The sequence below is a fragment of the Blennius ocellaris genome (assembly GCF_963422515.1).
Source record: "Blennius ocellaris genome assembly, chromosome: 2".
NCBI lineage: Eukaryota > Metazoa > Chordata > Actinopteri > Blenniiformes > Blenniidae > Blennius > Blennius ocellaris.
Window position 1 is genome coordinate 18,858,815 of NC_137651.1, and position 72,089 is coordinate 18,930,903.

The 72,089-nt window shown below is 42.7% G+C and overlaps 2 protein-coding genes across 2 annotated transcripts; one reads left to right on the forward strand and one right to left on the reverse strand.

Annotated features, from left to right (window-relative positions):
* Positions 1 to 9,672: 9,672 nt before the first annotated feature.
* On the reverse strand, positions 9,673 to 59,252 carry dpf1 (double PHD fingers 1; the record flags this gene model as incomplete). The annotated part of the gene is given in 14 exon segments (XM_080509629.1): positions 9,673 to 9,743; positions 10,973 to 11,054; positions 12,161 to 12,273; positions 15,869 to 15,988; positions 35,332 to 35,463; positions 35,788 to 35,866; positions 36,946 to 37,035; positions 38,359 to 38,486; positions 39,895 to 40,002; positions 42,735 to 42,895; positions 43,587 to 43,616; positions 59,144 to 59,210; positions 59,213 to 59,237; positions 59,241 to 59,252. Coding segments are annotated over 14 exon segments (1,218 nt in total).
* A 1,579-nt stretch (positions 59,253 to 60,831) lies between these two features.
* On the forward strand, positions 60,832 to 71,436 carry LOC308135975 (zinc finger FYVE domain-containing protein 1). The gene is made up of 12 exons (XM_080504155.1): positions 60,832 to 61,000; positions 63,739 to 64,020; positions 64,600 to 64,822; positions 64,914 to 65,131; positions 65,307 to 65,413; positions 65,867 to 65,975; positions 66,052 to 66,149; positions 66,257 to 66,374; positions 67,568 to 67,738; positions 67,835 to 68,027; positions 68,716 to 68,814; positions 70,465 to 71,436. The coding sequence occupies exons 1-12, from the start codon at positions 60,884 to 60,886 to the stop codon at positions 70,695 to 70,697; spliced, it is 1,968 nt and encodes a 655-aa protein (XP_080360281.1). The 5' UTR covers positions 60,832 to 60,883; the 3' UTR covers positions 70,698 to 71,436.
* Positions 71,437 to 72,089: the final 653 nt, after the last annotated feature.

Genomic DNA, 72,089 nt, shown 5'->3' on the forward strand with positions numbered 1-72,089 from the left:
TCCCCAGACGCAGATTTATCCTAATCCTTGATTCAAAAGCAGCTTCAGACTCGGGAGGAAGCTGAGTGTAGTTCTGCAGGAAGACTATGTGTGGTACACTATAGACCGGAATGGACGCTGGTGACGTGCTTTGATTTGTATTGGTCTCTGGGACTTTACTGATTAGCCACTTAGAGTAAGAACAAACACTTTTCCTCCTTCTTCTTCATATCGGTAGTTTTCCCGGCGTCGCGGGAATTGCTATAGGACATTATTTTGTTGAGACAACCTGTTTGGAGACTAGAAAATGTGAAGAAGACATTTTGTTTGTTTGGGTCACACCTGTAAAACATGAATAAATACAAGGGACATTTTGCTCCTTTCTTGTGTGGACAAAGCTTTTGTGCAGCTCTACTTTCTTGGATTCCGAATACACCTTTATTAATCTTTAAAATACAATTTATATAATCTAAATATATTGATAACTATATAATCAATGTGAAACCTCTGTTGCACTTTGCTTCTCGTGATGAGCTGGATTGATTGAGGACTAATCATCTACAATCAATCACCTTTTAATCACCTTTTAACTGCTTATTTCATGCAGTTGTGTGTTCTTACACATATAGTTTGACAATTTAACATGATGTCTCCACAGGCTGAAATTTTGGCTGGTGTTTATTGAAGTGTGGTTTTTACATTGTTTGGGCTGGAAACATTGAGTCATATCTGGCAACCCTGCTTGTAGCATCAGAACCCGGAGTCTCTGCGGTGGAAAGGGGCGGCATCTGGAGGCAGCAGCAGCTGGGACATCGGGGCGGAAAATCTCATCGCACTTGGACGTCCTTATAACATGCACGTGAGTAAGGACGGTACGAGAGCAGCAAGTGTAAATATGGCCGCCATAGGATAACGTGGCAGTCGCACGGAGATCGTACGATCGTAAGCACCTACAGCTCACTTACGGCGTGTGTCGTGGGTTGTGTCCCTCGCTTAAATTGTAAATTGTATGACATGCTCCAGTTATTCTTACCAAAGTAAAACTTACCCCAGCTTGGTCAGTCCTGCAGTGTGATTTTTCTCCACAAGGTGATGTGTTGAGTCACTTAAATTGGCATCCATAAGAAAAGGTAACAGCAATGAATATAGATTATAACTGTGACTCAGTGGTGTTTTCAAAGTGAAAAATGTGTTAGGGATTCACCCAACTGGTCACCTAAAATGATTAAATGTTCTCCCCTCACTGGGAGGAGAAATATTTCACTGAACCCGCATGGATTGGAATGTCCGTCTAGAAAATGGAAGGTAAGAAGAAGGAGGGGAAAAAGCATATAATCACTCCATAAGATGTAATAAGAGGATTTAAATGGATTTTCGTACATGCAAACATACTTTAGATTGTGCTAAATTTTTAATGCTTTTTGAATGGTTTCCTTTATTTTTTAGACTAATCAACTCAGTTTTATTAAAGAAAGTAGTCAAATAGCAAAAACTCTTGACATCCATGAAAATGAGAGCCCAGCAATCGAGAGGCAAGAGTCAAATTCTACAGTGCCTTTTAACAAAAGCTGAATTTTCACACTTTAACACATTACAGATACCAGATCAGTAGTTTGAAAGCATTAATATTTTGGTTCATGACCACTTTTAATTTTCTTTGGGATTCTGTGATGACTGCTGCCTTGGCCAGGTGTCGCTGCCAAGACGGAACCTCATTTGATTGAAATTGAAACTTCCCCGTGTAATAACATTAAAGAGGATTCTGAAATTGTACCAAAATGGTGTATCTGACCTCTCATAGTGACTCCTTCATAGTCTGCAGTGTATTTCAGATGATGGATGGGATAGCCACAAGATGACACAACGAACGTTTCAGAGGTTTGAAACCCTCATCTGATTTTCCTCCATTCATCCATCCATCCATCCATATCATGCAATGCAAACTCTCATCGTCTCAATCTGCTATTTTTGTACTTTTAGGCTTGACTCTGATCAACAATATTGCCTCAGATTGCTTTGCATTTTATTCAAAATGTGAAAGCCAACATTGTTGAAACTGAAAATCAACGACTGAGGATGAACGTAAGGCTTCTGAAAATGGGCAAAGAGGTATTATATCTGATGTATTTTCATCTGTTGCCCAGTAAAATAAGGAGCGTAAATCTGTGCGAATACCTGTAATGTAGAGACAAGAGCGAGCATCTCTTTATATCTAAAATGTCATGTTGAGGTCATCAGAAACAGGTGCAGTGACTTTTCTTTGTCATTCAGAGCTCCTGGTATATATAGGATATTTTCCTTATTTATTTAATTATTTGCATTAGTTGCTTCTCTACTGATTGTACATTTCATGGGTCATAATATTTGCATTACATAGAATTGAATATAAGGTTTAAGGTGGTCAACACTTCACATCATTTAGGTTTATGCTATACAATCATGTGGCCACCACAAGTTAAAAGCAGGGATTGTTGCCAAAAAAATTTTGCTCTGAAGATTTAATATGTTTGCGACAAAAACGAAGATTGAGATGTTTCAATGCGAAATCACACCGTGAATATACTTTGCACCAAGTTTTGATATTCAGTAAAGAGTTAAGATTACAGTGTGACTTGTACTGGTGTAAAGTTACTTCAATAAAATACTCATACATACTCATAAGTATTCCAAATCATAACTTCTAGTCCTGCTTACCTGTGTAGCTTTCGGTATATTTAAGCCAAAATATTGAGCTTTGTGATCTCTCACAGCGCAAGACAAAACTGATCAGGTCGCTTTTTATATACAGGTATGGTGTTGTCCGAGATATTGGAGTTCACATTGTAGTTTGAGGAGGGGGGGGGCAGGGTGAAGTCGTTCCAGCAACAAAACTGACTGCAGTGCTGCTGAGGAGGCAAAAAGGTGAGACTGCATCTTTCCACGCTCTTGCCTCTCTGTCTGCTCCAAGGACAGATGGCCAGACACACGTCTCAGCCCAGACACAAGAAGGGAAGAGAGGAATTCAATCACACACACCACAGATACCCCTCTCCACCCCCACCCAAGCCCCCCACCCCCCCTTCAGCCTCATTTCTCAATATCTTTCCCCCCTCTCTCTCCAAATCCTCCCCCACTCTCCCTTTATCATTTTCTCTCGTTCTTTTTTTTCTTCATCTTTTTAAGTCGCTTCATTTCAGATGCATTCATACATTTCCAATATCTTTATGTATGAGTCTGTCTCCCTCCCGCACGCCTCACCTCTGCTCACCCCTCTCATCTCCTCTCTCTCTCTCACTCTTTGCTATCTCTCACTCTCATTCTCACCTCTTTCCAGACCTCCCTCTGCCTCTCTTCCTCACTCGCTCCTTCCCCATCTTTCCTCCTTCCTTTCCTCCTTCCATCCCATTACTGTAATCCATCACTCTTCCATCAGCTACCATGCAAACAGGCCTCCTGGTTACCATGGCAACCACCTCCGGCCCGGCAGTGCGCAGCCCCTCTCCGATTGGCTGGCAGGGCCGAGGCAGTCTCAGTCTGTCTGGGAGATGTGGTAATTGGCTGGGAAGTCACACACACATACACACGCACGCACGCACACACACACAGACACACACGCACACGCACACACAGAGCAGTACAGTATCCCTACAGTGACATACAGTATACACACACACACACACACACATTTTTACTTACTGTGGGCCTAAAAAATATACATACACACATTCTACTGGGTATTACACACACACACACACACACACACACACACACACACACACACACACACACACTGTAAACACCCTCAGAGATATGAAAGGGAGACTGGGGTCAGAGTAATGAAGCTCATAAGAAGATGAGGGCTGTAGGCTGTGTGTGTATGTGAGTATGTGTGAGCGTGTGTGTGTGTGTGTGTGCATGTATGTGTGCACACGTATGAATGTGTGTGTGTGGGGCACACAGGCGTTTTCTGTGTGGGTTTCTGTATGCACAGGATGGCTGGGGTTTTTTGTTTTTTTTGGTGGTGGTGGGGGGGGGGGGGGGGGGGGGGTGCAGGATTTTGGATAAGGTTGGAGCTCTGCCAGAGGATGGATGGAGGAATTGGTTTTTTTGGAGCATATTGTTAAAAATACCTATATTCCCCCAAGGAACCAAGTGTGCACTAGTTTTCTGTCTTCTGGAAGGAAGCAGGGAAGGAAAAAAATGGAACTGTTGATCGGCTTGACTTCACCCTATACCGCTGCTGCTCAGCCAGGTCTGGCCGACACAGCAGCTATGATGAATGTCTCATCTCCAGAAATACATCACAAATAGCAAAACTGTATACCTGCCCTGAATAGCAAAGTGTATTCTTTCCTGCAGTGCTGCTTGAAAACAATTGTGGGTGACAATGGGGCTCTTTTGTCCCCCTATTTCCCAGTTTTTCATGCCAGCTTTAAAGGCAAAACAATGGCATTTCTTAATCTTTTGTCAATTCATTGTCAGTTTTCGAGCACATGAATAGGTTAAAATGTATTTAGATTGTGCTGCACAAATAGGGGTTTGACTAAGTATGTTTTAGCTGAAAGGTACTCGGTTTAAATTGGAAATGGTAATTAGGTTTTCTGGACTTTAACGCTGGCTTTGAGTGCGCTGCTTTGTTAGATTGTAATCTGCACAGTGAGAAGAGAAAATAAATGGCCTCGTCTACAATCCCGTCTACCATCCCGCAATATATGACTGCATGAGAGAAAAGGACGGTGTGGACTAGTCATCCCCACCTGAGAGGGAGAAACATGCTCAACTGACTTGTGAGCCGCCCTAGTTGGCAACGATTCAGACAAACAGACGAGCACACAGACAGACCGACTGCTGTCCAAAAACACACACAAATATTCAGTGATTTACACCACGAGAACTAGAAATAATGTACGAGCACACACTCACACAAACACATAATGACAACGCCAAAGGTAGAGCTCATTTTTCAATCTCATCTTTTTTTAATGGAAAAAAAATGAGTCGAGGGAAGAGAGAAAAAACCAGGTAAATTGAGAAAGCCGAATGAATTCACAGAGAATGACTGACAGCAGTGATGACAGCAATGCGGTCACAGTCCACATTTCAAAGCATTCCCAGGTACCAGACAGAGAAGGAGGAGAAGGAGAGGGAGGGGGCGCTAAAAAAATGTCCAAAAAAGATTTCATCTCCCTCCCGAGGTAAAAAATACAAATGAAAAACGTCATCCCCGTACAGTCACTTACAACAGATAATCACATTGAAAATAAAAATAAAATGCAAAGATTCAAAATTATTTAAAAAAAATAAATTAAAAAAGTGCAGATCGCACTCACGCCCACACATACTTACAATTAGAGTCTTGTCTTTTTTTTTGGGGGGGGGGGGGGTCGGGAAGGGAGGGAAAGTGCAAGCAAGATCACAGAACGACAATTTACAAGAAAGGCCGAATTCTCAGCCTCTCTGACTGAGCCGCCGCTTCAACAGCCAAAACACTGGGGGGGTGTTTCGGTAATGGCATGGACTACGGGCCTCGAGGTTCCCGGTGTGGCCAACCTTCACCTCAGTTTGTTTCATCCATTTTGTACAAAGGGAAGGCTCCAGATTCATTTAATATTCACACGTGTATCCCCCCCACCCCACCCCACCCCACCCAAGCCATGGCTCCCCCACCCTCCCCCCAGATAGTACAATCAAAATTAGTTTTGACTCCACCAAGCTTCTCCTATTAAGTGCCAGCAAAGCTCCCAGTATAAAGGCTTTTCAGTCACCATTGACATCATCATCATCATCATCATCATCATCATCATAGTCCATCCAGATCACAAACACTTCGTAATATAACAATCACCATTAAACATTTTCACTTCACCTCAAACTATTTGCACACTTCAAGTCGGTACATTAGCTCTGATTGGATCATGAAAATAAAGGATTTTTGATTGGATACCACCGTTTTTCTGTTGGCAAATACAACATTAAAGGAAAAACCCCATGAAATGAAAACGCACAATCCAGGTGCCCCGTGTGAAACGTGTACACTCAAGTACAACTTTGCTGTGATCTGGACTCAACATTACAATCCTGCAGCAGTGATGTGCCATGCAACTGGTTCCACTGAGAAAAAAAGAAGAAAAAAAAGATTCACATCATTTTGGTTTTTTGACCTTGCAGTACTCATAATTGGTTACACACACATAGACTAAAACATACATACACATACACACACATACTGAGGCGTAAACACACTTAAAGAGCAAATGCAGCCACACTGTGCAAAATGTGAAAAAAACAAACAAACACAATTTACAAAACTAAACAAGGAATCAAACAGAAATGTGAGTCAAAGGTTATTTTTTTTTGTCATTATTTAAAAAAGCAGTAGTAACGATATCAAAATATGAGTTCAGAAACATTTCCGGTGTCATTTGTGCAACAGTAGCTACACTGAATCCGGGGTAACACAGTATTTGCACCTATCCTTCCGCATCAGATGGCAAAAGCCGCTTAAGCTTAATTCTTACAGGCCACCTGATTGCAACAATTTCCCTTTCAAGAGACAAGATGCAGCATTTGAATGAAACGTCATTCAAACCAAAGTGATAGGAATCTGTTCCCAATGTTTCATACATTAATGTGCACAAAAGGCTGACGTTGCAGTTTCCAGTTGCCATCAGTTGAATCCCATATTCACAGCAATTGTCTCCAAGCTTAAAGCTCACAGATCAATATGGCAAAACCTTCTAAAACCACCAAGGCTCCGTTTACGCAACGTTTTCAAGTGAATGTGGAAAACTTTTGTTGCTTTTTGGGTGCCTATTTACACGACAACGATGCTCAGAGCCATTGCAAATGCAACTTTTTGAAAATGAAGTTCAGTATTGAAGTGCAGCGTGTTGTTCTCTTGTGCATGTGTGTGGTTTTGTCACAAAAACAATCAACAGCACTACCAGTAGCCCTACATGAAAACAATAAAGTTTCTGACATTTTGTTGTTTTTAAAAACTGTGTAAATGTGAAACTTTTCCAAAACGAAAACACAAAATCGACGTGTTTTCACTTGCTGTCGTGTAATCGGGGCGTTAGAATCACGTGAATCGCCGCTTCAGCTATTGCTCAGCATTCGCATTAAGGTTGCATTGAAAAAAAATCCAGTTCGACCAGTTGAGGATGACATAATGGACCTATTTCATAGAAAACTTTTAAATTCTTCGGCACAAAAATGCATCCTGGCTGGCATATTAATCACATTATGATAAACTCAGGCTCAAACATTCATACTGAACCACCAGCTAGTAGAAACTCCTTCACTTGGGTCGGCTCCTGCAGGGAAGGACACAGAAGGTGATTTGTGTCCTGCGAAATTCGTCTTGCCACTTTACTTTGACCTATAACCATTGTTAATTTGTTTACTCTTAAATCTTTGGGCCTCTTACCAAACTCGGAGTTATGAAAAGCTCCGAGTTTTATATCAAACGGACATAAAATAGTTTTTTTAAGTTCCATATTTTGGTGATGTGACTGTTTATCTCTTATGAGACAGTGGATTAAGTTACACGAGTGGTTTAGTGTATGATTAAAATCACCCTTCAAGGTGTATTTGATCTTTAAAGGGCAATTGGAAGGAGGATTGCTTTCAGCTAGTAACAAAGAGCTTAGCATATCTGCTAACATGTAATCAATGACCCCTGACGTTGTGCTATGGTGATATTTAAACTGGGATTTGATCTCTTACATGTGCTGAAGATGCGTAAAGTACGCACATGGGAACTACTCTATCCAAGAAATGTGTGATGTAAATAAGGTGTGTTACGATGTAGCTTGTAAATTGAGTTGAATTTGGTGGAGGGCATACCTCTCTTCAAGACAAATGTCAAAAATTCATATATTTTCCAGGGAATCGGGAAGCGAAAGCCACCAGAACGTTAGCTCAGCCTAAGCTTGTCGACTTGAAACTGTCTTCAGTCGAAGTGATCGCTCTAACCGCGCCTCTAAAGCTCAAAGGTTAACGCAGATATTAAAAGAAGGGGGGGGTGGCCTAACTCACATTTTATGTTTTTCACAATCGATTTATGCCAAATCATTTCATTGCTGGACACAATGACGTCCTGCCATCTCCGCCAAGAAATAGTCTGGCGCATAACTCCCCGCCATGAAACTTTCTCAAGCTATTTCTTGTCTTCATCAAACATTTCAGTGCCAAGACTGGACTCACGTCTGCCAGAATGCCCAAACAGGAAAATGCTGACTTTCCTTACATTCACGTAACTTCCCTGCCGCTCAATGCAACTCAGATCTACACACACACACACACACACAGACACACACACACACACACACACACACACACACACACACACACACACACACACACACACACACACACACACACACACACACACACACACACACACACACACACACACACAGACACAGACTTTAAACCATTCGCAGTTTGGCCCAAAAAGTTTTATATCACAAACACATTATTGCGGATTAAGTGTGCTTTCTTCTCAATTTCATTTAAAAGTGTTTTTTTTTCTCCAAACAATTGCACAACATGCAAATGAAAACACATAAAAAAAAAATAAAAAAAAGGGAATAATAAAAAATAAAATATCTGAATTGTCCACACCTCAATCCTACATTCTTAACACACAGATAGTACACACCAAGCACCAGGAGCGTTTCAGTCTCGCATTGGCTTCACAGTCATTGATTTGTAAAGGAAATTATGAGTAACGGTCAGGTAAAGGATTTGTGAAAGATGCTAAGTCTAAATTGTTGTTTTGTTTATTTTTTTAATACACTGATAGCTGATTGGAGGGGGAAAAAATCCTTCTCTCCTCTCGTCCAAGGAAACGGTCAGTGTCAATCCCAAAATGCATCAGTAATCTGTGGAAACTCCACACAAGGAGAAAGGACCCGGTGAAGTCCAAGACGGCCTGCGATCCTGACCAGACGCTCCTCGTTTTTCCATTGAGGGGAGATTTCTATGAGCGCATAGGAGTGTTCAGTCAGAAATTCTGTACAATCCTCTCTCCCCTGCTGAAGACTGCAGTCAAATAAAGGAGCAGAGTTCAACGTCCAAACTCTGCCATAAAGCAGTAAAGGACATAGGGAGGGAATGAGAATTTTGGTTGCGGTGTCTATTTCACAGTTGGCTTGCGCTGAAACATACTGCTCCATGGTTTTCCAGGGTCTTCCATGCCCTGTCCTCTGCCCAACACCTATCCATCTTATTAATTCTCACTCACTACTTGACTGAGTTGCAGCTGAAGATCATTAGGGCTCATCGGAGGGCCCTTATGAGGGTTCCTGTGGAGTAGTATGCCTCAGAAGTGTCCTTGGCAGGCTGGAGTGTGTGTCTTGCTAGCAAAGTTATTGCCAGCTGATGAATTCCTCAGTTGAGACAGAGCTGGAATGTAAGGAGGAGGAGGAGGAAGGAGGAGGAGGAGGAAGGAGGAGGAGGAGCAGCTCAGGTCAAACACAACGGGGAGTTTAAGTGACAAAAAATTATGAAGGTTGGCTCGCCGCTGGAGAGACATTGGAGAAAGGGTGCAGCAAGGGTACTGTGGGCTCAGTCGTGTCAAAGGTCACAGGGACAAATTGGAGGGGGGGAGGAGGGGGGGGGGGACACCGAGGCACAAAGAGGGGGCGGTGGAGAGATGGTCTGGGAGGAGATGAAGGGCCACGAGGAAACGAGGCGCAGCTCCGGAGATTAAGTGAGGGTGATGTAGGCTGAGGCCTTCTCCTTCAGTTGTCTCAGACACAGATGACAGCTCCAACTCCCTGTACAACACACACACACGCACACACACACACACACACACACACACACACACACACACACACACACACACACACACACACACACACGCACACACACACGGAACACATCATGGATCGGAAGTTCAATCACTGCTATTGTAAAGCCTTGTGGATTAATCCCTCATTTCACACAGAGCGTTAAGTAACACTGTAAATTAAAGCCCCATGTTAAAGCGCCACATGCTGTGCCTATGGTTTGTGGATGCCGGGGATTTGACAACTAGTTTGGATTTTGGCACAGGATTTGTGACATTAATTAAACATCAACTTGAGACAGATGCTAAAATGTACCTCTCAACCTTAATACTTCAAAGTGAGTGTGGATCTTGCCTAAAGGTGTTTTTTGTGAGCAAAAAGCATGCTGCAGAAAGTCTTTTTTTAAACAAGATATATGTTTCACTACTGGTGTGACAGGATCTGTGAGAACGCCGACCAGAAATAACCGGCTACTTCCGGGGAAAAAAAAGAAAAAATGTTTCTTGTAAAGGAAAAAGCATTACATGTGTGGGCAAAGCTTGACACTGTTAGTGAGTGTTGAACACAAGTGGCACCGCTTACTGTATGTTCAGCCAAGTGACACTTTTGCCATGGAAACAGATTATCGTTCTACTACTCATTTCCATGACAACCCTGTCAAACACCCCGAGGCAGCCATCTTATATGGCAAATGACAGATTTAAATGGATGTACCTGCTCCATTTGTGCGACCACGAGCTCCACATCTTTCAGCCTGGTGCGTTCAGATTAGAATGCTTCAACATAGAGCTGCATGGACCTGGGGGCTGCGACATTTTTATTTTTTTTTTTACCCAAAACAAACTCGAGCGGGGGGGGGGGGGGACAAAAACATCTGACCGCTGGTTTCACTCTCCTCACTGTGTCTCTCCCCCACCTACAGTACAGATGGTTACATAAGTCTGCACTGACACCAAAAACGCTCTCAGATGAGTTGTTACTGTGTGTGTTGTGCAAGCGGACTAAATGCATGTCTGAGCTTATGAGGACTCCTCATTCTCTGATCTCACTCTGCAATTCAATTAAAAACGAGGACTGATGAGGATCCCATCTAAAGATAAAGTCACCAGACAAACACAGAGTCTCCCAAGTAAAATGTCCATTTAAGATTGTGTTGATGGAAAACGTTGGCTGTTCGCTCTGCGAAGAATTACATGGTGGCAAAACACACGTACCCTCCGGTGGTTCAGACATGGGGGGGCTCAGGCAGTACATGTGGTAGCCTCTGTCACAATCGTCGCAGAACAGCAGCTGGTCCTGAAACAGAAGAGCGTCGCGCATGTTATTGTTACAGATACAGGCCTGTAATCGAAACCCGACACAACAACAAAAAGTCACGAGTGAGGTGATTTAAAGTATTGATCTGTACGCACGTTAAATAAGAGGCTAGGGGCGCGTCACGATTCTGCTGTGGTTGAATACTATGAATACTGAGTTACATTCTCAGAAAGGTCTCATAGAAAGGTTTAGGTAGACTGCATTGAAAATCAGCATTACAGTGTCAGTCTGTTAAATAGGTTGTTGATATTTCTGTCTTTGGATGTCTTTCTTGGATTTAAACCCGTTCCATCCCAGTTGTCTTCTTGAAAACAGCATTTATATAATTTAAATGTGATCAAATTGGAAATCCAGAACTGAAATGTGTGAATGCCGCAGGAATGAGTTATCTAATCCTTAGATAAAAGTGAATAAAGTAGAAGTTAGCAGAACCAGGTTAGCTTTTTAGTTCCTGTTCAAAGCTTTTTTTTAAGTTTTTGAATTAAACTTGGAATAGAATGTGTGTCTGAAAGATGCACAATACAGCCTCACATTTTATTATTACAAGAAACTACACATTGGCTGATCATTTAATCATGATCGTTAACCATTTATGCATCTAAAAAAAAAAGTAATAATAAAGAAAAGGCCAAACAACTCTTTTATGTAAATTAACACTTTCCAAAGCTATTCTAATGCAACCTATACAACTTAAAGGTTTGTCAGGTTGTAGTATTTTAGAGGGCATGGTAAGAGAAAACAGGTTAACGTGCTAAATAAAGACAAGTTTCTTAGCAACAGTGAGACTAAACACATAGTCTTTTAATTGTTTTTTAATCCTGACGTAACAGCAACACAGATTCTGGATATTGTTATATTTGTTTTGTTGGTCAAACACTTTGAACTCTCGCAAAAAAACGGCAAAAGCATGAAATCCACGTAGATCGTGGTGACAATTAGTTTTACACTGGTCACCCCTGCCGCACTCCGTCCGTCTTGCACAGTACATCAGTTGAGTGCGTGTGTGTGTGCGCGCGTGTGTGCGTATTTGTGTGTGCAGCCACATGTGTTGAAGGGTTAACATGTAGTAGAAAGTGAGTGCCTACGTCGTTCTCAGAGGTGCCGCACAGGCTGCAGGATTTGCACTCGATGCACTGCCAGCGATAAGTCCTCACCGCAGCCGTCATGTTCACTGTGAACTGCAGACAGGACGGGTGGCCTGGGTGCACACACACATACGCACACACACACACACACACACACACACACACACACACACACACACACACACACACACACACACACACACACACACACACACACACACACACACACACACAGACACAGACACAGACACAGACACAGACACAGACACACACACACACACACACACACACATGCAAACACCCACACACAAACACACAAGCACATGGCCACTCATTTTTGTTTTGTGTGTGTTTGTGTTTCTCTTTGCTATAGCTGTCTGTGTCATTCATCATCCAATTATTTTTATCCATCTATCAATCTGCTTGGTTCTTGTGGTTTCTGAAGGTCTAAAGGTCTGAAAGCTTTTTCCAAAGTAGAATTTAAGGGGGGGATTATAATATTTGACAGCAATAATGTACATTTATGGAAAACTTCTCGGCCAAGTGTTCATTTTGTCTCAAAAACTGTCAAAAAATAACTCAAATTCACTTGATAGTGCTGCCAGTTATTGACAAAAAATCCAGTTTTTCTTCAATCCAGCTCTGCCGCATTTCAAATACAATTATTTGTTTTAGTTTTCCCTGTTACTTGCTTACAACTGTAAAGGATTTATTACGTCAGCCTCGCTCCCTGGCCTTTATCTGTCTACTCTGTGACAGGACCATACCAGTGTTTTGCATGCATTAGCCCATTAACTACAAATCACATAGATCTTTTTTTTAATTCTCTTCTTTTATTTTTCAAAAAATGAACATGTGGGAGGGGAAAAAAAAGAATATTTATGTAAATACAGTACATGCAATCAAATAAGTACACACCACATACACTGTAATGTATGACCAGAAGGTACAAACACATCCCATACCAAAGCTTTGGATGGAAAAAAAAATAAATAAAAATTATACAACCATTGTAAAAACAAATAAAAGAAATACTGCTTGCAATTCACAACCAAAAGACACACTAATGGTAAAAACAGTCTCTCACAAACTCTTGTATTGTCCTTGTACAATGGGATACACTTGCGAAGGAAGAATCAGACAAGTTTTATGAAATCACACTTGGCAGATGCACAAGCAGCTAAAACTGTAAAGTGTGCAGCACATAACACTCTCAACAATCGTGTGTTGTTTTTTTTTTGGCCAGACGAGAAGGTCAAACCAAGATGGATCATTCACATGTCAGTGCCAATAAATCTGCCTGTATTAACTACAAGGAAGAGATTTGTGTTGAGTGAAAATGAACACATTAAATGTATTTTTTCTTATCCCACTGTACCAGTGCATGTGTACACAAGATGCCACAACCAAATACATTGATTTGTTGTTTCTGGTTATCTCACTTTCACTCCCAACCTGAGGTTTTCTTCCAAGATTGAGTTCTTTTCCCCCAATTATGTTTACTCTTCATTATACCTCATAAGAAAATCCATTATTTATTATGCTTGTCATTATTGATTGGATCCTTTGACAAGTGAATTCAGCTTGTAGAAATGCAAACAACTTCCTGTTTATATGTGTTGGTAAATATGTGCAAAGTCTCTTAGAACAATTTACATTACAGACAGTTTCCCAGAGGACATAACAATGTGTTTTGTTTTGTTCTGAAGGTTTTTTTTATTTTCAGACAGCCATTGTTTGCCATTCATTTCCATCAGTTTTCAACTTGCAACGACTTCATCAAGAGTTATCACATCACAATGAATATCATTACACATTTTAAATTACTTTTTTTTTTTTTTTTGCCAAAAGTTGCATTAACGTCGCTCAGTAATGTAGTTTCAGACAGTAGATTAAATTAAAACTACCCAAAAGTAAAGCCAACATAAATGTAACTGCCCCACTTGGCTGGTTGCAGTATAGACAATGATACAATTCCCTCCCTTGTCACTACACAAAGAACCGGAGCCAAAGTTAAAAGCGCCAAGCACACATTTAGTATAATATGGTCCAAAAACGATGCTGTATACATTGAGCCATTTGCTGACAGAGAGACAATTGAGACAACAAAAACTGTGCCGAAAAAGATTGATGAACATGTAGTTTTTATCATTCTGATACAGTGATTAACACAACAGCCCAAGAATATACTGAGGAAATTTTCCACTCAAATGTCAACCTCACATGTGCCCTATTTTTGTGAAAATTCATAAAGTCCCAGAACGAATGTGTTTGTACTCTCAGTTCAGATAAGATTTAGTTTGATCATTCTTTTGGTCTTATAAAATAGGGGTGCAACATTGTTGATGTAAGTCAGAGGTTCCCATTCTTTTTCTTTTTAACCCCCTGAATGGCTCTACAAAATGCTGCACGCCCCTTTATGATGTCTGAAGTTCTAAAAGATTGCAGTGAAGCCAACGCTAGCATAGAACAGCTACTGTCGCCAACAGACAAAAACCGAATGGCTTGAATGTAAAAGCAATGGGCAGTTTCTATATTCGCACAAGTATTGTGAGTAATGAAATGATTTGCAATGAATACTCAAACAGAAGTTGATAGATGTAAAAGTAGATGTTGTTAATTTCTTATTAACATCTGTTAAAGGTGCTCTTTCTCTTGCCTCTAATTTATTCTATTTGTGACCAAGTGGTCGTGCATCCAGGGCAATATGGCGCCATCTGATTGGTCCAATATTATAACAGAGCAACTTACAATAAAAAAAAGAAAATAGTTGGACCAAATTTATTAAATTGCTTCAATTGGTAACATCTAAATGAATCAAGTCAAGGTGATTTATTTAGATTTTACCAATTGAAGCAATTCAGTTAAGATGGTCCAACTATTTTTGGTCTCTTGCAATACGTACTGTACATATTTCCCATCTTCAGGTCACTCAAAAAGGAAATTTGCTATATATTGTACAGCCACAGTAGGTTCCTTCGTCAGTCGTCCTGTAGATTTCTCTGACATGTGCAAATCTAATTTTGAACCGACACTACCCAGATATCTGAAGCCCACCAAAGAGAGTTACCGATCCCCAGGTTGGGACCCATGGATGGACGTCGTTTTACATGATTTAGTTATATCTGATTGAGATACTGCAGCTCCTGCCCTGAATATTGTTCAGGTTAGAACACATGGCAACAGCAAAGTGACAACACTCATATTTGGTTTAACTTTGGTGCATTTCTCTTCATATTAGATATGAGAAAGAAAAGGCACACATAATATGCCTCTTTCAATTTTTTTTTTCTCACTAGAACGTCTCAACTGATACGCAGTTCAAAGTCCAGACATCAGTTGTACTGTTAATTATAATTTTTTGGGTTTTTCTTCATGTGCATATTTGTGGTGCATGTTCACTGATTCTCAGCATTTGAAGGTTTTGGGGAATCACTGTGGTCTCTGCAAGTTGATTTTCAGACTGAAGTGTAATCAAGACAACCAATGGCCGCCTTGAATAAACCTCAACGTTACATCAAAGGACTAATAATACACTGTACAAAGATTTGTATTAAGATGGGCTGAAACAGAAACGCTGGTATGGTCCATCCAATTTACACTCTTCGAAGAAAACTTGCGTTTCCTTATAAAAAAAACATTCCAGAAATGTGCATCAACAGAGCACTGCCTTCCTCCGGCCAATCACCCCCTTCAGCGGTGCCCTACCTGAGCGTCCACAGTCCGCACAGGAGATAAGGTCTTCAGGACAGCCCGTCTTCTTTGAGCCCCCGAGGCAGAAATCGCAGTAGCCATTTGCAATGACGGAGCCGTCTGGTGCTTTCTTGGCTGTGAGGAGAAAAGACAAAAACAAAGAGGTAAGAACGTGTGTGACTTTACGTGTGTGACTTTACCTTTCTCCCAAGTGGACTCTTGGGAGAAAGGGGTGAAGAGTAGAGTGTAAACTCATAAGTCAGACTTATGAAACGTTGCCCTGGAGTGAAGAAGCCACAACAGTGAGACAGATTGAAGAGTGAAAGACTATAAAAGTCCCCGGAAGATCAACAAGGCAGCCATCACAGAGATGTGCTGAGGAGTGCATCGACAGCGAGCTGGTGATTAGAGATAAAATGTTGGGATATGAAGAAAAGAAGAAAGAAGACATGCATTGTTGAATACAAGGCCACAGCTGAAGCCCGGGACTCTCCAAACCCCAGTTCACCCAGGAAGTGATGGGGGGGGGGGGGGGTAGAGGGATGTCTGCTGGGAGCCCCCAGGGTCCGGTAAATATTGTCAGGAGTGGAGAGGATGGAGGAGGAGGGAGAGGGGAAGAACTGAAGAAAGAAACAAGTAACAAGCAGTGCGTTTGCGTGCAGTGGGACGTTGCCGTACCAGACCTGCGCTCACGCTGAGCAGGAAAAGGCAAGTGCTCCGTGTGAAGCCATTTCATAATAATTATTAACAAGAGAGAAATTCCCCGCTACACTGCTGTGTAGATACGTGCAAATCTGAGCATGTGTGTGTGTGTGTGTGTGCGCGTGTGTGTTATCCACATCTACCCCCCTCCGTCTCTGTCTGTCTGTCTCACTGCCGTTGATTGCATAATCAGTTTAATGGAAGCAATCGCATAACCACCGCAGTCTACTTTGTATGTAGGCTTCCTTCTATCTCGAAGATGTAATGCAGCGGATGGCAACCCTCACAATGAGTCACCACCCGACAGGACGGAGCAAATACCAACACAATAGAAACGGATTACACAGGTACCCTCCAAACTCCTACACACACAGAAAACCATTCATCCTGCAGGAAAAGAAAGGGGAAAAAAACGATAAGTGCACAGCAGCATGCAGACAGACAATGCTTTAGGTGATGTTGTGCATGTAGGCTCACATGAGAGACAGAGAGGTCATTAATCCATCCATTTTCAGGGTGGAGTCTAGCTTTGGCCGGCAGGGGGGGAGCAGGGAGAGGGTGAATTTGATGGAATTTGATGGTGAGAATAGGGAAGGAAGAGGAGGAGGAGGAGGAGTGAGAGGGAGAGATTGGGTTTCTACTCGACAGGGTCTGGCTTTAATCCTCAGAGAAATAAAATAATAAAAAAAAAAGAGAGAGAAAGGCTCTCTCTTGATCAGGATGAGAGACAGGCAGACAGACAGAACGGGGAAGGGGAGGGAAATGATGAGCTCTACCTGCTGCTGCAGGATTCAACAGGGTTACACTGAGACAAAACCACAAGCGGGAGGCTGTTGTCTGTATTGTGTGAATTCAAACCGCATCAGACTTTGGAGCCGAGCTGCGTACTTTCACAAGTGGTGCAGTAACATTATACCAGCATCGTCTATTCTGAGGTACCGACCATCACGAGAAAACAAATGAACCATGTGTTCGTTCCCCGTGAGCATGTAAACAAGAAAATAGATCAAATAAAATAACGGATGCTCACTGATATTCACATGTTACTTTTATCCACACCAAGTCCCTCATCCTCATAATACCTAATAATCTTTCTCGCAAGTGATGATATTATGAGATTGTGCTGATGTCAGCTTTTTCAAAAGATGAAATTTAATTGAGGAGGGGAAAAAAGGAAAGAAAAGAAATTACCTGCACATTTATTAGGTGAGATGTGCAGTGAAAAGATATGTACTGGCCTATTTTCTGCCCTTTAATTAAACTCATCATTCAGGCATTGTGGTCTTTTGTGAATCGCATTGTTGCAATGATGAAGTGTTAATAAATTCTGTATACACACTAGGGAGGTAGCCGGAGATTATCAGGATATCATTAATACCAAAATATTGTCTAGCTTTCTTTAAGACTATATAAATGACATTGTCAGAATTTTAGCTGCTTCAGTGGAACAACAGTGCTTTGAGTTGGCATCTGGACACAATGACAAGTGCAAGATGTGTATATGTACAATTTTCAGGCTGTTTATGATGAATATAATGTGCCATTTAAAAGGTGCTGACTGAAATAAAATGTATCTATTGTGCATAAATATGATGCACTAACTGGGAGTAAGATGAATTTATGTCAATACCGGAGAAGTTTAAAACATCTTTTGTCGTTATTAACACATATTGTAAAAACCCTACACAAACAGCGCAGACAGAACATTTTTTCATGTCTTCTGACATTAAACTCACACGCATCAGAGTTTGGAAGAAAAGTTAGAAATGTGGAAGTTACCAAATATGGTCACTTGCTCAGTAAAGGGTGATGAAACTTTCTCCAATAGAGTTGCACTTTTTAGAGCGCGAGACAGAGAAATGTGTGTGATGCCATCAAACAGTCCCAGACCATCAATGTCTATTGCTCTTTCTTTTGTGAAATATAATCACAATATGGCAAGTAGCACATTTTTAATGTCAAGTTGCGTTTAATGCAGCTCTATTTAAACTACTGAATGTCCCTCAGAAAAAAAAATCAGTGACTTTTGATTGTTTTCAGTCAAAATAAAATGCCATTTCTTTTGAATTATGGCGACCCCTTGTGACGCCAGTGATCATGAGAGACGCAATGCAGTGAGGCATGAGACTAAATATAGATAAGACAGATTCATGGTGGAAGTCCTGACCAATGTGCACCATGTGAAACCAAAAGTAAACACTGACTTTTTAAATGTATTTAAGGATGCAACAAAAACCCACAATGGATTGAGAAGGCCCAACAGTGAACACTTCCATGCAAAAATTCAGTATGAAGGGAACCAAATTCAAATGATCATTCTCGACTAAACTTGCGTCAGTTGTTTTGTTACCAAACCAAAGAGTGACAAGAGTTACAACATGTTTGCGGTTACCATGGAAATTAAAATCTGGTTTGAACTGTTTGTTTGATAAATTGTCCTTATGAATCTGTCTAAAGGCAGTAGCTATTCAGGTAGAGTGATATTATTTGAGTAGTGACATACTGGAAGTCATTTGCACCATAAAATCTGTGCAGGATCGGTCCTGCACAGATGGTCAGAAGAAATTGATCCATCTTCTATACCACTTTATCCAAAATAGAGCTTGGCTCAATACACCCTGGAAAGGTCGCCAGTCCATCACAGAGCAAACAGAGAGAAACAGATCATCACAAACAATCACCTCTGGGCAAATCTATATGAATCACCAATAAAAAAATAAAACAAACAATTATTTGGAGTGTGAGCATGTTTTTAGATGCACGCACAGAGAGAACATGCAAACATCTCAAAGAAAGAAAGGTCCACAAGTCCAAACTCAAACCACTGCAGGAAATTTGAGGTTTGTAGGTTCCTTCACGCAGGAAGCTGCAACATTTGTGCACATGTACTGTTCGTTTTCAGTTAAACGACTGGGAAGCACATTCATAGTTTTCCTAGTACATCGTCATAAGAAATGTATCTTGTAACACACAAATTACGGTTAGACGTCAACAGGTATTTAACTTTTCATCATGCAAAGTTAATTTGTAAAAGGTCACAGCATGAGTCCTGCAATTCATAAAATGTAGGGATGCTTGACCCTTTCTCTCAGTTTGGGCTCAACAAAAGAAATCTACAGTAAAACAGACCGTTGGAACCTTCTATACTAGTTTTTGGCATCCAGGTATAATGAATTGGACCTTACTTCCTGTAGCTGTTGCTGCATCCACCCACATAGTGAAATAACAGCGTATTGCACACACAAAGGGGATCAAATTAGATTATATAAAAAATGCTAGGATACAAGATGACAATCTATACACTTACACAACAATTATATTCTTAAAGTATATTTACTTTTGAAGAAATCAACAACAGAGCCAGATGTTTACAGAGTGTAGCAGGAGGATGCATGAAGCTGAGGAGACGTATGTGGCGTGCAAGCCTGGAGCCAACGCAAACACGCTTTTGTACTTTTGTTCTGATCAAATAAATTGCTTTTATCTTTACTGCTTTTACTTGGACTTTACTGCTGCTGATTGGCCCTCGGTCTCTGGTGTGTTAACAGGCACACATGTGGATTGCCCCACATGTGGGGCACACACACACACGCACACACGCACACACACATTTAAATTTCCAGGCTTATTTGTATCTGTGCTATAGCTATGAGTGCACGTGTACCTTTGTTTGCCTTTGAATTTCTGCATGTGTGTTTGTGTGTGTATGTGTGTGTGCACACGCAGACCCTAGAGAGTGAATCAGCAGGTCCTGATGCATGCGAGTGAGTCGGGGCTGCCCGCTGGCCTGCCTGCATGGAGGAAGAAACTCCATCAATGATTAAACGCCCGCAGCCATGTTTCAGAAGCCGCCTGCAACCACTGCAACCACTGACACGCCATCGCCGGCAAAGGGAGGGAGGGGAATGGGGATAGAGAGTGGGGGGAATAAAAAGGAGTGAGCTAATGAGCAAAAATAAAAGAAATACATGGCGAGCGCAATGAAAGGAAGGGAAAGTGAAGGAAAGAAAGCAAGGAACCATCAAGCAACGCTTCCCTTTTTGCCCTCTTCCTCTCATTCACTCCCCAAAATTTTACCAGGTTCAGCCACCATTTCCACCCTCTTTTTTTTTCAAAATTCATCCACATCTCCCTCCTTTACCTGACTGCCTCCCCTCCTCCCCCCTCCTCCCCTCCGCTCCTCTTCCAATTACCAGGAGGAGTATGAGCAGAACCGCACACTTCACAGCTTTCAAGTGTTGGAGAGAGATCCTCCTGGGAATTATCCAGCAAGAGATGAATCCTCAAATGCCCCCCCCCCCCCCCCCCCCCCCCCCCTCCACCCACCCCACAGCACCCACCCTTCCCCATCCTTCCTCCCTCTCCTTATAATTTCTTTCTCCCCCGTCTCATTTTCTCTTTTCTTACTCCATGCTCCTCTTTCGCTACGTCGTGCCGTTATTTCACCTCCCAAGCTCCCTCAAGCCCTACACTTTCTCCACCACATTGTCTTTTTAACCTCTTATATTTCTTCTTTTTTTTTTGATAAATCTATTCATGATGCAGTGTTTTCAGTGTATTTAGGGTTCTGACTACAAATTCTTCAAAAAGAAAAATACTGCAAGGAGGTGTGTTTTTTTGTGTGTTGAAGTCAGGACTAATGCTGCACCAGTGCAGAATTTCTCAGAAGTAAAACCCTGGTTTCAGGTTTACTTCCAATAGTTATTTTTAACATAATTTAATTCTTGTTTGGACTATGATATTTCTTTTTTTTTTTTTTTTTAATGGACAAAGATAATCTTTCACTCTCCGACTTTGGCTATAAATGCAAATTGGAATTTGATTAACCAGGTAAGTAGGTTTAGAATTATTTGTCATCTAGAACGTCGACCTGGTCAAGAGCAAACGGCAAGAGGCAAAATCCCCTGTCGCAACTGCAGTACAACAATTGCTCTCATAAAACAACACAAGCACGTGAAGACCACACTCACACAGGAGTTTTAAGCCCTGTGAATTCGGTGCAATTAACTTTTACATAACATTTCCTGAAGAGTTATGGAAGTGTGTCTCGACTGCCCCTTCCCATTGCGTTTATACCCAATGCCAGTACGAATGCAACCGAAACAGTTGGTGGCTAAGGACCTACCCATGGTTCCACAGAGTGTCCTTCACACAGCCGGACTCATACAAGTTATATACTTGTTTCTATAACCTTCAGGCCACCACTGATGCAAGGCTATTAAAGTACAGGAGTTCAAACAAACATAACACAGAGATGTTTCTTTATTACTGTACATTTCTTCCTCTAAAGGTTTCCTTTCTTTATCTTCAGTCTGTCCTCCTCTTCCACCTCCCTCTAAGAGTCTGACATGGAACCAATGGCACTCTGAGTGCTTGATAATCTCATCCTCTGGGCAACCACAGTGGAAGCTGCTTCCATCCCAAAGCAGATAATGTTGTCCTCGCCGTGCACGCACGCACGCACGCACGCACGCACGCACACACACACGCACACACACACACACACACACACACACACACACACACACACACACACACACACACACACACACACACACACACACACAAGCATGCATGCATGTAATAAACCTACCTGTTGACTTTTCTCATTCCCACTCTACCCTCACTTTCAAAATTTCCTCATATATTTTTTTTCCTGACGGTATACCAGCTTCTTGACTTTGCATATTGAAGGAAAACATTTGCATGACATTTGCTCAAATTGATTGAACTTATTTAATAAGCGCCCTTTGACTTTTTGTCAAAAACATAAAATACCTCAAAAGGTAAGCTCAGAAAAAATAAATAAATAAACTTGCTTAATCAAGCGTGAGCTTTAGATGTGAATTAATAAGTGATGAGGAAATGTTTTCAGCCGGTACCGTGGCTCTTCACAATCAAGGAATGAAACAAACGTGCTGGCACTGCAGGTGTAGATGGAAAGAAGAGCGAGGAGGTGCAGAAAGGGGAGACGCAAAGGTGCGGTAAAGAGGGGAGAAAAAAATAGGAAGAGGAGGAGGAAAGTGAGGAAGCACAAAGGGGGAAGAGATGGAAAAGGAGGCAAAAAAAAAAAAAAAGTGGCTCTTGTTGTATCGGAGCAGCGGCGTGTGAAAACACACACTCTGCACTCCTGTCGCCTCGCTGCTTAATGAGGAGAGCCTCTCAGGAGGAGCGTGTGCGCACACACACACACACACAGATGAAGACACCCACAAGCACACACATACAGTAGAGTGCACAGGCGCACACAAAGATTTACAGCCCAGCCTTTGCATAATAACTTTTGCAGTCCAGTTTCGGTCCCATCCCCCCACTTGCTCCCTTTAATGTGATGAATGAGAGTCCCTGTAACCCCCATGCCGCCACACGGGTGCACGTGTACGTGCACACATAATTACAGTCACAAGTCACAAACGTTGCACACATTTTAACATAAAACAAATGGATGGAGAAAGGGACAACACATGCAGTACAAAGAGCAGCGTGCATGTGTGCTCACACAGACACACGATCCCAAAAGCTCAAGGAGACATTTTCAGGTTTTTTGGGGTTTTTTTGTTTTGTTTTGTTTTTTCTTCTTATGCAGACAAGGAGGCAGAGATGCAGTCAGATGGAAACCGTCAGTCACACATGAAAAGTCACTGGCTTCCTTCCTCTCTCTTTCTCCATCTTCCTCCTCTCAGTCTTTCTCCCATCCTCTTCCTCCCTCATTCTGTTTGCACTTTCATGCATTCTCATTATTGCTGCTGCTCTCTCTGCCTCTGATTCGATCTCTTCTCTGCGCTTCATTGTGCTTCTTCTCTTTTCCCCCCCCCTCCCATTCCTTTCCATATTTGGTCTGTCTCTCCATTTTTTTTTCCTGCTTTACTCTCAAAGAGGAAATTGGAACTCTTTCCTGCAATCCATCTGTTGTCACACTAATGCCTGCACCAGTGCCATGCTCTGTTCTTCCTCTGTCTTTTCCCCACTTCCATCCCCACACACACACACACACACACACACACACACACACACACACACACACACACACACACACACACACACACACACACACACACACACACACACACACACACACACACACACACACACACACACACACACACACACACACACACACACACACAGTACTTTCCCTCATGTCCAGTCAGCAGGTTGCATAACTCCCAGTGCATTGTGGGGCTGGATGCATGCATTTGTGCGCGTGCTGTTTGAGAGTGTGCAATGTGAGCCTGCAGAGATGACATTGCAAAGTAAAGAGGACAGAGGCAGTTTTGGTGCATAATAAAACTTGATCTATGGCTGCTTTGTAATCACATGGACCCACAGCAACGATGCGTGCACACATACACACACACTGAGCCATCTTCTCATATGTGCACATTTAGCAAATAGAAGCACATGCAAATAAATCACAGACACACTATCGTATAAATCATTCATGTAAAGACACACACATAACACAAGTGCCAGTGTGCACAATACTTTGCACATGTGCTTTCATTTGCGCACTCTCAAAAAAGCCACTTAGCCATTACGAACGTGTGTCCTGTTGATGAGGAGTTAAAAATGGAAATAATGACTCCAATTTTCATCAGGCAGCAAATGTGACTGAGACTGTTTGAATTGTGCCTCGCATGGTCCACTATGTAGTGCATGTTAGTCCTCCATGTCATGCGGAATAAAACAATGTACGAAAAGGTGAGAACTGCCATGTTTTCACTCTGGAACTCTGTCAATTACAGTTTTATTCCAAACAAACCTCCACGGTTTTCCTCAAACAACACAGTCAAGTTTTCATCAATTAAATCTTGATTGCATCTGTATGGCAGATTTTTCCTTTTACACATTTGTACTGTTGCGGAAATAATTCCTGTGTCTGTTTCTCAGCTCCTCATCTCCTGGCAGAGTTTTACAGCGGCTGGTATGTTCAGTCACAGACAGAAAAACAGACAACAGGAGATGGATGGAGTGGGTGAGAATGGATTTTTTTTGGGGGGGTGGGTGTCGGCGGCGGCGGTGGTGGAGGGGAGGGTTGTGGTTGTGTGGAAGCTTTATACAAACATGGCCGAGACAACCGAGGGACCACAGAAGAAACCAGCCGGCAAGCCACAGCACCACATCTTAAGACAGAATAGCAAATGAAGCAGACTCCAATATTACCCTGCCTTCACCACTCCAACTGTCTGGGGGAATCTATATGATGAATCATGAAGAGATTTTTTTTTCCTCTTTCCGTATAACTCTCTCTCTCTATCTCTCTCTCTCTCTCTCTCCCTCTCTCTCTCTTTCTCACTCTGCTTCTCTCTTTGTCTGTTTTCTCTCTCTCCTCCCATTCTTTATGTTATTTTTAATGAACTCCTCTGTGCCCCTGCTGCTCCTTCTCCCCCCAAACTTCTATAATTCTCCATCCTTTTTTTTCTCCCCTCGCCCTCCCTCCCTGTCTTTTCTGTTCTCTCTATAACTCTTTCTCTCTCTCTCTCTCTGTCTCTCTCTCTCTGTCTCTCTCTCTCTCTCGCTCCCTTGCTCGCTCTCTCCCTCTTTTCAATGTACATAACAGTGTACTCTTTAGGAGGGAGCCCTGGCGGTATCTATGGCAACCAGATTGCTAGGCAACAGCCATCTCTCCCTTCCTCTCCTGCGCTGTGCAGCAGTGGCAACAATCAACCAATCAGAAGCTGAATGGGAATGTCGGAATACCTGAAAACTTCTGGACACGTTCAGAAAAGCCAGCGAGTGATTTTAACATGCAATATCACACACATGTAAATAAGATCAATCCATTTCCACACTCTGTATTTCAATAAACAGTGTGTCATTATGTGGATTCAGCCTGGTTAGAAAAAAGTGCAATTAAATTACAATAAAATACAGATTTTCATCTGACAAAACAGCAGTTTTGCTTTAGTTGCTGTGCACACAGACAGATATTAGAATCCACACATGTTCATTAGCATACAATTAGACCTCTGCGCACAAACCGCTGGAGCCCACTGGAATGAAGTTTCAAAGATGACTCATTAAACACAAGTGTGCAAGGGTAATTTAGCAAGCCCTGGCTTCCCACATACTTCAAATTAAGCCAAGGAAAAAGAAATCCGGCAACCGGTACATGTAGGCCAAAATCTACAAGGAAATCGATACGAATCACCGGGTTTTGGGAAGTTTCTAGTGGCAATCACAGCACAAAGACTGCGTGATGTGACAAAGACGGATCCCAGCTGCAGGAACACATCTGTATCTGCCCAGTGACACTGCTATAAATGGCAAAGCGATAAACACAGGAGCTAAAATCTTTGCACTCTTCAAATCACCTTTGCTGCAGTTCTGAAGAGACAGACAGCTAAATGTTAGAAGGGGAAGAAGAAGAAGGAAAAAAAAAAAGCCAGACACATGGTTGGGAGTGGCTGTTTGAGGTTGTCTTGTGTATCGATGTTGGTTGATCAAAATTCGTCCTTTACCCCTCTGTCTGCAGACAGCGGGGAGGAGGGGGACAGAGACGCCATTTTGAAACACAAAGGCAAAAAAAAAAAAAATGAAAAAGGGGGGAAAAATGCACAACCAACAATGGTGAGTAGGAACAGAGGGATTCTGACCTTCAAAGGGCTCAATTACATGTCACACACACACACACACGAACATGTACACACTTGAAGTAAGGCATGATTGCCCGTACTCCACATTAACACAATTCAGTGGCACAAATGGACACACAAATACAGACTGAAAATGCATGTGTGTGGGTTTTCAGGAATTCTTTGTTCAATCACACACGTATAGAAATACACACACACACACACACACACACACGCGCGCGCGCGCACACACACACACGCACGCACACAATCTCAGAGCGTCCCTGCTGCTCCACACTGTAGGACCGTCTGTCCATCCAGATAAAGTGGCCTCTGAATCTCGGTTCTGATTTGAGGGGGTGGGGTGGGGTGAGGTGGGGATTTAATGACAACTACACCCCCCCCTCCCTCCCTCAATTTCCATCCTGCCTCTCTCTGTTTTCCCTCTCTCGTGTTCTCTTACTTTGTTCATTCATTCACTTGCAGCAGTTGTCATTTCTCGTTTATGCCCTCCTTGCAATCTATTTATCTTACTCCTGCTACTTTGCTATATTTTACTCTCTTTTTTACCTCTTTCTCTCCTTCTCTCTCTCTCTATCCATACCCACAAAACCAATTTTCAGGTGGACATTGCAGGGCCGACCTCTAAAGTAAACATCCCCCTTATTCATTCACTTCTTTCTCTTCAGCATCCTCCTCCTCCTTCTCATCTTCTACCCCCCCATCCTTGCTACCAACATTGCATCAATGCCAAAAGACCCCCCCATACCCCCATACCCACACAACCCCCCCCCCCTCTCTCTTGCTCTCTCTCTCTCTCTCTCTCTCTCTCTCTCTCTCTCTCCCCTCAACACCTCCAACCTCTTCTTTTTCTGTTTGGAGGAAAGAAACATAGTATGTGGTGCAGTCATGAATTTTAATGGCAATGCTCATTTTGAGAAAACAGTCTATCGGCAAGGATCCAGATACACATGGACAAACACGGGCACAACCACACACAAAAGAAATTAATTATAGTAGAAGGTAAAAGAGAGGACAAGAGGGTTAAGTAAGAATGCAGGAGAAGAAAGTAGTGAAAGATGGTCCATGAGAACACGAAAGATGGAAAATCTCATCTCTTTGGAGAATAATCTGTCATCTATCACACTGATGGAAAAACAGGAAGACAGATCGGTGCTGGGTGAGGTTGAGAAAAGGCAGACTTTTATAGTTTTTGTGATAAGTTTCCATGCGTTTTCAGCTCCCACTTGTGCCGTGGATGCTGCATATAGCGTCTAGACAGGCAGAATATAGCATGAATTATGCATGCAGGCTTGCTCTCATTCAGGGGAGCCATATTAATATTATTACATATGTGGCAATATACTGTAGGGTAGAGGGTGGTGGAGTCTTGTCTATGACACTCAGCAGATTGGGATAATGTATACTGGCATACACACACACACACACACACGTGCACCCTCACTTCTGTGAACACACTCAGAACCTTGCAATTGCATGTGTGTGCAAGCGCGCACACACACACACACACACACACACACACACGCACGCACGCACGCACGCACGCACGCACGCACGCACACACACACACACACACACACACACACACACACACACACACACACACACACAGCATCCAAAAAGGCTAAGCTTCCTTTTTCATTTCAGCTGAGAAGATTGCATTTTCTGAGGCCGTGTGTGTGTGTGTGTGTGTGTGTGTGTGTGTGTGTGTGTGTGTGTGTGTGTGTGTGTGTGTGTGTGTGTGTGTGTGTGTGTGTGTGTGTGTGTGTGTGTGGTGTGGGTGTTTGTGCTAATATGTGTTGTGCATGTACGCATGCACATGCATGTGTGTGCGTGTGTGTGTGTGATTACTGGCTATTTGGGAGGGAGTGATGGGGGATATTAAACGATTCAAATGCCGTCTCTTCTGCTCTCCTCTGTTGGAGAGACCGAAGACTGCAGCATGGCCCTCCATGCGTGCACGCACGCACACACACACACACACACACACACACACACACACACACACACACACACACACACACACACACACACACACACACACACACACACACACACACACGCACGCACATATTTGGCCGGTCCGTTCTGTCAGACAGGCCAATTTAAAAACACACACTGCCAATTAAGTCCAAGGCAGCATAGTTTCAGTGTGGACAATGTTGTGGTGCTACATAAACCAATCACAAGGGTGTGTGTGCATTTTGTGTGTTTATGTTCTGTTCCCAGCAAATTGCTTGTTTTAAGACCAGGAGGAACAAAGAAAGTGGATGATTCGACTGTGGTCCCTGTTGAAACGTCTACAGCTATTTCTCTTGCTTTCTTGTTTTTTTGTTTTTTCTTTCTTTTTTTTTTTGTGGGGAGTGTGAATGACTGTAGCCATTCTGTTGATGATTACTGACCAAAACACAATCTCCCGTAGGATGAATGCACGCTATTGTCCTTTAAAGAAGTGTTCAAAGACAAACAAAGCACGCAGGCAGAAGACAACACTGAACAAAAATTGGCCCTGGAGATTCAAATAAATAGCCACAAGAAAACAAAGACAGAAAGCGATTATGATGCTGCGTCTGACAGGATGGAGACTTCGCCTCAAATTCATGACCTGCACATAGAAACCGAAATATTTGCTTTGGTTGTTCACCGGCATTTATTGCTTTCTTATCGTACCCATGATGCATTTAGTGGAACCTCTGTAGCCTCACGCTAAGTGCAGCCTGGGGATATGTCTACAACCCGCAGCAGTGTTGTGCATAAACCACAGTCCCATTCAATGCTTTTTACTGCAGAGGTGATTTTGGATACTTTGTCTCTAATGTTTAAACACATGGACAAACCTGTGTCCCACCAGATTTTGCATAAGGCCACTTTATAGCTTGAGGAGGTCTGCCAGTACTCAATAACTCCCACACTTACTTTCAGCAGTTCATCTTATTAAATATTGCCTACTGTGAGGTAAAAGTACCACAGGGACTAACGCGGAATGAGGGCAGATCAAGGTGATATTCAAAGAGATGTGCATGGGAACTTCTTTTCTTTTTTTTTCTTTTTTTTTAAACGATGAGCCTTAATACTTGTTTGACACAGGTGGAAGTCATAACATGAGATGGATGCAATCCAGTGCCAAGAAGTGGGCCACGTCTCATAAAAGAACTCGATTATCTTTCGCAGATTTACATCCATCTTCTATAAAGCAGGAGCAGATCTGAGCTTACGATGGGAGAAGGTATGATACACCTTGGACAGGCAATTTAGATTAACCAGAGGAAATCACACACAGGGAGAACATGCACACTCCACACAAAAGACTCCCCGAGAACAAGTGTGAATAAAAGGGCTGCATGGTGCGTATCCTTAATGAATGAATAGTACAACTATGGCAATTTTATTTTTGATAAGCAAATAACACAAAAACTGCAAAAAAGGATTTTAATTCTCAGAAATGCAATCCTATTTATGCTTTAAATCATTGGATGCAGTTATTACCGGAAGGATTTATTGTCAATAATGTATCAACTCATAAACTTTTGGAAAGTTATTACATTAAAAATTGTCAAATGTATTACATTATTGGCTATTGGTGAGAGTTTTACCCACTGCATTACAGTGCAGCCCAAGAGACTTATAGTCTAAATAAAATCCTATTGGCCTTTAAAATATAAAACCAGGAATCCGCTGTGTATCGATCAATCCACCTCGAATACTGCTTCACAGATCTAACTGGGCAAAGGCAGGTTACATCCTGGACAGATGACCAGCACATTAAACATGCTGTGTGTGGGCAAATGCCCTTTTGAAGCACTTTATTATTTTAGAAGGATTTAATACAAGGCTGTTCCTTTAATTGTTGGTTGGACCCACTTCCAATCCTCATCACAGCATAATGCTGACATGATTCTTCAAATTCATGGATTCACGTCAGTATTCCTCTGGGCACTAAATTTCAACATTTTAAGGAATGAAAGGTGAACAGATCTGAACCAAGGTCAATGCAGAGGGGAAATTTGGGCTTTGTTGGGGGAAAAAAGCATACCCTTACATTCCGATTCAATGTCAAATCTATTTCATTTGGTTCACTTCTTTGAAGTTCACATTTAAAAAGTCTGACTTTGGACGTGCGAGTTCGTTGAATAAAAGTTGTTTTGCTTTAGTTTTTTTTTGTATTAAAATTTAAATTATCTGAAAAGGACCAATCATTGTCAAGGAAAGCATTTTGGAGTTTGAACTGGTTGAAGTTTTGTTCTCCTCTCGCTCCTTTCATCGGCGAGTAAATGCCTGTGGTTCATTTTGAAGTCCTACAGGTTGGGCTGATGTGAAACATGTAAATAACAACACAATGCAACGATATGCAGATGTTATGAATCCATGTTTTATCCCTCAGTGGAAGAAGTGAAGCAATACTTGCCTCTGTTCGGCCCTGGGTCAGAAAACCTAAATATAATGTAAATGGCCAGAGTAAAAGAAAACAATTGAGGAATCATAATATAAAGTTTCTGGATTTAAAAACAGGAATCTGTGCTGATACATCAATCCAGAATATGGGATGATATTCTTCTTTGATAAGTCCAACAACTTGCTTTTTAGTTTGAAAAAAAACCCACAATAAGAAATATTGTAATGTCCCATCTTTATTTTTAGATATTTTGCTGCAATCAAATCTAAAAGGAACCAATATTTTCCTAAAAACTATAAAATCTTATTAAAAAAGTTCTGACATGATGTCTATGTTCTGTTGTGAAAACATGACTTTATCCAAACATTTTAAACATCATCCCTGTTTAGTTAATATATGTATCTTTTGCATCTTATTAAAAAAAAAAAAAAAAGAAGGAAAAAAAAAACGTCCTCCACACCACTCTTCATACTGTGACTCTCTTTGTTTCAAAAAGGACACACTCCATCGGGACCTAATATTTGCTTCCCGCATAACAAGAGCTCAATATGAATGTATTTGTTCACAATACAAGATATCGATCTGGAGCCCTCGGGATGTGATAACACAGCAACAACAGTGGCACCAATAATGCTAATGCTCGTAATTTATTGTAGCAATATAAAGTCAGATGGACAATTACTCGCAGTGCTTAAAATCTGAGGTTTGGTCAAGAGGTAGGATTAAAGACTGGATAGCAGCTCTGCCCATGTGTCAATGAGAAACTGGAGAGCAGGAAATCTGGGCGAAACACACACACACACACACACACACACACCTGCCAAAGTGGATTAGTTCTCATACACTCTATGATCTCACATTCTATTCATATTTATATTTGACAATTTGCTAGTTTCCAAGTTTCATTTAGTCCTTGTATGATCATTTACATATTTACATAAATAACAGCAAGGTGACTTGCTAATTAAAATACAATTATTATTATTTATTTATTTATTTTGTGAAAAATGGACAGAAAAGCCAGAATTCCTCGCAGCCTGAATATACAAAGTGATGGATTTAGCTATGTGATGACAACAGTACGCTGACTTTCTCTCAGTAACTTTGTTTACATGGACACTTGTTTTTTGTCATTTTAATCATGAGAACGGGACGATCTGAGAATCCTGATCACATGAACATTGAATAAAGCAATCAGATTTATGTGCTGGTTTACACGCACAAAGAAAATCACCAGCCAGTGGATCAATCCCATAATGTTTTGCACCGTGACGTTGGTAATCTGAGAGACGTACATGTGGTCGCACATCCAGGTTTTGGATGATGCCGTGTTTAAGAGACATTGATTTGAAAGTGCTGATGTGTAAATGGGTAACCTTTCTGTAACAAAAATGATGTGTGTAAATGCAGGCCTTAATTTAGCATATTCAAGTAAAGTTGGGCTGACTTAAATACCTTCCAAGTACTTTTTAACTTGTTATTATGGGATGGGGGGGGGGGGGGGGGGGGGGGGGGTACTCAGTTAGGAGAGCAGATGCTTAAAGAGAAAAGCTATTTTGTTCTTCAAAACTTGTTGAGCCACTCAAGTATTCAGGTCATGGGTGTCGAACACACTTTAATTGAGCTGCCACATACAGCCCAATGTCATCTGGAGTGAGCCGCACTGGTAAAATAAAGCCATAATGACCGTTAAATTTAAACTTTAAATGTCCTTTGTCGCAGCGCGATAAAATGTCTATATTTTGGCCCACAGGTCTCATGTTTGACGCCCATAATTTAGGGGCTTAAAGTACAGTGAGAAAGTCTCATCATTTTCTGGGAACAGTTAAAGGCTTTAAAAATAAAAAAAAAAAAAAAAAACAAGTGTTTTCTGAAGTCTGGACAAAATCCAAACGTATTCACTTCATCCATCACTTGACATAAACATTAGCAAACATGCCGTCCGCAAGACAAGTGAGGCGGTGTAATAGCAGTCAGAGTGGATGGGCCTTCATTACTCCTAGTGATATTCTGGACCACCGCGTTAATGGACACTCATTAAGCCCTCCAATGCAGCAGCCATGTTGTTCACTATAAATTAATTACACTAGAAACTGAAATATAAATGTAGAGCGGAGTGGGAAAATATTCCCAACTGATGTTTGTTCACCGCCGGCTCTTCAGAGAGCTGATGAGCATTGATTGAAGAGCGGTTTGTTCTCTCATTGAGCTGCTACGTCCTTGCAGCCGCTGCCGAAACCGCCGCAAGTGTTACGTTAACAACGGTAGTTAACGGTATTTAAAAAACTGAGAGAAACGATGTTCGTCTTTACACTCTAATTAACATTTAACTTGTTTATAGTATATATTGTAATTGTACAGTAAATGTATAAATAACAATTTTGAGACTTTTTAATACGTTTTTTCCACAGTAGCCTTGTATTTTAATGGTAATGTCAGAGATCTCGACGAGCTTTGCATTAATTCAGAGTGAAGATGGCTCAGGGAGTGAAAGGTTGAACAATATATTCTGATAAATGGAAGAAAATGTAACTTGGGTGATGGTAACTTGACTTTGAAGTCGCTGAGTCGAGTTGAAAAAACCAAAATGGGCAAAACAAGATTGTTTCAGCCTCTCACCAGTGCTAAAGTTGAGTTTTCCAGGAGTTTACAGCCACTTTCTGTAATACCATTGCACTGAATGCAGATTTATATTCATGCTTGCGCATATGCCCCGTACGGTTTTTGTTCTTGTAATAAAGATCTCGTCAGGGAGTGACCCAGGAGCATCCAATGCCTTATATATGTGTCTCAATTATCTCATGATAGACGTTTAGCCCATTCACCACAACTATAGTCCTTTTTAACTCAACACTGGTACATTCACGCCATCAAACCAGAGTGCAGAGGCAATACAACTAGATTCCAAATCTAAATTCCAACTACTTTCTTCCAGACACAAACACAAAAGAAAGTCTGATTTTCATAAGCTGGGACCACCGAGCTACGTTGTACGGAGCTACAATTCTGTCCAATTAGCATCTAGTTACCAGGATAAACAGCAACAGGATGCTTACATTAACTGGATTTGTTCCAGGAACAATCCTCTGAGACAAACAAAAGTTTATTGCACAGGCTCGGATTGCTCATTAAGGCAACGTTCACAAATAAAGACCACTTTTATGATTTTTGAAGCATAAATGCAATCACTAAAACTAAAAGGCATAAACAGTTTCAACATGAGAACCACTCATCTTCCAACAGATTTGAATTACAAATACGAAACTTCAGTGTGAAATCAGAATAGTACAAACGGAAAAAATCCATAGGTCAGAAAAAAAATGACAAAGGGTGAGTATAAATGAAGTCTGGTTTAGCCACTTTCGTATACGTAGCTTGACTCTCAGCCAAGTTTATTTCTTTTCTCACACAAGCTGCATGTTAAGTGAAATACTTCCACTATTATTGTTAATCCAGAGGCAAAACATGATCACTCAGTATTGATTCCCTGGAGTTGTCAGACCTATCGCACAAATCGCACATCATGACTTTTCTTTTAAAGCTTTTATTTGAGTTATCGTATTATTTTAATCAAAACCCTCAGGGTCTGAGCTACTATAGCTTTGCACGTTTAAAGTGGGCAGAAACATGAAGCTGATCTCCCAATGCGACGCACTGAAGAGGACTTCCAACGAACGCGACTGCCTTCATCAGTGTAGAATTTTGAGGGTGTTTTACACAGATTGCCCAAATTACTGAGAGTTTATCCCAAGTGATAATAGTACAGTGTGCATTGTGAATTAAGTTGGTATGGTATTGATTATGTCTGTTTACAGCAGCTCTGCATGAGGTGGGAGGCATTTCCTCAGCTGGCCCAATTCCACTTTTATATTCAGACTTAACTTTAAGAACATTTTTAGTTTTCTGCCCCTTCTTAGGTATTGCAATCTTTTCTGAAATCTTCATTTTCTCTTCAGGTTCATTCACCGTATCACTCAGATTTGTTTGGAAACTTCCTCCAACATGTCTAACTTTTATTCTGTGCTTGTTGGGGCGCCGTGTGAACACCAAAATGACAACATTTCTAACAGATCCATGAAAAACTCTTAATTTGGTATGCCCGTTTGTGCGTGGCATGAGAATGCTATTACATTAGACCCTCAGTTCTAAAGCAGTGTTTTTATTTAAAATTCCAAATGAGTTTGAGCCTGCACTTAAGAATTATTTCCAATGTTTTCTTCGAAAAAGCAACGAGAAAGCAGGCACACTTAATTACTACTCTGTTAAAATAAAAAAAAAAGGGGACCTTGTAGAAACAAGATGGGGAGCCAGTCGGTTATAGCAAAAACATTGCATAACAACTCAGGAGCTGAAGTCGGTTATGTACCCATGATCGATGGTGGCCAATTTTGAATGACCCACAGCACTGATGTATTTTTTTGCTCAACAAGTAATAGCGACCTATTTAAAATGATCACAAACACAGTAAACTTGTAGGCTCTGCGAGAAGAAAGATCCCTCGAGAGTAGAGGAAATTAGATACGAACGTCCACTGCAGGTGCACACTTTGGCTCAGTCAGCAGTGTATCTCCTAATAATGCTGCAGGAGGTGATCTGGGAAAATCAATAGTTGTTGATAATATTCTGATCGTGAGGGATTGTCATGAGCGGCCCTGGTGGTGTGACACCACATCTTTAAGCTGTAAGCGAGAAGCCTGGATGGAGTCTGTCCACATGCGGTGAATAATGGATGACGATGGACGAATGGACAGTTGCGGAGAAAATTAATATTCAGGAAGCAGACTCACGCTTGTGGTTGTTCTTGCGCTGGAAGGGTAGTGTGTGTCTCTCTGAGTCTTCTTCTCCCTCCTCATCTGCCAGGTGTGTGTGAGTGTAATGGTAACTCAGCCCAGGGCGGTTCTTATAGCGCTTTCCGCAGACTGGAACACAGACATGCAGCATGTGGGTGTAATTCAACCCATCAAGACCCAAGGCAACATTTGCTCTCTTAATCATCTGCAACGCTTGTGCGCGTCTTCCTTCGGAGGTGGAGGCGACATGATTTCACCTTTTCCCTCGTGTATTTCTGAACATCGTCATGCCTTTCATTGGTCACAGGTCTTTACGACGAAGGCATCGTATAGTCATGCTGCGGCTTTACGCTGATGTCAAAATCGCGTTGATGTTTCTCCAAGTCCTAAACGGGCTCGAAGCAACACGGCGAGGAAAAACCTGAAGTACCACACAAATGATGTGATGCTCACTGTCACAGACGTAAGGCTTATCCCTGTCTTCAATGGCAGGCGGCTCTTGTCTCTTTCTCATGCCTCCGACACCATAGGCCTGTGGGGAACACACACACACACACACACACACACACACACACACACACACACACACACACACACACACACACACACACACACACACACACACACACACACGCTTATAAGAACTTGCACAAACATACATTGCAAATAGAGAAAAAAGTTTTGAACTTCCCTTCTTATTACATAAATTCTGCATGCACACGTACAAGAAAAAAGAGTAACAGCACAGCATTTGCCTTGGTGTTTAAGGGTTTACACACACACACACACACACACACACGTTTGCATTCTAATCATCTGCTCTCAGCGTAAAGCTCCACTTCCAGCAGGAGGGGGCTGATGACACCTAGCAGGGGAGCAACAGTACCAATTAGCAACCCTGGTATCTGTGTGCAAGTCGTGTGTGTGTGTGTGTGTGTGTGTGTGTGTGTGTGTGTGTGTGTGTGTGTGTGTGTGTGTGTGTGTGTGTGTGTGTGTGTGTGTGTGTGTGTGTGTGTGTGTGTGTGTGTGTGTGTGTGTGTGTGTGTGTGCCTGTGTGATGATTTTACAAATACATTGTTAACACTTGATTATCCTCCCATAGGATGCCCAAAAAGCAGGTGGGAAGTAAGAACCTGTCTGAGCTAATCAACGTTGTTAAAAAAAAAATAAAAAAAGAGGTCATCCCAGCAGGATATAAATCACCGGGACTGTTTGCATTTATTTGTAATAACAGTTGGACTGTCAGATGGCATTTAATTACAGAGTCTGGTATGCCGTGAAAGCACAAAATGATTTCCGACAGTTAAAACCACCATATTCTCTGATGTGGAATTAGTGACATTCCTGTACATGGAGTTACTACAGTTGATTCTAAATTAATTGGAGACTTTCCAGAAGCAAAAAAACCTTGATTGCTTCACCAGCTGTCATTGTGAGCTCTTTTTTTTTGGCTTAAATTATTTACATCTTTACAAGTCAAATGGGACTGAACTTCCACCTTCAGCGGTGTGACTCTTTTGTAACGCCGCTTCCCTGCGTGTAATACTTCACATTTTCTCAAAGGCGAGGAACAGAGAGGAGTGAAGTGCGATCAAGTCGTTTCTGTCTCACCCGTGCTTTGGTACGGTTCTTGCGCTTTGGGACATCTTCCTCCATCTCGTCCACCTCCAGCTCATGTGGGAAATCCCCGACGAGCAACTTCTACAGGTGAAGTGCAGAAACAGGAAGAGACGTGTCAGACCCGTTGCTCCCGTTTGCTTTGTCTTTCCTTTTCTCTCCATCGCTCATCCGACGGCATGTCGAGGTTTAGGTTTGGGCTAATTTAGATCCCATAGAAGTGATCTTGTACAAAAATACTTGCTTGTTGGGGTTAATTTGGGACAATGTGTGTCATCTGTGTGAGCCCAGTCACGGACATGGTGACATGTTTTTGCCCAGGAAAACACAAGCATAAATGATGCCTGTTTTTAATGTGCTTTTTATCCTTTTATGCAAAAATTGGGATTTAAATTCCACCTTTTTTTCAACTGGTTTTCTGGACTGAACCTTGCCATTTCAGTGCACGATCATACACATTTGTTTCATGAGTTTCTTCATTAAGCAGGTGCACTGTCCAAGTCAGTCACTTTTCATTAAGAAAATCAGGGGAGTCATCGTAAAAATAAAGATCAAAACCAAGAAGCTAATTTCTGAAAGGTCAAGCTCGACAAGCACTACATTCCTCGCAATACATTTGCACCCTAAATGACTTTTCCAAGCGCTTCTAATGCTGCATTTTCACTGGAAACTTTTGATGGTGATTAATCAACGGAAGAGAAGAGTAATGTCTATGAAGATATGATGCTTAAGAATGTGACACCCACCCAAGGGAACTAGAATGAAGAGAAGCCCCCCCCCCCCCCCCCCCCTCCCCCCCCCACCCCCATTAGAGGCCTACAACCCAGCTCTCGCTCTCAAAGGACCACTGTAAGCACCCTGATTGATTAACTGTGCATCCGAGTTACACAGCCACAGCCTGTCCGCTGGTGAAACCCCCCAGACAGATGGGCATTAGGTCTAGCTCATAAAATTAAAGTTTATTTACATGTACTAAAGAGAAAAACTATCTACAAAGTTGGTGCGTAAAACACGTAAGCTCAATCCCTGTAAAACAACAAGCTGCCACGCTATCTGTCACACACACAGTGTGTGTGTTTTTTGTGTGTGTGTGTGTGTGTGTGTGTGGTGTGTGTGTGTGTGTGTGTGTGTGTGTGTGTGTGTGTGTGTGTGTGTGTGTGTGCCAGAAGGGAGCTGTCAGAGCCGCGGAGCCTGTGTCACCGCCAAAACACACACTCCGACCGAGAGAGACAAAGGAAGAGGACAGACAAAGAAACACAAACACAGAGGGTGATACAGACAGATGAAAAGAGATAGACAGGCTGACATGAGAGGAAAACAACAAGACGTGGAAAGAACATCAAAGAAGGAAGGGAGAGACGGCAAGGGGAAGAAGAGGGAGGGATGAAAGGGGAGTGGGAGTCTCACCTGACACTCGCTCATTGGCTCTTCTTCCTTGGTTTCTACCTTCTTGTCCAGGGTTTCCCCGGCAAGCAGCGACTCCAGCACGGGACCGTCTGGGATCCCCCCCTCCTTCTTTAGAGAAGCCTCGTAGTCTGGAGAGCGAGACAATTACAATCAGAAAACAGCGGAGATCTCACAGTCATGCTGACATGCACAGTTGAGCTGACAGTGCCCCGAGGAAACTCAATTTGGCTGCTTGATGAAGCCACAAGAACTTCAGATCATTTACTGTACACTACGACGATCGTCTGCATGCTACTAACATTTGATGGGAAAGTTTGCACAAGTTCTTCTGTTTCCATTTCATTCCTGCTGGAAATGAGTGGTTTAATGTGGCCCATCAGCAATAATTATCACTACATATGAAGCTTTTTTTTTTTTTTTTTTAAATATAATTGTCAACACCCTGTAGCCAATGTTTGTTGAACTACTTTACAGATCAGTCAGTCATTGTCAATGAAATGTTTAGTAACATAAGGAGTGTCAGGCGACATTTGTGGTTTGACTTTATTACTGCCTGCTGTTGGAACAAGCTTATACAGAAAATACGGGATATTTTACACGGTACTGCCTGAAATCTTCCTGAAACAAATACTGTTTCTCTGTATTGAAGTGCGGGAGGAAAGTTCCTTTTTTTTTTACACAACTTGAATTCTAAAAACAGAGAATGTTGCTGTCCAGAGGGCGACGAGATCAAATGGCAATGAGTCAGTTCACAACTGAGGACACAGGAAAACATCCGATCTGTTCAGTGTTTTACATACGATGGACTCCTGAACAGAGATGTTACCGCTTCTGGTGATTCCTTCAAGCTTTTAGCTGTTACACTACCTAAAGCCTCTAAACAGTGTTCATTGTATGTCAACAACCGTCTTTAGGATATGATGATGAAAGTTTGCTGAATGGCTCAAATCCTTTAGGATCGGTAGCTGTCTTGAATTTCACTGTGCTTTCTCTAGTAATGGTGATTCAAAAGGTAAAAGTGGAACTGGACTAATAACGTTAGTTGTAAGGTTTTTTTTCACGCTTTATTAGCCAAGGTCAGCACATGCACAGAAATGACAGAATGAGAACAACAAAACAGACACTTTCAAAGTGAAAACAAAGAAAATATATTGCATGCCTCATGGACACAATTTTCCACTTGATTCATTACTTCTCACTGTGGATATAAGTTTTTTTTTGTTATCTATGACCTGCTCACAATGTCCAGGTCTCATCAGCTGAAGAATGTAGTCACTTTTTTCAGCAGCACCATGATTGTATAAAGGCCATGCTTTGAAAACATGAAATATCGCAATTTCTTGTACAGTACATTGCGTTTGTTTATGCTAGAGTGGATCATTTCACAACTGAGAGGAATCATTGTACAACACTGATTTCTCTCAACACTATCAACACTATAAAAATCCACTGTTTCCGTGCATCCTCCTTTCAATAAACGCCTCTCACATACCACCTGATCAGTAGCGACAGTGTTTCGTCATGTTGCCTATTTACCGATCTTGAATTCGATTGGTACAAGTCGTGGGTCTTCCAAAATGTTTAGCCGTCTCTTCTTGCGCCAGCATCGAGCAGGATACGTGTACAACTGACCTGGAGCGTGACCTGTAAAACAGAGACACAGGCACAGGGGGGGGTTATAGGAAGTGCCTCCACAAGCGATAATAAATCTTTCATATCAAATTCAGACGGATGGAAATGACTAATTACCAAAATTCTGGTGTTTTGCATCATTACGTAGAGAGCGTACACAAACAATAGGATGTGAGAGGTTGGACATACACAAGCAATCATGGAAAATGTTTTTTTTTTTTTATATATATATATATTAAGAGTTAAAACAATTTAAAAATGTTTAAAAATAAATGCCACCTAACAGTGTAACATCAGTTAAATTTTAGTGAAGTCAAGTTTTAACAAAAACTGACTAACAAACCAAACAAGAGATCCCAGCCTGCAAACTAAAATCGTTAATGCACCACAGTGCTGCACACCCCTACATACACACAAACAGTGCATCCTCTCTGGAATAGTTGGTGCCAGCGGCGTATCATTGCCTACAGGGGAGTCTGATTCACTGCCAAAATACACTGATGTTACAGGGGGAAAAAAAGCTATGAGGAAACACCCTTTGGGGAAAGTGAAAAAAAAAAAGTTTAGGTGTGAAAGGTAGGAGGCCTGGATACAGAAGAGGCGGAAATGAGAAAAGAAAGAAAGAGACAGACGCAAGCAGAGCAGACGATTGAAGGAAGCCGTGAGACAAATGACTGGAGAGAATAATTTGTATAACACAACATCTGGCAAACACCAGACACGCACGCACACACACACACACACACACACACACACACACACACACACACACACAAGTGCGTGCATGATCCGGACAAGGACAGATTTCATTTAGTTTCCGGAGGGAGACAATAAACACAAACATTTCTTAAGATGGAGCCATCCATCTTTTATACTGCTTTATCCAACTCAGGGTGGCAGCGTACTACAGGCAATACTGGTATACAACCTGGACAGGTCGTGAGTCTTCACATGGTGATAACATGCAAATTCCACACAGAAACCCCCCCCCCCCCCCAGCCTGAACTCCAACCACAACACCACCATGCAGACCACCTTTCTTATACAGTATATGATATTGCTAAGGTACTAAAATGGCTGTAATAATGTAGAGGAAACAATAACAGGTCGATTGTGATGTTTCGACTTGTTTTTGTAATACTGCTAGTTTTAGTATTTGGTTTAATTTTACACGACTGCAGGACTTTTATGAGAAGCAAATTTGCAATAATACACTCAGATGTGATGAAATTCCTAACAAATTCCATCACAAACAGAGTGTCTGATGATTGAAAGTACATGTTGACCACACACACAGGAGGTTAATCAAGATATTTCCTCCTTGTAAGGCAGCTGGAAAGAAGTAAATAGTCTGGTTACAAGTCTGATATATACAGATAAACGGTATCATCAAAGAAATGTATTTAAACTCTTTGAAGTAAAATTATGCAGAGTGGTGACATAGCACTAAATATGTGTGTGTGTGTGTGTGTGTGTGTGTGTGTGTGTGTGTGTGTGTGTGTGTGTGTGTGTGTGTGTGTGTGTGTGTGTGTGTGTGTGTGTGTGTGTGTGTGTGTGTGTGTGTGTGTGTGTGTGTGTGTGTGCGGGGGGTGGGGGAGGGGGGTCTAAAATGTGTGTATTCAGAGTAAAGAAAGGAACAGTGGACCGAACCACTGCGAGGAATTCCATAGGAGGAGACTTAACGTAAACATTTGTCTGTGTCTCAAAACATGTATCGTTTTTTTTTTCTTTACTCTTCTCAAGTGAAGCAAAACAAATGCTTATGCCATTGCTGATATAACCAGTTAAATGACGAACCGGCTGAACCACACCATCAAGGTCAGATCAATGCACCAATCTGTGGCATGCAAATGACTTATCCAAGAGCAGCATTCACCATGTTCACTGCCTCAAAAGGCTGAATGATACTTCACAGAAGATGAAACTTAAACACATTCAAACACAATTCTCCATAATAATAAATCAATATTGAATCAAACAGACTGTCTACTGAAACAAACTTGACCTGTCCACTCTGTCCCCTGCCTTTTTGATTGGTTTGATTTCTTTGTCCAACCCCAAGCAGTATTCAATGAGCTGATGACCGTTTGTCGCAACCAATAATGTATCGACAAACGGTCCAATAATGTAATGCCTACCAATAATGTAATCATTTGGGCTTTTTTTTTTTTTTATGTAATAAAGCCCACAATGTAATAACTGGCCAATCGTGTAACAGGAAATTTGATCCTATAACATTTATACAATGATTGAACGATTTAAGTAGCATTAAAAAGATCTTTTCAAAATGTAATGTAATGACCGCAGCCAATAATTTCTTGGAAATCAAAGGTTATTCTTAAAACGTTATGCAGTTTTCTTCTTTTAAACAGGTAAAATGAATGGGGTAGTCAGTAAGTATACAAACTCTGCAACACACAATTAGGCATAATTATTATGTTGTTACACTGGTTGTTACACAGCATGTTTGTGTCCCAGAAAGGTGAGGAATCAGGATTTGCCTGAAGCTTCGATTGCTTCTGCACCAGAAGCGAATTGTTGTGACTGATACGTTACTAGTGGGACCCATTTGAGTGTGACACACCGCCAGTGCAGTGAGAGCCACTGGGAGTTAAATATGACACCTGATAAACTCAAACAAAGAACATTGTGGTTGTTCCTGAGCTGGGAAGTCGTCCATTCTGTATGGCAGAAAGAAGGGAACAGAGTCACAGAGGGGTGAAGACGAGCCCATGGACACACACCTGGTCCACGGTGGTTCTTCTCCATCCAGATGTAACAGTTGCTCTGAGCCACGCCGGTCTGCGAGTCGAGGAAGGGGAGTCGCATGGACCGCTCTGCACACAGGCGGGCATTGTAGCTGCGGCAGTGTTCGATGGCCTCCTTATAAAACTCCTCACCAAGACTGGGACGGAACAAAAGGGAGAAAGAAGGTGGGATGGGAACGTTGGTGTGGGTCAGAGATGAAGGACGAGGGAGGAGAACTGAACATCATCGCCAGTGAGGGAAAATAAACACGACCCTGTTCATGTGCTGGTAAAGGGCACTGGGTTTCTGTGTGTGTGTGTGTGTGTGTGTGTGTGTGTGTGTGTGTGTGTGTGTGTGTGTGTGTGTGTGTGTGTGTGTGTGTGTGTGTGTGTGTGTGTGTGTGTGTGTGTGTGTAAGTCAAAAGGGGGCAGTGGGTGCATAGTGTGTGGAGGCGGGCACACACACACACACACACACACACACACACACACACACACACATACACACACACACTCACACACACACACACACACACACACTCACACACACACACACACACACACACACACACACACACACACACACACACACACACACACACACACACACACAGCACTGTTAACCCGGGTCATAGCAGGAGCATATACACACAGATGTGCACACATTGTTTCCACGGTGAGAGCAACATATGCACGGTATTTTCTCACCTGTACACGTGTGAGTGTGATTAACATTCAGTGTGATGTTCCTCACTTTGCCCCTCCTCCTCCCGACTACACCCCCTTATCTCACACCCCCCCTCCCCCCACCCCCACCCACCCACCACCACCCCCCCCCACCCCACTTACCTGTTCTTGATGACTGCACCTCCAGATTGCCTGTAGGGAAATGGAGAGAGAGAGAGAGAGAGAGAGAGAGAGAGAGAGAGAGAGAGAGAGAGAGAGAGAGAGAGAGAGAGAGAGAGAGAGAGAAACCAATAGATATGTGGTGAGTCACTCCTCCAACCCACCCTTTTTACTCTATCACTTCTTTCACCCTTTTTTTTTCTTTCACAGCACATCTCCATCACTCCGAATCACATCTCTTTACATGTGTTCATTTAACGTGCATGTTTAACTTTGACATTCGGCCCATGATCCCTGGCTTCCTCTCGCTCTGGTTAAAGATTCCAATCTTTCTTTACACTTCTCTTTCTCCCTTTAGTCTTTTTGTCTCCCTCCTGTTAATCACTCCTCTCCAGTGTGTTCCTGCTGAGTGCAGACATCAAGGTCAACGCTGCTATACAGACGGTAGATGTAGGACTCACAAGAGTACATGCACACACATGCACGAATCGAGCGACACCGGCGCGGATAACGATTTTCTGGCATTGTTTTCTCTTTCTGCGCAGCCACTAAAAGGTGTGACTAATTAAGCGATCAATTAATTTAGCCAGACAGGAACGCTTGAAGTAGAAGTGGATTGGCGGACAATTTATTTGCAGCTGCGCGATGTGTTGCTACGATATGGAGTCATTGTTCGCGGCTTCTCCTCCCGTAGCATTAGCCTCCCGTAGCAAAGTCAGACTAGTAAAGGTGTTAGGAAATAATCAAGTGTTGGAGCAGAGCCGGAGATAATGTATGGTTTATATTGCCTACATCATCCATAATTCAACTTGACCTTGGACAGTTCTAGATTCAGTGCATAAGCGAGTAATGCATCCTTAAGATTCTTGCCTCAAGCAGGAATGAAGAGGTCTACGTCAACACACATAATATTATGGTCATTTTACAACTTTACAACTGAGGCCGTGCTTTTTGCAGGTGATCGACTATGAATAGGAGTATTCAAATGGGGGGTTTATATAGGGTTTATATAAGCGCTTTTTATACAAATCTGCTTGAAATTGTACTGCTTCCACATTTGGTTGCTTGTAATCACCTTGCATGATTGGATGAGGCCCCACACAAAATGATATGATATGAGAAAAGGAAAACTAGAGGAAAAGCGCAATATTGAAAAAAGTATAAAACAAAGGAAAAAGAAGAGCGATCGAAGGTATTGGACAATTGAACAAGTGCATGTAAATACATTTTTAGCAATTACTTTTGATGAAAAGCTCAGTTGTAAGCCGCATATAAATATCCTGAAGGCAAAATTAGTCCAAATAAGATCAGTATTCGATCAAAATTCACTCAACTTATTATATAAATCTGTCATTCATCCATATCTGAGTTTTGGTGTTTAAATATGAGGAAATAATTATAAAACAAACATTGATCCTATATTTGTTTGCTTCAGGATGCCATTAGACTCTTAAACCAAGCTGATAATTATGCTCCAACAAATACTCTATTTGACATATCAAAGGTGCTAAAAATACACATTATTGTCAACCTTAATACACTAACGTGTTTTTTTTGTGTCAAAATATACTTTGAAATCCAATTATTCAAATCAAAAATGGTAAAATAAATAAATAAATTAGTCGTGGACGAAATGTCCAGGGTTGCATTTTGTGGACAGTTTGTCTTCTCCTGGAGTTCAAACCAAACCAACATGGCGTCTCAGTCACAAAGTTTTTCTTTTGTTACGAAAACAGTTCAGTGAAAAGTATTTCTGGAAAACATTTGAGGCAGGAAATTAAGCTTGTGCGGTCGCTCAATCTGTTTCGGTTTTGGTTCCACTACAGCTAGAATGTTTACAAACGTTTTTGCGATGCGTTGGACTTCCACTCCGCTTCATTTGCATCGAGTTGCCTGGATTCTAGTTTATGCAAATGACCTGAGGGCAGCTATAGGGCAACACAACGCAACACAGCTCGAACCGCGCTGCACCCAGCATGCACTGTGGTGAATTTTACATAGACAGTGGATGGGATGCGAGAAATCACCACGTACCATCATTCTGCACTGCAGATGGGTTAATTGCATTAAGATTTTAATGCATTTTAATCCACATTAACATGTCAATTTTGACAGCTCTACTTCAAATTTAAACTTTAAAGGTTTTCTTTTTGTGAGCATATACTCATTATGTTCACAAAGCCAAACAATTACTACAATCTCAACATAAAGCAAATGTTAATGTAAACGTCTGGTGTGAAATACAGTGAAATGTCCCAAAAACTTCTCCCACTGTTGCATTATCTCTGTTTTTACAAACTCACCCTGACAGCACAACTTTGAGGCTACTTTGATAAGTAATGAAGGAGCTAAATTCCATTTCAGCAGGACCGATGTCTCAGCTCCAGACGCAGCATTTCTGCTACTCTTAAGAAATGTGTTTAAAAAAACTACATTTTGTGTATTAATAAAACATACAGTTTTAAAACTGAGAAGTTCAAGTAAAACTAAATAAATAATAAATGGAATGGCAAGAAGAAAGTTATTAAATACAGGTAAAGCTACAGGTAAAACAATTATAGCCTTTTAAGGGCTACCATAATAAAAACAGTTTAAATGATTCAGTTCAGAGGTTTACTCCTGTACATCCTCATTGTGATGTTCTGGTTGACTTCTCCTCTTTGTTATTACATCAGGTCATCATTCATCACGGCTGCAACTAAGAATAATATAGTTTTGTGAATTTCAAATAGTAGAATGTATTGAAATTAATTTGCAAATATAGGAAGTTAAAGGAAAAAAAGGACAGGAACTATTAGTCAAGCAAAGTACAGATCATTGAATATCTACGTCACTGCTGTAACAAAGCAGTTGTGGTGTTTTATTTCCCACGTCTGGTGGCATCACGAGTCCCTCCAGAGTAACAAAAAGCTTTAAACAACTTTTAACACATATTAGCAGCACAATCCAACATCTATCAACGCATCCGTATACGATTAGACAGCTTCATTGTTGTCCAACAAAGGGAATTCATTTGCCACCACATCAACACACAAGGAGCAATATAGGCACGGAACAATTTACACAGCTACACCACGAAAGGTGTGATTATTAACAGAATTTCCAAGTCCCATTAAAAAAACAGCAAAAATAATGACCCAATATCTTAAAAAACAATAAAAAGCTTTTACAATGTCCTCAGGAATCATTGTGATTTCAGTTGAAAGCTCAGTAAATGCATGATTGAGGAGAGAGAAAAAAACATTTAAGAGGAAAAGAAGACACAGAAATCATTGCTGTTTATCAGATGAAAATTGTAAAATGAACATTTATGTCAAGGTTTGGCATTTTATAAACACCCCCCATCTTCTAATTGCTCGGGCAGTTACTTCGCTTCTGTCTAAAACTAAATAAAGTTCACTTTCCTGGTATGTCATCACTTGAAAACATGCCACAGCTTCACACTTACTTTTGTAGTCAAAACTTGAGGCCTGACCAATATATACAATTACTGGTCTTTGTGTTAGGTGTTGATAGTTTAGCTTTACACACATGCACATTCTATATTTTTATTTACCTCAGAGTATTAAGTAACTCCTGATGAACTCAATATACACATCCAAGTTACTTCATTGACACCTGAATGTAAATTATAATGTGTTAATATGGAGTGCCAAACGTTCAAGGCAATATTCGCATTGAGATCACAAACAAGTGCTTCAAACTATTTTATAGACTGACTCACCCCAAATTGCAGCAATAAAAACCTTAAACAATTTTAATATGGCTCGTCCTACTGTGCTGCAATGAAGACGGAGATAAATACTGACAAAATAACATGCAACTGGGGTAAAACTTGCAAAGGCCTATAAAATACATGAAAACTATATATGGTTCATTTTGCGTATAGCTGGCACCTCAAGTACTGTGGATAGTTAAGACCATGAAATTGATGTTATACTTAAGATGATGGACGAGCACTGAGCTCTCGGATCTCTGTGTACATGATGAAAGAGTAACGACGGCTGAAAGCTTGTAATTCTTTGATGTCCTCGTCCCGGCATCATGTGTAAAAAAAAAAAAAAAAAAAGCCCATCAGAGACTGCACTTCCTCGGGAAGCTGAAGCAAGCTCATAGGAAGCCCCCTTGACCCGCTGCTGCGCCGTGTGCTTTTCCAGCTGCACAGCGGCCCACGGCAAGGACCTGCAGCAGGTGGTGAGGTGGGCAGAGTGCAGGATAGATTAGCCCACCTCCCAGACATTGGCCGACAACAAAAGAAGGCCAGCTGTACTTAAAAGGACCCACCCACCCTGGACATCCCCGGTTCTCCCTGCTGCCCTCTGGAAAGAGAAATAGACCTCTAGAAATGTGTTTAAAAAGAAAACTTCAGCCACATTACCACGACAGAGCAACCCCCGAACCCTTATCGTTGAGATTTTCTTCATTCTTCATCTGACACTTAAACTGCCAGCTTGAGCTTCAAAATCTATTCTTCTTAATGCCTGAACTGTAAAGACAATAGAAATATGTGGAAATATTTCAATATTGCAAGCAAACGTAGGCTCCTGTCAGTGAAATGACATTCTGATAATACTGTGCATCCCTTAACTAAAGGAGATTAGACGTTTGTGTTCAATCAAGAACAAACATGCAAATACTCGTGGATTTCACTTAATCCACGAGAAGTAATTCGGGAGAAAGTAAATCAGCTTTTACAAGCATTAAAAAAGCTTGAGAACATAACTTTAGATGCCCAGAAATTATCATATTTTAGTTCTATCCTCACCAAATCTAATCACTACTTTCTTTGCCCAGGGAAAATATCTGCCAAATTTGACTGAAATCACAATATTGTTTACCAATTAGCAGATAAAAAGAAAAAACAAAACCAACTCAAAGGCTTAAAAAAAATCTCACAGGCTGAGTTAATTATTGAAGTCTGCCTCCTCAGCACTCTGCGCCACACAATAGAGGTACAGAGATCATGAAAGCAGTATTAGTCTTAAAAAGATGCAACTTTTTCACACTCATCAAGAAAGACAAAGCCTCTTATGGCAATGTCAAGCAGAATCGGTTGTCCCGGTCAGACGCGGAGATGGATTCGGCTCTGGCAGCAGACCGAGCAGATGCCGGTGAGGCCTGGCAGCTTGTTCTTCACGGCGTCTTCAAACCCTCCCAAACGAGTCCCTGCAAGCTCACGGGCCATCGTCGGACATGTGACATTTAGAAGATGTGATCGGGGCACCATTATGTAGGGCAATTCTGTGCTCGTGTTCGTTTATGCGTCGCTGGGAATGATCCGCTCGTCTTCCACTGAGGAGAATGTGCTCCTTTACAGCTCGCCGCCTGCATTTGGCCGGCGCGCGTGCTCATCCAAGCATTTTACGGCGTCACCAGAACTTTTCCTCACCTTGTTTCACTCGACACTGTGCCAGTGATTACCCCCCCCCCCCTGGCCTGTACTCCATAACAAATGAACCAAGCAGAAATGGTGCCTGTCCAGAAAAGATATCAGGTTTCATCAACATTGGTTATACTGTTAAAAATATATATTTTTTTAAATAACACCTACATAAATGTTTAAATCAGCCAGTCGGAGCCGAGCTGAAATCGAGAAATCCTTTCCCTCAGAGACGAATATACAACACCTGCTGGTTGGACGTAAATAGTCACGAGGAAGAAGAGTTAACACTAACACACTGATAGGTTCTTAAATAGTCATACACTTTCAGAAGACACAGGCCTAGAAAACCTGACAAGATGCGCTGTAAAATATTAAAGGTACAATTTGTAAGAGTCATACTTCCGTTGTGCACCAGGTGTCAGCAGTGAGCCCATGTTGCATGTAGCAGGTTGCAAAGAGATGATTTCGCTTTTTTGTTGGTATCTTACACATTGTGTCTATTATTATTTTTACAAGATTTTATTTAATTATACATGTATTATTTTAAACTGTTTTCTACTGACAAATTAACACATTTTCAAAAGTGCTTTGTATTTATTTTAATCATTATTATGTGTTCATTTATGATTTACACCAGTGTGACAGGGGTTGGTGTTTTTATTTTGTTTTCTTTCTCATCAGATGAGCATTTGAAGGTCCCATCACCAGCTTTATAGTAGAAGACGAGCAGATTTGTCCTTTTGTTTATACATTTTCCCTTGAGTTTTATGCTTGGGACTTCTTCCATTTGACCTCGGTATTCAATTATTGTAGCTGTTAATTAATTATAATGTCTTAATTAGTTATTGGCACAATTTTTTGTGAATTAATCACACTTTTATTTATCATCATGCGTGTAAATATAGGTTGTTGTAGTTCAATCTGTCTTGCAATGTGTATTTTGCACATGTTGACATTGCATTGTGATATATTGTGCAGCCCTACAATAATGTGTAGGTAGTAAGGGTGAAACAGCTTAGCTTGTTCATCGAGTAGAATGTGCAACTTCAGCTTACATTATTAATTATTTTAGGTTTTTATGGGAATTTTAAACATATAAATATATCATAAAGTAGTTTTAAGAGTGATACCAAGACTAAGACACATAACAAACTCATCTCTGGAGACTTCAAGAGTGACCAAAGTATGAGAAAGTGCACATGCGGAAACATATTTTAAATGTAAAACAGTTCACCCTTGAGCTCCTCACTCAGTACCCCCCCCCCCAGCTCTCATTTCTAACCTGTTCCCTTCCATCCCTCCATCGCCTCAATCGCTCTCCCCCTCTGCTGCCTTCAGAGGTGCTGGAATAAGTCGGTCTCTCCCTCGATAATAAGTTGACAGCTGTAGAAAATGGCTTCTTTCAATTTTGGCGCTTCCAATCTCATTATATTGCGATAGGAGAGCTGCATGACTGTTTGGCTGTTTGGAGGCTCGCGCAGGGAGAAGAGCTGAGGCACTCGAGTCGGGTGGCTGAGAGGTAGATACCCAAAGAGGAAGGGGAGCTTTGGAGGACAGGGCTTGCAGAAAAAGAGAGATGGCGGGGAGCTGAGGCAGGAAGGAAGTGTGGTGAACAGGGAAATCAACACAAAGTTTGAGATAAACCTTGATGGATATGAGATGTACGGAGTCCTCCAACAATAGAGCAAAAGCTCATTTTTGGATGTGTCTCACAGATAAAACACTATATACATATTTTTTTTTTTATATCCCTCTGCCATTTGAAAGGCCTTGCAGATGTATTTTCACAGCATGTGAAAGCCCCTACCTCTATGTCAGACTTTCCAGCATTGTTGTTGTTATTATTAATAATTAGTATTATTGTTATTATTTATTATTATTATTATTGTTATCATTATTATTATTATTATCATTATAATTATAATTATTATTATTATTATTATTATAACCAGTTCTTAGATTTGATTGAAAGGTCACAGTGAGTGGGTGCTAACAAAGTGCGTGACCAGCAAACTTAAGCGTAATCGCTAAACCTGGATAGCACGAAATGAGCTACTGCCAGTTCAGCGGTGGACACCCGGCACTCCGCTAAGGTCCCACCAACACTCACGGTGCTTTTAAAATCCACTGGCGACACTGAGGAGCATTTGTTGTTTGAAGTTGCAGCCAGGATACCGTGAGGTCGCTGCCCACATGGACGGCCACATCAACAAAATGCAGTATCGATATTTCTCTCAGCATGCAAGGCAATTACCAGAAATGTCGAACTATTTCTTTGACACAGACATAGAGGAAAGGCCCGGCGACCAGACGGAGATTTAAGCCAGAGGATATTCCTAAACAGGGGGACTCTCACTAGATTGTGGCCGCTGTGGTCCTACTGGTCAAAGAGCAGTTTGTTGAAAAACCCAGACCACAACGAATTACAGGAGAAACCAAACTGCCTGTCATCGAAAACCACACAGCCGACGGAAGAAAGCAGAAACCTGATATGACGCAACCTCAAACGGTGGCTCTGAGCTGCGGTATGCAGGAGAAACTCATTTTACAATTCCAATCATGTGGCTTTTTAAAAACATCCATTTCTATTTCTGGTTTGTTTCTGATATATTTTACACTAATGAATGCAAACAGACTGAAAAGCGCAGGGAGAAATAGCAGCAGCTTTAGTAATGAACTGGCGTAGAGCCAACTCTCCCAACAAACTGCAGCTGACTACCAAAAATGTCCAGGCAGACATGGCAGACATGACAATCAAGCAGATCTGCACCGTGCAAGGGCACAAAAACACAGAGGACACCTGTGCACACATGCACATGCGCATGCACACACACAGACATACACAAAGTGATGCCGTTATTCAACTTGTGTCGGCTCGACACTGATTTTCATGTAGATGCAGAACATGCCAGACAATGAACCTTCAGCCACACGCACAAACACACAAACACACAAACACACACACCAACTCAAGATTAGATGAGGAAAGAGAATGAGAGTGCCTGGAGCATGTAGACTGTGTGTGTGTGTGTGTGTGTGTGTGTGTGTGTGTGTGTGTGTGTGTGTGTGTGTGTGTGTGTGTGTGTGTGTGTGTGTGTGTGTGTGTGTGTGTGTGTGTGTGTGTGTGTGTGTGTGTGTGTGTGTGTGTGTGTGTGTGTGTGTGTGTGTGTGTGTGTGTGTGTGTGTGTGCGTGCGTGTGTGTGGATCCTGAGCCCATACTGAGCTGTCTGCCTCAGTCTGCACTGAGCAAACAGCAGGGAGGGAGAGGCCTCCGTGAAAACACTGAAGAAACTGGTATCACTGGGAGCGCGCGCACACACACACATACACGCAGACAAATAAACACAGTCATGCTGCTGACAGGCTGTAGATATAGAGCTGTCCTAAAAAGCACAGCCACCCCACCAGGCCCACCCTGGGCAAACCATTGTCTGGATCTCTGGGTGATCCCTCAAGTCCCATCCAACAGAAGCAGTCCACTTCAGCACACACCGAGCCTCCATTCACACTCCATCAACACACACGCGCGCACACACATCAGGGAGCAATATCTGGTTATGGCGCAATTAACCACACCAATTAGCTGGTTCTCCAGCCAATAGGGAAACAGAGGGCTCCCCCTAGAGGTGAAGTCTGATCATTGGAAAAAGGCAACGAGAGGAATGAAGGAATCATAAAAATTAGTCCATAATTACAAGAAACGTCCAAGCCAACAAAGGATTTCATTTCAATGGTGGTTTCCAACTGGGTGAAATTGGGTAATTAAACTGGGAGGAAATGAAGTAGTTCACATGTAAATGGCTTCATGAGGGCTGAGGGCAGATTGTATTTTGCACTTTTAGATTTGTTAGCAAATGCTGCCAACAGTGTGACTGCGAGCTCGCTGTGTGTGTGTGTGTGTGTGTGTGTGTGTGTGTGTGTGTGTGTGTGTGTGTGTGTGTGTGTGTGTGTGTGTGTGTGTGTGTGTGTGTGTGTGTGTGTGTGTGTGTGTGTGTGTGTGTGTGTGTGTGTGTGTGTGTGTGTGTGTGCGTGTATCTTTGGGTTAGTTTTAAGCCTGCAAACACTTGTGCCTACATACTCTTGTCTGTACACCTGGTCCACACACCTGTCTCATCCACTATTGTCCATCTGTGGACAATACTCACACACAGACACACACACACACACACACACACACACACACACACACACACACACACACGTGTGAATGCAGAGTGGAGACATAATATCAGGCAGCCTACTACTCTTCTGTTCATCCCCTCCCCCAGCCATTCCATGGCTGAACTCAACAGATTAAACTATGCAATATCACCCTTACCAATTCACCCCTCCTCCACCCCTCCCTCCGTCCCCCAATTCAATTTCTTCTCTCTCTCTCTCGCTCTCTCTCTCTCTCTCTCTCTCGCTCGCTCTCTCTCTCTCTCTCTCTCTCTCTCTCTCTCTCTCTCTCTCTCTCTGTCTCGTTCTCTCACACTCTCGGCCAAATGATTTGTCTTTTTTTGCATTTTTTTCTTCCAATCTGTGTGCAGTGGTGCACACACACACACACACACACACACACACACACACACACACACACACACACACACACACACACACACACACACACACACACACACACACACACACACACACACACACACACACACACACAAAGACTGTTAAGAAGCATGCCTCTACATTTGTGTGTGACACATTCAGACACAGACATAGGAGCACTAATACCATCCAGCAACACCCACGTGAGCTAATGTGAGTTGTGAATTCCAGGTGCAGACGTACCTCAGTATCTCACCGTGTGTGTGACGGGGTACACGTCAGTCAAGAAAGACACAGAGGCCAGTTTGGCAGTGACAGACAGATGGACAGACGACTGTGTGTGTGTGTGTGTGTGTGTGTGTGTGTGTGTGTGTGTGTGTGTGTGTGTGTGTGTGTGTGTGTGTGTGTGTGTGTGTGTGTGTGTGTGTGTGCGTGTGTGTGTGTGCGTGCGTGTGTGTGTGCGCGTGTGCGTGTGTGCGCGCACGTGTGCGTGCGTGTGAAGGAACGGACATCTGCCACACTACCAGCTGGAAAACGTCAGTTTCCCCACATCGCTGTCACAGCACTGCCTCTGTGTGTGTGTGTGTGTGTGTGTGTGTGCGCACGCAACTGGCTGTTTGCATATTTGAACATGACGAGAGATGTGACAGAGAAAGCCTGAATGTAGAAGGCAGACAGAGGCAGAACACTGCAGCCGTCATGTCATCTCTGTCAGCAGCTTTGCGTTACCTGCTGCAAGTGATCTTAATGAAGAGTTGTGTGTCTTTTCCCGGGTGCCTCTCTCTCGTTGTCCACTGGGTGTGGTTATGGGAGAATCGGTCTGAAAATCTCTGTATCAAAGGCCTCTCTCTCTCTCTCTCTCTCTCTCTCTCTCTCTCTCTCTCTCTCTCTCTCTCTCTCTCTCTCTCTCTCTCGCAGGCTATGCTTTGTGCATACCTATTTATGCATGCTGAGTATTTGTATTGGTGTGCACATGCATTCTTGGTCTTGCCATGTGTGTGGGTGTATATAGCCCATAGCTATAGCTGCAGTGTGTATTGAGGGCAGTACATCAGGGTAAGGCAATCTGCCTCTGAACAGCTCCTTCAGGTGAGATTTATCACCACTGCACTTGGCCTCTTATTATGGCGATGGATTCCCTACCTCTGTATCTGGGTGTGCACGTGTGAGTGCATGTTTGGCTCAGTGTGTGTGTGAGTGTTTATGTGCCCTCCCCCCTCCCCCCACCTGCACCTTCACCCACCCATACCCACCCCACCAACACCAACACCCTACCACAGTCTGCATTCTTATTAAAGTGCTGCAGAGGGAAGCCGCCATTGGTTTTTTTGTTGACTCCTCCTTCTACAAGTCCTGATAGGGATCCACTGGACACGCACAGGCAGTAGGAATAATATAAATGTGGAATGACAAGAGAGGGGAAATAATCTTGAGAGGAGAGGAGAGGTAAACAGAGGAGCAACTGGGCTAACCTTCCACACTTATTCTGCTTGGCCTTCAGTTTGCAACCGGAACACAACTACAATTTCCAAATTTCTCTGGCTGGAAATCACGAAAGGTCCCAAAGCATTGGAGCTGACTGACAGTCAGTTAGGTAGCACTGGAGAAATAGGTCATAGAGCTAAAAATACTTATCTATGTCTCGCTCTTTCTCTCTCAGCCTATCTCTATTCAGTCTTCCTTAAATAAAAAAGACAAAAAGAAAAACAGATAGAAAGTCTCAATAAGGGAGATGATGAAAGGAATAACTTGGAAAAAGAAATACCCTTAAAAACATCAGACCTCAGGCTCACTCCCCTGCAAATGAAGAAGGGGGGGGGGGGGGGGGGGGTAGGGAAAAGAGTGCAACAGTGTGCGTGCCGCCCTGCCTTGTGCGTGCGCCTCCATACGAGCGGGTGATGCCACACAAATGAGCGAGTGAGGGAATGAAAGGGAAGAGATTGAGAGAGAAAGAATGATCTAGAAAAGGATGGCGAGGCTGGGGCTTCAGCCATCACGCGGGGCGGTTTGCACACAGAGCTGGGTTATTACATGGGACTCATTTAGCAGGGCTCAGTCAGGCAGGGCAGAAATATTATTATATAGGCCCTGCCACGACATGCGATTATCTTACATCTCGAACCCTTTTTAACCAGCAAAAAAGTAGTAACATTGGTGAAACGTGTGTGGCATCCGCTGCCATTTTGACAAATTCTGCCACCTGCGAGTTCTCGGTGATTGTCACAAAAGTCTGATTCCTGCTGTTGCTTTCATTAAATCACACTGTTCGCCCAAAACAAGCCTCCGCTTAAGGGTTTTACTTGAAGACTTTTGAATATATTTTCTATAATCTGTATAAATATGTCTATTGCTCCAACTATGCAGACGTAGAAGTGGGCTAAAAACATTTTCAGTAAGTAGTGTGCAAGAGTGTCCAAACCTCTTGATCTCTTGAACTATTGGATAGAGGCTATTCAACAATTTCAAGAGATCTGACAAAATGCAAAGCTGTAGCTTTTGTTGAACTCCAAAATAGAGACTCACAATGTAAAGAAAAGTGGTGGGAGGGAGGAGGGGGGGGGGGGGCTGAGGGCTCTGATGGTCTGAGGCCAAAAAGAAGGAAAATGGGGAAAAAAAAGAGAGAGAATCAAGACAGAGAGAGGAAATGGCTGCACAAAAGGGAGACGGTGGAACAAGTGATGGGTAGAGAAAGTGATGAAGAAAGGAAGGAGGCAAAGTGCAAGACAAGGCAGCAGGGGTGATGGGAGGACAGAGAGGATATAGGAGGGGGAGAGAGACGGTGTGAGAGAGAGAGAGAGAGAGAGAGAGAGAGCGAGAGAGATGGGATAGCACAGGAGAGGAAGAGAGATTAAATGAATCTCTAATCCAGCAGAGAGAGAGAGAGAGAGAGAGAGAGAGAGAGAGAGAGAGAGAGAGAAGCCTGGTTGGGAAATGGACAGTAGATTGGTTCTATAGCTTCTCTCCTCCGCTGATACGCCTTCACGCACAAATGAACCCTCCACTGTACTTCCACACACGTCAACTGGCCATCACGCCCCGAGTCCCGCTCACACTCAGCTTTACAACCTGCAATCCCCTCCTGCAGAATTCACACACTCAGAATTAACTGCCCTTTATTGCTTCCATTGAGCAAGTTTTCGGGACATTTAGGCACACAACGGGGATCGTCTCCGGCGCTCAGCCAGCCACCCTATTAGGGCTGACTTTGAACCAAATTTCACTGGTGGTTTGGCCCATTTTACAGGATAGGCCTCTTAATTTGTAAGCCTCTAATAGCAAGTTTGTTTGTAGACATGCTAATTACCCGGGCTCGTTTAAAAAAAAAAAACCAAAAAACCGACGCAGTGTGGTAACTGGAACGCAGCAAAACTCAGACTGCGTAACGATGGCATTTATGCAGTTGGTGAGATGGTAAAGGCAGCTTTGATTGCTGCAGCCTTGTGCAATAAATACATACAGCTTTATTCCTGCTCATTTGCTGGAGGGAAGCAGTGATGCAGCATCCCTGTGGCTTTGAGCCTGGTTGGGAGCTTTTGGTGCTCATGCGTTGTCTTATTTTAACCTTTTGTCTAACTTCAAACACTGGGAAATAAAAAAAAAAAACAACAACAGACTGTTCAAAACTGGGCACTTGTTCATTAGTCAGTGGTCCTGAGCTGCCTTCCAACCCTAATCCACCCCACCTCCCTCCCATCATATCTCTTGCCCTTACCACAGCCTCTGCTCCTCTCTGTCCTGGTATATACTCCATGCAAATCAGTCAATTTAATCCCCTGACATGGTGTCACAGAGGGCCTCTGGGAGCAATCTGGCCACACTTTTGCATTGCTTGAATGAGCATCCCATGGAGGATCAGGACGAGAGGAGAGGAGAGGAGAGGAGAGGAGAGGAGAGGAGAGGAGAGGAGAGGAGAGGAGAGGAGAGGAGAGGAGAGGAGAGGAGAGGAGAGGAGAGGAGAGGAGAGGAGAGGAGAGGAGAGGAGGATCTAAACTCCATGGTTCTTCGTCCATCTCCTTCATCCAGTTCACCTGGCCCTTCCTGTCCTATCATGATGCAACATTCACCACGTGGTGGCTGTTTAGAGCATGGACACACTTAAAAGAAAGATATTAACCTTGCACTCTATTTCATGGTTATTAAAGGAATGTGTTGTGTGCTCTAATGCAAAAATGACTTCCCAAATACCGCCACAGTCAGTCGGGGCAGTTGCCAAATTACAATCCAGTTTCCTCTCCCCTGTGAAGTGCACTTCAGACGCAGCCACATACATGACAGTCGTTCATGGCAATGCACGAAATGTCGCCTGGTGTCTGCACCTCAGAGAGGCTGACACGCACGCAGTCTTACTCCAGATGTGTGCACAGGTTAAATAAAACGATGTGCAGGGTTTGGTTTATTGGATTGTTGGGTTTTTTTTTTTTTCTTTTTTGCACACCGATCGTGTGACTTTTCTTTGTTTCAAACTGCCTCGGCTTGGTGTGTGTGTGTGTGTGTGTGTGTGTGTGTGTGTGTGTGTGTGTGTGTGTGTGTGTGTGTGTGTGTGTGTGTGTGTGTGTGTGTGTGTGTGTGTGTGTGTGTGTGTGTGTGTGTGTGCGTGCGTGTGTGCGTGTGTGTGTGTGCGTGCTTTCTGGCTTGATCACTGTAAGTACCCGCTGACAGACGCACATCAGGCACCTTTTTGGCCGGGAGCCCAGGCGGGCAGCAGGCGTCTGCATTCCGCTGAAATCAACCTCAGAGAAAGAAAAAGGAAGAAAAAAAAAAAAAAAAAAAAAAAACCTACAAGAACGACCACCTCCTTAAAATAAAATCCAGCACAAAGGGGAAATCATCACAGAAGAAACTTCACGGGAAGCCCACCGCTGTAAATTCACCTCATGTAGGGATAAATATCAACTGTGGAGCCGCTACGTTGGATGTAAAACGCATTTTTTTGTTGTTGTTGTTGTTGTTTAATTTGATTGTTACAGTCGCTATTTTACGCGCAACGCAGGAGGCTGTTTCGCACAGCCTCTGTGTCTCCGAGGGGTCCGGTAATAAAAGGTGCCGCTGCAGCCCTGAATCCCGGACAGAGCGCTTTCCTCCTGCCTACCTGTTTACCCCCCACTCTCTGTCCATCCCTCCCCTCACTCGGGTCCTGTAAAGCCATCTAAAGCCGCCTTCCTCCCGGGCGAGCCTGCCTCTCCAAGCCTGGCTTTGACCGTGATCTTGGCTGGCTGCACTGGCAAGGGACATACCGGGTCACCCAAATCTACCTCCAGCATTCCTCCATATCCCCGCACACACGCTGCTGATGGCTCACAGGGAAGGGAAAAAAAACCAAAAATAAAAAAACATCCTATGAGCAGCATCGGAGCGCACAATAATCCCTCCAACATAAGAAAAGAGAGGAAAACACAACCGCTTTGAATGTAGAACTTTTCTTTTGGGGTAGAATCGCATCCCTCTGGCATTAACCCAGCCACTGCTGTTATGCATTGCATGTAGAGACGTGATCATGCTGAGAAATATCAGGGAATTTTGATTTTGTTTTTTGTTTTTTTTTTAAGGGTGCGTAAAAAAAAAAAAAAAAAAATTGAACTGACAGCATGCACAAACACAAAGAGAGACGCAGAGGCACGAGGAAATGTGCAGTACTTACGATTTGAGGGGGTTCTGTACCGCTGTGGCCATTTTGATATAGTATGATAGAATGCAACACTGCAGAGCCCGGTATTGTACATGTAATGTAGCAGCTATTTCAATTTCATTCATTCTCTGGGGCTGCGGCTGCAGCGAGCGGCCAATGGGAAGCGGGAGCGCTCCGTGACAGCTTTGGGGAAGTGTAGTTTTTTACGCATGTCAACATGAAACATGCCGCGGAGGGGGGCACTACAAGTACCAGCGGGGATAGCGGTTTTTGAGTGGACCACGGTCCCGCCTCGGACTTGTAAGGGCAAAACCTCCCCACCACCGCCACCATCCGAAATAATAGAGAGGGAATATATTAAAAAAAAAAAAACGTCTACAGTTATGTCAAGGTTGGGTTGTCAGTCTGAGGATGGCACTCTCACCAAGGCATTGTCTGGATGATGGATATTTCCCACACTGATGACTCCCTAACAAATAAATGATGTGCTATATATAAAAAATAAAATGTTGATGTCTGTTTTATGCACATAAAATAAAACAGGGCATGGGCAATGCAAAGAAACTGGAGCAATAATCCACCTTCAGTACAGGTGTTGCTCTGCGAGAGAGTAGTTGGTTCAGCAAACTCATAGTCTTATAATCATTTCGGCTCTTCTGCCAAGTTTACCGAAGATTAACTCGTGCAGCTTCTTCATAATCGTACATTAGTGGTGGTTTAATAGTTTTAATAGTCTTATATTATCTGTGCGAGGTAGCCCAACACTGAGCAGCTTTAATTATTCATTAATCAAGGATGATGGGTTGGGAGCAGGACTATAATTGATTCTTACAGACGTTTGTCTCTCACGGTCGAGCCCAAAGAGAGGCTGGGACCCTCTCCACACCCCGAACAACTCCATCCTTTTATTGCATTCTTCATCCTCTTCGTCTTCTCTTTTCCATATCTCTTGATGAATCCGTCGTGGCCTTTTTATTTCACACTGCAGAATACAAAACACGGATTAGTTCGAATACTGTTCTTTTTTCTTTTCTTTTTTTTCTAAGCATGTACAAATATTTTCACCTGTTTTGCCAGGATGAAGGGATGATGGAAATAAGAGAATGGTGAGAGAATATGAGGGAGATAGTTAAATGGAGCTCAGCCAGAATTGTGAGAGCAGGGATGGTGGAATTTCTTTCTCCAGTCATGTTCGCAGCAGTGGCGCCGCTCTGAAGCCATTCAGTGACATGTGATATTTATAGATCTGTGCTAACAAATATTTAATGAACATTAGCAAGCAGCTCTAACATGGCAGCAGTAGTCCAATAAAACACCCTCTGCCAGTTAAACGGAAACTTTGATTCAGTCTTTATTGACGCAATCATGAATAAGTTGAATTACATGCTGAAAAATCAGCATCATTTTCAGTGAAATATACTTGTGAAATAAAATTTCCTGTACATAAATAAACTGTAAGAAACTATAAATATCAGAGGCGTGTGCGCACGTGGGCCATCTCGTTTAATTAAACGCTTTAATATTCCTGGATGTCACAAGTTTTCTGAACGTGTGAACGAGGGTGCTGTACTAAGTTTTGACCACACGATGGTGGTCAAGCACCGATCATCGCCACACACGGGCGCGCCTTACGTCACTGCGCACGTACCCTCCCTGGTCCCTCCCACAACGGTCCACGCGTTGTTGTTGTGATTGACGGAGTCACGATAAACTTTCGTTTTTAGCAAAATGTTTTGAGTGATCCAAAAAACGATGTCCGACATCCTGATGAAGGAAATGGAGAGCATATCGATCGGTCCCGTGAAACCGGAAGAGGGTTCCGACCGCGCGCGGAGCTTCCTGTTGGTGGACGATCAAGAAAACCTGCAGGTAAAGTCAGTTAGCATCGTGCTAACAGGGAGCTAACAGCTGCTGGGATAGGAAACGGAAGACAACGCGGAGGCCTTAAAGTGTGTTTTGGGACACCGCTGGCTCTGTCGCGGCCTTAAACTGTGTTTGTTGTCACGATGATCGTGCAGGATTTTAGTGAGCTCAACACGGGGTTGAAGTAAGGAGTTTCCTCCTGTCAATGTGACAACATTGGCGATGACTTGACCCGTCGTTTATCCCCTAAACAACATGTCCATCGTGACACATCGGGGAAACTAAAAGCCAAAGCTGTAATTAATAGAGGCAAAACAGTAAATGTGTGTTCGTGTAGGAAAGTCCCTGGTGACTCATGCAGGGCAGCTGACCTCTGGGAGGAACCGTGTTGTTGAGTCGTGGCTTCGTTTGTACAAAGTACAAGCGATAATGATTGGCTCTATTCTAAGTCCGTGAACGACTATTTTAATCCTCTTTATACGTGCCAAAGAAGGACTCAGCATTCGCTTTTGATATATAGTGGAAAGCTTAAATGCGCAGCCTTTATTAAAACAGGACAATGTGCATTATACTGCCATAAGTTGTGATTCTTTCTCATGGAATTGGTTTATTGTGATTATATATCAGTCAATCAATGGGCTCAGCTTTCGAAACAGGTCATCTGACAGGATCATTACAATTCATGTGACAGGCTGGTGATGTGAGGTTTTAGTTTTTGTCTAAATGGTTCATTCATCTTCTATATGGCTTCATCCTGTCCAGGGTCACAGGGGCGCCGGAGCCAATCCCAGTTTACTGTGGGCGAGGGCAGGATACCCCCTGGACAGATCGCCAGTCCATCACAGGGCAAACACAGAGACAACCACACACTTCTTATTCACAGCTAGGGGCAATTTAGGGACAACAATTAACCTCACAGGCATGTTTTTAGGATGTGGGAGGGAAACCGCAGCACCAACAGGAAACCCACACGTGGATAGAACATGCAAACGCCACACAGAAAGGCCCGGGCGGTATTAGAACCCACAACCTTCTCGCTGTGAGGCGAGAGCGCTAACCGCTGAGCACGGCTTTCTAAATGATTCATTCTGGACTGAATTATTTAGAATGATATCCCGGTTCAGTTCTGGCCTGAGGGGGTCTTTTCTTTTGAGTTTGCATGTTCTGCTTCTGTCTCTCCAGGTTCTTAGGATTCCTCCCATAATCCAAAAACATGCAATTATTGAACATGGCTAACTCGTCACCTTAAATTGCCTGTAAGTGTGCGTGGCTATTTGTTGCACTGTTCTTGTGACCTGTCCAGGGTGGCACATATTTTGATCTTTATGAAATACAAATATGCCATCATAATTTATCAACCCTTTTCATGCCAGCTGCATTTTTTTTAATACATTACCTAATTAAGGGTAGAGAAAAAACCAATAACGTGTTTAGCAAATTCCATTATTTATTTATTTAGATATTTACTCACTGTTTAATTATATTTATATTGCTGTACATAATCTCCCATGGTGCACTGGGAACATTACCCCGTCATTCTCCGACTAATAAAGACAACTGTACCATGTTTTCCATCTTTATTGATGGATTGCTTTTTTTTTGCATCACTGCAGACCCCCCCAAATATCACAGTGAAATCAAATATGCACATGCAGGACTCGTTAAAATGAAACAAATCTGCTCTAATTCTTGAACAAAGGTGGGAAACCTATTTGCAGAGGGGGCCACATGAAAAACTTGGCACACTGTCAAGGATCAAGTAATAAATTGAACTTCATTCTGCTCTGTATGCAACTGCTCTTCCTGCTTTGCATCTGTCTAGTGTTTGTGTGTTTTATGCAATAATATTGATTAAATATGAAACATTTCAACCAAGGATGAACCTCATACAATATACAAATGAGGATTGCCATCCTCAAGTCTTTGTTTGCTATTGTAATTTTTGTTGAATTACCAAGAAGTTAAACACTTTGTGGGTTGGTGCACAGAGAATAATCTTAATGCTCAACATCAACAGAGAGAAAGAGATTATCATTGACCTTCCAAGGTCACAGCCTGACCGTGTCAACATACCCACAGTTGAGAGAGTCAAGACCATTTCATTCCTCGAACTGTTTCTCTCACTGGACCTGAGCTGGGGGGGGAGAAAAAAACAAAACAGCGATCACATAACGGATGCAAAAGAGAGTTACATTTCTGAGGGAGGTGAAACGAGCCTTTCCTCCACAACAAAATCCTCAGGCCCGTCTACTGAGGTGTGGCGAAGAGCATACCAGCATGCTGCATTGCGATGTGGTATTCCAGGTGCAGGGTGTCAGAAAAATAGCTGCGCCTCCCCTGAGAGAGGGTCAGCAGAGTTTTCACTGACCTCTATAGTTTTACACGCAACTTCACGACAATAACGTTTGATTTGTTATTCATCCCGTGTGGGACCAAAGGTGGGTCTATTGCAGTGACCAGGATTCGAAGTGATTGCCGCATAAAGGTATGAACTTGTATGAAAAGCACATTCGATCCCAGAATTCTGCAGGTTATCAAACAAGTGATGGAACATTTATAAACATCGCTTATAGATTTGTTGGTGTCGTGGAAAAACTCTCCTTATTGAAGGGACTGCAGGGGAATTAAAGCAAATACACTAACGTTCCACTTTGGAGCACCCGACACTGAACGCAATCCCATCGCCTCTGCACCAAGGAATGACACCCCCCCCCCCCCCCCGGTTCTCCTTCCTCTCCCCTCAGGTCCAAGATGAGTCCGAGTTCGTGGAGAGACTCGGCTGTGCGGACGCCGCAGGGGTCAAAGTCCTGTCCATCTTCGGCAACACCGGCGACGGCAAGTCGCACACACTCAATCACATCTTGTTCCAGGGCGAGAGCATGTTCTACACCTCCAAGTCCCCCAGTTCCTGCACGGTGGGGGTGTGGGCCGCTTATAACCCCATCCTCGGCCTGGTCGCCCTGGATACGGAGGGCCTCCTGGGAGCGGCGGCCAATCAGAATCAGAGAATGAGGCTGCTGTTGAAGGTAATTTCAAGTGGCCGCTGGTTGTTTTTTTTTTGTTGTTTTTTTGCTGGAATAAACTAATAACAAGCTGTGTTCATGCATATGGTGGGGGAAGAAAAAAAACAAAAAAAACCCTCTGCTATTCAATTTCGGCCAATGCTTTGGGAATTTAGTACTTTGATGCAATCCAAAAATAATTACTTTTCAGTCCCGGGCAAGTCATTTATACATCCTGAGAGGTGTTATTAGCAGCTCCGGGTGCAGGAGGGTTTGCACATTTTGTGGAGTTCTGATTTTAAGCACAGGAGGATAACCTGAACACATATTAAGCATTTCCCTGTAGATACAGCTCGCTAATGAAATAAGGGAAGTCTATGAAGAAGAGCTGGATGATGTTACTGGGTTATACACTGGGTAAATCTAGTTTCTTACCGCTGTTGTTTAACACGCTATATGCCTGGACACAATGAGCTTTGGAATGTTTCCTCTATTGACCATGTTGATTTGTCCACCAAGGCCTTGAAGATGGTTCCTTTACTGACCCAGTTTGCGTGATCCAATCTTAAAACAACCTTACTTTTTCCCTCTCCGCTCCACCAGGTGTTGGCGGTGTCCGATATAGTGGTGTACCGCACGCGGGCGGAGCGCCTCCATAACGACATGTTTCAGTTCCTGAGCAGCGCCTCGGGGGCCTACCTGAAGCACTTCACCCCGGAGCTGCGGGCCCTGTCCAGCCGCTGCGGTCTGGACGTGCCGCTCTCTTCTCTCGGCCCCGCCGTCATCGTCTTCCAGGAAACGACCCACACTCAGCTGCTGGGCCAAGGTAGTCGGGAACGAAAGTCGGCGAAGTTGCAACGTCGCATTGCTTTTTGGCTCTCTGTTAAGAGTGTGGATGTCGTCCTTCTCCGTCGCAGACTCCAAGTTGGCCGGCCACGCCGACACACTCCTGCAGAAGCGTTTTCACGACCTGAATTTGGGGACCGAGGCCTTCAGCTCGGTGCAGTACGTGGGCACTCAGACCATCACGCCTCCCACAGACTACAGCCGGCTCCTGGAGGCCGTCAGGCAGCAAGTGAAGAACACTCACACTCGCTCCCCCCGCCAGCCCGGGATCGTGTTTCAAGCCCTGGAAGTAAGTAGTGGAGCAGAGCTAGAGAGCGCTTTAGCAGAAGAACGAAACAAAAGGGGAATTTTCATTTGAATTATTCTCATGGGTAGGGTTTTTTTTTTTTCTTTTCTTTATCCCTTAATGGGTTTTATGTCCACGTTTCCTCCCCCACTTGACCTTCCTTTTTGTTTCTCTGCAGGCTCTTAGTGAGCGATTCTGTGGGGAACTGTCAGACGACAAGATGACACTGTACTCCTTCTTCCCAGATGAGTACTTCACCTGCTCGGCTGTCTGCCTCAGCTGCAAGTAAGTCGACACCATTGCAGCTGAAGTGTGACCTGAAAAGTTTGACTTGGATTAAACGTTACTCTCCAAAGTAAATACAGTCGTTTTCTTGTGACGGTTGATTTGATTCTACTGTACCTGGACTAAGTTCTGGAGCTTGGAACACTGGAAAAGGAAAGCAGTATATTTGATTCAACCTTGAGACACACATACAGGTACATGCAGGTGATACAGGTTTGACAGGAAGTGAAGCTTCTGGTTCTACGTTAACATTTTGGTTTTTTTCAATGAGGTTTTTCATCTTTTCTCTGAAAACAAGAAATACAAACACACATTTCCACGACTCATACGCTTCAGCGTTGGAATTTCTTTTTCCAACACAAACCCATTTGAAAATATCATGACGTGCAATATTTAACTGCATGAGATTTTGTCCCCGCCGCTAACATCTTGCATGATATTGTGAACCTCCAGCATTCGCTGCAAAAACGGGATGAACCACCTCAGAGACAGGGTCCCCCACATGGCCGACGGACTGTGCCAATACGCACATCAGTTCAACAATAAAGTCCTCATCTGCAAGGTGAGACCGTTAAATTGAGCTGCTACTGTTTCTCTGAGGAACGGCCTGTTTTACTTCCTGTTCTTGTGTCTTGCAGAGATGCTATGAAGGAGGCAGAGAAGTGATTGTTGTTCCCAAAACCTCGGCTTCCACTGACAACCAGTGGTTCGGACTGGCCAAGTACGCCTGGTCAGGGTACGGAAACACACACGTATGTCCACACGCACACCTGGAACCAATTATCGCTCTAATTGTCCTTCCCGCCGGCCGTCCCCTTGTTTCCCTCCGCTCCTCTCGCTCAGATATGTGCTGGAGTGTGCGAGCTGTGGCGTGATCTACCGCAGCCGACAGTACTGGATGGGCAACCAGGACCCCGAGAGCGGCGTGGTGCGATCTGAAGTCAAGCACGTCTGGGAGGGGGTGAGTCCTCCAGCCTGATTTTACAGCTCTTTTCTTTCATCCATCCATCCGAGTTGGAGCCGTCGGGGCTGGAGCCGGTCCCAGCTGACCGTGAGGGTCGGGTACACAGGCCGCCACTCCATCACAGGGCAGAGGAAACAGCTCTTTTTCAGGAGCATCTTGTTTTGTTTTTGTATCTCTATGTCTACTTTATTTATTTTTTTTGTTTGTCAGGAAACGAGAGCAACGGGAAACAGATTGCATGTCATTTCTATAAAAAAAACCTCCCAGCCTAACGAGCACGGTTTCCAGCTGATCTTACCTAGAAACATAAAAAATTAAAATAACCCCACAACCATTAATACAGTTGCACTGCTTGTGTTTTGTATCCACATAAATATAAACCGCTGGGTTAACACATAAATATGAATAAATTGATGCAGATCAAGTGAGTATTATTGCACTTGGCTTTTACAGCTGTAATTACTGCTGTAAAAGACAAGTTGATGAAGTTGATTAATTACGGAGCACAAGGTTGAGAAATGCTTGCTCTCACCTAGATGCATAAAAGCTGACATGTTGAGTAATGCCAGATTCTTTACACTCTCTTCAGTTTCCCACAGTTTTATAGTTTTTGAACAGTATTTTCACTATATTCAGAAATCAAACCTTTTGAACGCATCAGAAAAATTGACCAATTTGAGCTTTTGAAGGCTGAGTGGGGGGTCAAAGGTACGTAAATAAACAACTGAATGTCTCGACTTGTCTCGGGGGGGGGGGTTGTATTAAAGGACTAATTTGAAATTAAAAGTGTCAAATTTGTTCTTTTAAATAAAATTTGAATTGAAGAGATTTCATACATAGTCCAGTAACTATAAAGTAATTTATTCACCATTTTACCCACTTAAAAAAAAAAAGAAGCAAATTTGGGTTTTCTCACTGTCTTTTGATTATATGAAACTGAGTTTTTGGTTGGTAACTATTTACGTTTAGACCATGTGATGAAGCTCTGTATCAACAACAGTAGAGAAAAGATCAATCCTTCTGCACACAGTCCTTCCGACTGCATTGACTAGTCTGAACACAAATGGGCCCATTTACTCCAAGAACGTTATTAAATGACCTGTTTTGCTTTACGAAATCCCAAAACAGATAAAAATGTGTCTTGAAATTAAGAATGAGCTACATGTTGTTCCATCTCTCTCTGCTTTCAGTCTGACACCTTCATGGCCAACCACCAGAACGCCGCCCAGCGGGTCCTGGATGGGATGAACTTCGTGATCCAGTCGGTGTCCGAGTACAGCACAGGCCCCACCAAAGCAGTGACCGCCTGGCTCACCGACCAGGTGGCCCCTCCGTACTGGAGACCCAACACAGAAATCACCGTGAGTATGAAGCCGAGACACAGAAAACATTAACAGCTCCATCAGAGACCAGTTATAACTCACGTCACCCCCCCCCCCCCCCCCCCCCCCCCCCAGAACTGTCACGGGTGTCAGAAGGTCTTCGGGGAGGCGGAGAGGAAGCACCACTGCCGGTCATGTGGCGAGGGATTCTGTCATCCCTGCTCCAGCCACAGGATGCCGGTGCCAGAGAGAGGGTGGGGCAGCAGTCCGGTCCGGGTGTGCAAGGCCTGCCACCGCCAGGGGGGTCCGCCTGACACCAGCAGCCAGGGTGAGACACAAGACGCCCGCCACTGAACAGCAAATCAAATCAAATCAAAACTTTTACCTCGTCTGCTCTAAAATTAATGCGAGTTCAACCATTTGTAGGGAAAGTGACTGTTTGGTCAAATCTGCAGGATTGTTTTTTTTTTTTTTTTTGCAAATTGAAGGAAATACTAGAATATAGGGTGAAAAAATACGAATGATTAAGATGTTTTTTTTATTTGATTATAACAGAATCACTCTAATTTTCCCAGTCAGTTCAATGGTTTACTGAGCTTTGAAAATATGAAATAATGTGAAGAACGGAGCTTGAACACGAGTACAGTACACATAAAACTACTGCAAATAACAGTATCTATTTTTAAACTTGCATCCAATAATAGTCATGCTTTATGTTTAGTGTGCCTGTTTTCTGAAAGCAACACATAGTGTTGAACAGTTAAGGTTAGAGGATTTTTATTAAGTAGGAATGAAGAAAGATGTGTATTGTTGAACAGTTTTGCCAGTTTGCAATGTCTTTGGCAGTGTAAATTACTTGTGATGGTGTGTTTTATTTAGACTAACATTTCCTACTTTCTATTTATTCCTCTGTATCTTCTTGTAGCACTGAGAACACAAGACTTCTTCAACCCACACTTTGTTGATTAAGATGTTTTTTTGCTCTATTAATGTGTGAATCTAACTCTCTGGTCCAGTTTCCAAAGTGGAGCCTCGCGGCCTGATCGCTCGCCGGGTGACAGAAGTGGCCCAGTCCACCCTGGACATGGTGACTACAGCCATGGACTACCCTCTTTGTGAGTGCCGTTATTTTTAAGTTGAGGTTGATAGTATCCTTTCCACATTAAAATCAAGGCTGCTCGACTTTAAATTACAAACTACATATTACAAATTACAAACTATATATAACAACCAATGGAGTCAATGGAGATCCGGATTGAGTTATGTGACGCAACAACGGCTGACAAACTGGAGCCTGAACATGTACTAAGTCTATATTACATGAATTTATGAAGTTGGGAGTAGAAACCAGAGCCTCAACAGGCACAATCACAGGCGCAGCAGCAGAAAGGAGATGTAGGAAGAGCAGCACAGCCCAAAAAAATAAAAGGCATGCCATACAGACATACAAGAATAGACACTGGGGAAAACTTGAATCTACTCAACCTTGAACTGAGAAACATTAGAGTAAGTGGTTCGGACTTGGCTTTAAGATCTGTGGAGAAGCGTTTCACTGTTCGTCAGGCCGGTTTAAAAGGATTTGGTTTAAGTTAAACTTTTACAAAGAATGTGAAAAGAGTGTGGCCATGATTGCCAGAGGTGGAGCCTTTTTTTTTTTTTCCTCCTTACCCTTGAAAGGGAATTTGACTTTATAATGAAAACAAAGGTCTTATAAAATGATTTAGAAATAAAAATGGAAACAAATCCAATTAAACTGCTTGAGGTCCTGGAGCTGACACAGATTTCTATCAGGCTTACAGCAGGATAGACCTTGGTCAGTCCGTCATAGCGTAAACACAGACAGACCACCGCACTAACTAACCTGCATGTGTTCAGACTGGGGAAACCATTGGTGCCCTGAGAAACATGCAAACTGCACAGAAAAAGGCTCCCAGCCTCCAGTCAGAGCAGCTAATTCTCGCCGTGCGGAGCACTAAACACCATGTGGGGGAAATCACCCAATAACGTTTAACCATCCTAGGATATGAGACCACATGTTAAAAGAAAACCAAAGTTTGGAAAGAGAGATTAAGCTCTAAAAAAAAAAAAAAAAAAAAGAACTTGAAACTGACCAAAATTGACTAATAGCCTGTTACAGTAATTTTAAGAAAAGGAAAAGGGAAACAACAGAGTCTTGAGGTCTGATTCAAGGCTGCGTTGAAAAACCTGCTCGTCCATGCGAACTGAACAAAACATCTTTTTTAAGGTGTGTGAGTTCATATTTCAAAGCAAACGGTTTTCCTTGGAATATCCTGAAACGGGGGTTAACCTGAAACCTGTTATCAGCACAGTACCGTGCTTTTTCTTGATCAGAGAGATGTTGGTCAGTTAACGAGAAAAGGGAGTTTAGGCTCATGTGAGAAAGGAGTTTCTCTCAATATTTTCTCATCGAAAACCCCCTAAATCTTTATAACCCTGGAAGTAGCATTTTTTTTCTTGCCATATAATGTAGCCTCGTGGAAATATCATGCAATTTATACAAACTCACATGTCAGAAATATGTACTTTAAAACCGAAGAGAAACAATTATAACTTTTTAATTTTTGAGGATAATGCAGGTCATAGCATTTATTAGACATATGTACAATAATAAACACGTATTAAATACATGTCACTAAAGCTATAGTATGTTTTGTAAGATTTTGGCATAAAAATGGACAAATAAGAGCTCAAACTATCCTTAAATCCATCAAGCCCTACAAGAGTCTCTTGTTTCTCCCTCTCAGGTTTAGTGAAGGACGTTGCTCGGCCGGACTACTGGGTGCCCGACCAGAACATCATCCAGTGCCACCAGTGCTCCAAGACCTTCACGGCGGCCATGTCCAAGCACCACTGCAGGGTGTGCGGTCAGGGCGTGTGCGGCCCGTGCTCCACGCACCTCATGCGCGTGCCGTCGCGGGGCTGGGATCACCCGGTCAGGGTGTGCGACAGTTGCCACGCCAGCGCCGACGCCCACTGACCACACGGCCTTTCTCACATCGATCGGACGAAACACTGTGAAGCCCCCGGCGGGGACGCTCCGACCGGGCAGGATCGACTCAAAGCATCGGGTTTGTGTGAAAGGACAGGCGAGCCTAGACACTTTAAATAATCGCCGTCGCTGCTCCTGCGATTTGGATTTTCATCTCATCAACTGACTCCCATCAGCCACTCTTAACAAATAGAGTTACTGCAGCTTTTGTTTTTAACTGGCTGCTTTTAAATGTAAAGACTTTGACCTTCCGTTTGTTCTGGGATCAGCTGCGCACTGCAGCAGTGAGTCTGTCCGGCCTGTTAAGTTATGAATCGGGAGACGTGTAGAAGGGACGCACCGGGGAAGAAGGGAGATTTCAAAGCATGAAGGACTTTCATACGTTGAACATCCAGGAAGTCTGAAGATCTTCCTATCAAAACTGCAACTGGACGTGTTGCTGCGTTTCTCGGGGGGCTGAAAGAGAACGCCAGCCGCAGCGTCGTCGTGCCTTTTTGGGAGTCTCGGTACCCTTTTTGTTTTTAACACTCATTAGAATCCTTCCTATGTGCAAACACTAATGAGACTATCTGTGCCTAATCATAGAGCTATAATCATTTACAGCCTTGGTTCTCTTAATGTGTATTTTGAAATGAATACCAAGTTAAAAACCTGCGTTTTTAAGACATTTAGACATTCCGGGTGTAAGCTGTGTAGGATTTTGATTTTAATAAATACTTGTGCACAAGTCTGGGTGATTGACTCTGGGAGACCTGAAACGTGCTCATATAACACAAAATATAAACTAATGACAATAAGAGGCATTAGTGTGTGTGTGACATGGGATGCTATGTTTGTTTGCATCTTCCTCTTCCCTTTCCCTTCCTGAATGAACCTCTTCTCTTGACAATCTTTTTTTTTTTTTTTTTTTTACATGTTGAATGAAGCTGGCCAAATAAAAATTGAGCAAGACCGTGTGCGTGTGCAAGAGTCACTTGATAGACGTCCATCATTCACCTTAAAGTAGGAATCAAGATGTTTCTCTATCTTATGATATCACTGCATTACATCCTGGCCACTCACTCACCTGGAGAAACAAATGGCAAACTTTTAAGGTCTTTTTCAAAAAGTCCATAAACAGTCTGCGATCAAAAGGACATATAACTAATATTCTTGAAAAATACAAAATGCTCAATAATTTTTTTTTTTTTTTTTTTTTTAAATAAAAGCACTTCATGGCCTTGCCCCGACTATCTAACCACATTAAAAGTAAACCTGTGAGGGGTCTCAGCACCAGAGCCTCGTCCAGAGATGTTGACGTCCCACACAGAAGAACAAACTGTCCATAACCGGAGGGCAGTTTTGAAACAGCCTGCTGACACATATATGAGAATGTCCCAC

What these genes read in the sequence shown, in the direction of transcription:
- LOC308135975 (XM_080504155.1), top strand. Translation starts at nt 60,884, where the DNA reads ATGTCCGACATCCTGATGAAGGAAATGGAGAGCATATCGATCGGTCCC. An exon ending in CACTCAGCTGCTGGGCCAAG is followed by an intron (nt 64,823 to 64,913) that starts GTAGTCGGGAAC and finishes TCTCCGTCGCAG; the next exon opens with ACTCCAAGTTGGCCGGCCAC. An exon ending in TCAAGCACGTCTGGGAGGGG is followed by an intron (nt 66,375 to 67,567) that starts GTGAGTCCTCCA and finishes CTCTGCTTTCAG; the next exon opens with TCTGACACCTTCATGGCCAA.